The sequence below is a fragment of the Triticum aestivum genome, chromosome 2B, assembly GCF_018294505.1.
Source record: "Triticum aestivum cultivar Chinese Spring chromosome 2B, IWGSC CS RefSeq v2.1, whole genome shotgun sequence".
NCBI lineage: Eukaryota > Viridiplantae > Streptophyta > Magnoliopsida > Poales > Poaceae > Triticum > Triticum aestivum.
The window spans coordinates 175,891,790-175,963,878 of NC_057798.1; the positions used below are offsets into that span (position 1 = coordinate 175,891,790).

General features: G+C 44.4%; 2 protein-coding genes across 2 annotated transcripts; both read right to left on the reverse strand.

The window, feature by feature from the left end:
* Positions 1 to 28,061: 28,061 nt before the first annotated feature.
* Positions 28,062 to 28,688, reverse strand: LOC123044187 (calmodulin-1). The gene has a single exon (XM_044466847.1). The coding sequence runs from the start codon at positions 28,599 to 28,601 to the stop codon at positions 28,326 to 28,328; it is 276 nt and encodes a 91-aa protein (XP_044322782.1). The 5' UTR covers positions 28,602 to 28,688; the 3' UTR covers positions 28,062 to 28,325.
* Positions 28,689 to 29,809: 1,121 nt separating this feature from the next.
* On the reverse strand, positions 29,810 to 34,193 carry LOC123044188 (protein WEAK CHLOROPLAST MOVEMENT UNDER BLUE LIGHT 1). The gene is made up of 3 exons (XM_044466848.1): positions 33,967 to 34,193; positions 31,970 to 32,724; positions 29,810 to 31,859 (listed from the first exon to the last, which is right to left on the reverse strand). The coding sequence occupies exons 2-3, from the start codon at positions 32,696 to 32,698 to the stop codon at positions 30,063 to 30,065; spliced, it is 2,526 nt and encodes an 841-aa protein (XP_044322783.1). The 5' UTR covers positions 32,699 to 32,724; positions 33,967 to 34,193; the 3' UTR covers positions 29,810 to 30,062.
* Positions 34,194 to 72,089: the final 37,896 nt, after the last annotated feature.

Below are 72,089 nucleotides of genomic sequence, written 5' to 3' on the forward strand. Positions count from 1 at the left end.
GAATGCTGGAAATGAGCCCAAGAATAAATGGGCTCTAAGAAGGCCGAAAGATAACATGGGCTGGAAACGGCCCAACGGAATAATGGGTCATTAATGGGTATAAAGTGATACATTGTTCATTACGGGCCAGTTTCACCACGGGCCGTTAATGGGTGTAAAGTGATACACTATTCATTGCGGGCCAGTTTCACCATGGGCCGTTAATAGGCCAAGAGTTACAAAGGGCCTCATATGGGCTGAAAGACTTCATGGGCCATACATGGGCCAGAAGTGAAAACGGGCTGGAATCATATTGGATGGCCCAAATGATGCTACTAGGCCTAATTCGGATAGGGCGTAATGGGCCTTGGGTTAGCGGGCTGTAAATGGGCTATATGCGAACAGGTCGTTAACAGGCTTTCCATGGGCCGGCCCGCCACCTTTTGACGAAGTCAAACGGGCTGGCCTTTTCACAGGAATGGGCCTCTGTTGGGTCGTGCCACGTGTCGACGTATCATAGGCGCCTTCTGTCCAATGAGTGGATGATATCTGTCCCAACGATGAGACGACACGTGTTTCCTCCAGCCAATGATGATTTTACACGTGGAAAATCCCCATTAGTCGGGACTGTTAACGGGTTATCGGATCCAAAACCCGACCCGATAGCTTAACGGCATTCCGTTACGGTGGATGCCACGTGTCGGTCACCCTTGACGAAAGCACTTCTGTGACGCGCGATTTATCATCATGGAAGTGGACACTTCCGTGATGATAATTTTGGTAATGTCATGGAACACTTCTACGACAGCACAGGTATGACTATCTTGATTTTGTCATAAAATCGTCATGGGTGTACATGCATGACAAAAAACGCGACCTACTGTGACAAACACGTATCATCACGGAAGTGTATTTTTTTGTAGTGAACACACCCAATACAATGGTAAATTGTATAGGTGCACTAGTTCAGCAAAGAGATGGTGATACTAGTGCAATATGGATGGTAGGTATGAGTATTTGTAATCTGAAAATAAAAACAGCAAGGTAACAAGTGGTAAAAATGAGCGTAAACAGTATTGCAATGCTTCGAAACAAGGCCTAGGGTTCATACTTTCACTAGTGCAAGTTCTCTCAACAATAATAAAATAACTGGATCATATAACTATCCCTCAACATGCAACAAAGAGTCACTCCAAAGTCACTAGTAGCAGAGAACAAACGAAGAGATTATTGTAGGGTATGAAACCACCTCAAAGGTATCCTTTCTGATCGATCTATTCAAGAGTCTGTAGTAAAATAACATGAAGCTACTCTTTCTGTTTGATCTATCATAGAGTTCGTACTAGAATAACACCTTAAGACACAAATCAACCAAAACCCTAATGTCACCTAGATACTCCAATGTCACCTCAACTATCTGTGGGTATGATTATACGATATGCATCACACAATCTCAGATTCATCTATTCAAACCAACACAAAGTACTTCAAAGAGTGCCCCAAAGTTTCTACCGAGAGTCAAGACGAAAACATGTGCCAGCCCCTATGCATAAGTTCACAAGGTCACTGAACCCGCAAGTTGATCACCAAAACATACATCAAGTAGATCATGTGAATATCCCATTGTCACCACAGATAAGCACATGCAAGACATACATCAAGTGTTCTCAAATCCTTAATGACTCAATCCGATAAGATAACTTGAAAGGGAAAACTCAATCCATTACAAGAGAATAGAGGGGGAGAAACATCATAAGATCCAACTATAATAGCAAAGCTCGCGATACATCAAGATCATATCACCTCAAGAACACGAGAGAGAGAGAGAGAGAGAGAGAGGGAGAGAGAGAGAGAGAGAGAGAGATCAAACACATAGCTACGGGTACATACCCTCAGCCCTGAGGGTGAACTACTCCCTCCTCGTCATGGATAGCGCCGGGGTGATGAAGATGGCCACCGGTGATGGATTCACCCTCCGGCAGGGTGCCGGAACGGGCTCCCGAGTGGTTTTTGGTGGCTACAGAGGCTTGCGGTGGCAGAACTCCCGATCTATGGTGCTCCTGGATGTTTTCGGGGTATATGAATATGTATAGGCGAAAGAAGTCGGTTAGGGGAGCCACAAGGAGTCCATGAGGGTGGGGGCGCGCCCAGGGGGGTAGGGCGCGCCTCCCTGCCTTGTGGCTTCCTCGAAGCTTCCGTGACGTCTACTCCAAGTCTCCTGGATTGCTTTCGTTCCAAAAATAACTCTCCCGAAGGTTTCATTCCGTTTGGACTCCGTTTGATATTCCTTTTCTGCGAAACACTGAAATGGGCAAAAAAACAGCAATATGGGCTGGGCCTCCGGTTAATAGGTTAGTCCCAGAAATAATATATAAGTGTATAACAAATCCCATAAACATTCAAAATAGATAATATAATAGCAAGGAACAATCAAAAATTATAGATACGTTGGAAGCGTATCAAGCATAATTTTGTAAAAACAGAATTTTTGATGTGGAATGCAATGTAGCATATTTCTCAACGTAATTTTCTTTATTGCGGCATGAATGTTGAGATCCAAATGATTCAAGATAAAAGTTCATATTGACATGAAAACAATAATACTTTAAGCATACTAACAAAGCAATCATGTCTTCTCAAAATAACATGGCTAAAAAAGCTATCCCTACAAAATCATATAGTCTGGCTATGCTCTATCTTCATCACACAAAATATTTAAATCATGCACAACCCCGATGACAAGCCAAGCAATTGTTTCATATTTTGATGTTCTCAAACTTTTTCAACTTTCACGCAATACATGAGCTTGAGCCATGGACATAGCACTATATGTGGAATAGAATGGTGGTTATGGAGAAGACAAAAAAGGAGAAGATAGTCTCACATCAACCAGGCGTATCAACGGGCTATGGAGATGCCCATTAATAGATATCAATGTGAGTGAGTAGGGATTGCCATGCAACGGATGCACTAGAGCTATAAGTGAATGAAAGCTCAACAAAAGAAACTAAGTGGGTGTGCATCCGACTTGCTTGCTCAGACCTAGGGTATTTTGACGAAGCCCATCATTGGAATACACAAGCCAAGTTCTATAATGTAAAATTCCCACTAATATATGAAAGTGACAACATAGGAGACTCTCTATCATGAAGATCATGGTGCTACTTTGAAGCGCAATTGTGGAAAAAGGATAGTAACATTGTCCCTTCTCTCGTTTTCTCTCATTTTTTATTTTGGTGGGCTTCTTTGGCCTCTTTTTTTATTTGGGCTTCTTTGGCCTCTTTTATTTTTCATAAAGTCCTAAGTCTCATCTCGACTTGTGGGGGAATCATAGTCTCCATCATCCTTTCCTCACTTGGGACAATGCTCTAATAATGAAGATCATCACACTTTTATTGACTTACAACTCAAGAATACAACTCAATACTTAGAACAAAATACAACTCTATGTGAATGCCTCCGGTGGTGTACCGGGATATGTGATGAATCAAGAGTGACATGTGTGAAAGAATTATCAAGGTGGCTTTGCCACAAATACGATGTCAACTACATGATCATGCAAAAGCAATATGATAATGATGGAGCGTGTCATAATGAACGGAATGGTGGAAAGTTGCATGGCAATATATCTTGGAATGGCTATGGAAATGTCATAATAGGTAGGTATGGTGGCTGTTTTGAGGAAGGTATATGGTGGGTGTATGGTACCAGCGAAAGTTGCGCGGCACAAGAGAGGCTAGCAATGGTGGAAGGGTGAGAGTGCGTATAATCCATGGACTCAACATTAGTCATAAAGAACTCATATACTTATTGTAAAAATCTATTAGTCATTGAAATGACGTACTACGCGCACGTTCCTAGGGGGATATATTGGTAGTAAAAGACCATCGCTCGTCCCCGACCGCCACTCATAAGGAAGACAATCAATAAATAAATCATGCTCCAACTTCATCACATAACGGTTCACCATACGTGCATGCTACGGGAATCACAAACTTCAACACAAGTATTCCTCAAATTCAGAACTACTCCACTATCATGACTCTAATATCACCACCCTCATATCTCAAAATAATCATCAAGCATCAAACTTCTCATAGTATTCAATGCACTTTCTATGATAGTTTTTATTATACCCAACTTGGATGCCCACCATTCTAGGACCAATTTTATAACCAAAGCAAATACCATGTCATTCTAAAAGACTTTCAAAATAATATAAGTGAAGCATGAGACATCAATAATTTCAACAAAATAAAACCACTGCCGTGCTCTAAAAAGATATAAGTGAAGCACTAGAGCAAAATTGTCTAGCTCAAAAGGTGTAAGTGAAGCACATAGAGTATTCTAATAAATTCCAAATCATGTGTGTCTCTCCCAAAAGGTGTGTACAACAAGGATGATTTTGGTAAACTAAAAATAAAAGACTCATATTATACACGACGCTCCAAGCAAAACACATATCATGTGGTGAATAAAAATATAGCTCCAAGTAAAGTTACCGATAGACGAAGACGAAAGAGGGGATGCCTTCCGGGGCATCCCCAAGCTTAGGCTTTTGGTTGTCCTTGAATTATCTTGGGGTTCCATGGGTGTCCCCAAGCTTAGACTCTTGCCACTCCTTATTCCATAGTCCATCGAATCTTTACCCAAAACATGAAAACTTCACAACACAAAACTCAACAGAAAACTCGTAAGCTCCGTTAGTATAAGAAAATAAAACCACCACTTAGGTACTGTTGTGAACTCATTCTAAATTCATATTGGTGTAATATCTACTGTATTCCAACTTCTCTATGGTTCATACCCTCCGATACTACTCATAGATTCATCAAAATAAGCAAACAATGCATAGAAAACAGAATCTGTCAAAAACAGAACAGTCTGTAGTAATCTGTATCATTCGAATACTTATGTAACTCCAAACATTCTGAAATAAATTGGTGGACCTGGGTAATTTGTCTATTAATCATCTGCAAAAATAATCAACCTAAAATCACTCTCCAGTAAAAAATTGACAGCTAATCTCGTGAGCGCAAAAGTTTCTGTTTTTTTACAGCAAGATCGCAAAGACTTCACCCAAGTCTTCCCAAAGGTTCTACTTGGCACAAAAACTAATTAAAACATAAAACCACATCTAAACAGAGGATATATGAATTATTTATTACTAAACAGTAGCAAAAATCAAAGACAAAAATAAAATTGGGTTGCCTCCCAACAAGCGCTAACGTTTAACGCCCCTAGCTAGGCATGATGATTTCAATGATGCTCACATAAAAGATAAGAATTGAAACATAAAGAGAGCATCATGAAGAATATGGATAGCACATTTAAGTCTAACCCACTTCCTATGCATATGGATTTTTTGAGCAAACAACTTATGGGAACAATAATCAACTAGCATAGGAAGGCAAAACAAGCATAACTTTAAAACTTTAAGCACATAGAGAGGAAACCTGATATCATTGCAACTCCTACAAGCATATATTCCTCCCTCATAATAATTTTCAGTAGCATCATGAGTGAATTAAACAATATAACCAGCACATAAAGCATTCTTTTCATGATCTGCTTGCATAGAAATTTTACTACTCTCCACATAAGCAAAATTCTTCTTATTAGGAATAGTGGGAGTATCATAAGAGACTCAAATACTATAAATTGTTTCCATATTAAAAGAGTAATGTTCAGAAAAAGGGTAATCATAATCATGACAAGTTTTATAAATATAATCATCACTACTTTTTATAGCATAAGTTTCATCACAATAATCATCATAAGTAGCAACTTTGTTCTCATCATCAATTGAAACCTCTTCCAAAATAGTGGATTCATCACTAAATAATGTCATGACCTCTCCAAATCCACTTTCATAAATATTATAAAATTCAACACTCTCCAAAATAGTAGGATCATTACTTCCTAAAGTTGACACTCTTCCAAACCCACTTTCATCAATATAACCATCCTAAACAGGAGGCATGCTATCATCATCATAAATTTGCTCATCGAAACTTGGGAGGATAAACATATCATCTTCATTAAATGTAGCATCACCAAGCTTGGGACAAACATTAATTGCAGCAAATATATTCTCAAACATGTCATTCTCATCAAACATAGCATCCCCAAGCTTGGGCCTTTTCATATCATAAGCATAATCACTCTCATCATTAATAGTATGGATAGCACCAATAGTATAGCAATTATCATCATCACAATGAGTAATAGGGGCAACATCATTTGAGAGGGATACTTTTCTACCTTTGCTTCTTCGTCTTTTCTTTTTCTTCTTCACATCATGTGTGGGTTTAACCCTCTTTTTCGAGCTCCTTATTAATGAGATTGGTTGAATAGGAAGCTCCTCCTCGTTACCTGATTCATCATAAGGAACAATAGGAGGATATTGGGAAGTCTCTTCCCTTTCATTAGTATTCTCTTCATCTTCTACTTGTTTTCTTTTCTTTATGTAATTGGAAATATAAGGATTTTCAATGCAATTCACCACACAATACATAAAAATTTCTTCTAGATCAAAATCAAGAACTTTATCAAGGACAAATTCTCGAAGATCCTTAGTTATACGTTTCATTTCTTCATAGGGATAATTAGATTTATGCCCCTAGTTGTGTCCCACTCGTCTGTTTTACCCCTAATTCCCAAAAGTCACCGGTTCTGTCCAAATCACTTTGCTCCTCTTATGCTTTTGCCCTTTGACCGTTTGACCGTCAGTTCAAAAACTTCATAACTAATTCATACTAAATCAGAAAAATGCAAATAAGATACCAAAATGTTCAGAAAAACATCACCTATATGTCAGTGTCATTTGCATTCATGAAAAAAGTGTTGGAAAGTGCCCATACAAGTTTTAGCTCTTATGCTACCACCATGAATAGTAAAATCTAAAAAAGTTCAAAAAATTCAAAAATAATTTGGTGGCAAAGAATGACAAATGTTTTAAGTGTCTACCAAGTTTCATCAAGGAATAACATTCGTGGGTGTCGTGGCGAAAAAACAATCAGCACTCCAAAATAGATTATTTTTTTGCCACGACTACCACGAATGTCATTCCCTAATGAAACTTGGCAAGCACTTAGAACACTTGTCGTTCGTTGCCACCATATTTTTTTTTGAATTTGTTTGAATTTTTTTAGAGTTTACTATTCATGGTGGTATCAAAAGAGCTAAAACTCGGATGTGCACTTTCCAACACTTTTTTCATGAATGCAAATGACACTGACATATAGGTGATGTTTTTCTGAACATTTTAGTATCTTATTTGCATTTTTCTGATTTAGTATGAATTAGTTATGAAGTTTTCAAAGTAACGGTCAAAGGGCAAAAGCATAAGAGGATCAAAGTGACTTGGATAGAACCGGTGACTTTTGGGAATTAGGGGTAAAACAGACGAGTGGGACACAACTAGGGGCATAAATCTAATTATCCCTTCTTCATAACCCACAAGCAAACTAAGTTCATTATGATGTGCAAGGAAATCAAGTCATCACAATTTTTGTACACGATACGATCATGAAACAATTTGCATTGGGGATTTAAATGATCACGTTCATTGCAAAGTTCACAAGGATGGCAAATAAATTTTAAATTTTCAGCACAAACATCTAGCCTTTCTTGCAACCATTTGGTTTCTAAATACTTGTGCCTCTTGCAAAATCTATCTTCCCTATTTGGTGTGTACTTGCAAACTCTATGCACTCCACAAAAGTTGACATGCTTATAAGAGACATTTTCATCATGACTAGTGCAATCATCATTAGTACTATGGATATTCAAAGAGTTCATACTAAAAACATTGCAATCATGCTCATCATTCAAAGATTTAGAGCCAAACATTCTAATGCATTCTTCTTCTAATACTTTGGCACAATTATCGGAATCCTTATTCTCATGAAATATATTAAAAAGATGAAGCATATGAGGCACCCTCAATTCCATTTTTGTAGTTTTCTTTTATAAACTAAACTAGTGATAAAACAAGAAACTAAAAGATTTGGTTGCAAGATCTAAAGATATACCTTCAAGCACTCACCTCCCCGGCAACGGTGCCAGAAAAGAGCTTGATGTCTACTATGCAACCTTCTTCTTGTAGACGTTGTTGGACCTCCAAGTGCAGAGGTTTGTAGGGCAGTAGCAAATTTCCCTCAAGTGGATGACCTAAGGTTTATCAATCCGTGGGAGGCGTAGGATGAAGATGGTCTCTCTCAAGCAACCCTGCAACCAAATAACAAAGAGTCTCTTGTGTCCCCAACACACCCAATACAATGGTAAATTGTATAGGTGCACTAGTTCGGCGAAGAGATGGTGATACAAGTGCAATATGGATGGTAGGTATGAGTATTTGTAATCTGAAAATATAAAAACAGCAAGGTAACAAGTGGTAAAAGTGAGCGTAAACAGTATTGCAATGCTTCAAAGCAAGGCCTAGGGTTCATACTTTCACTAGTGCAAGTTCTCTCAACAATAATAACATAACTGGATCATATAACTATCCCTCAACATGCAACAAAGAGTCACTCCAAAGTCACTAATAGCAGAGAACAAACAAAGAGATTATTGTAAGGTATGAAACCACCTCAAAGTTATCCTTTCTGATCGATCTATTGAGTCTCTAGTAAAATAACATGAAGCTATTCTTTCTGTTCGATCTATCATAGAGTTCGTACTAGAATAACACCTTAAGACACAAATCAACCAAAACCCTAATGTCGCCTAGATACTCCAATGTCACCTCAAGTATCCGTGGGTATGATTATACGATATGCATCACACAGTCTCAGATTCATCTATTCAAACCAACACAAAGTACTTCAAAGAGTGCCCTAAAGTTTCTACCAAGAGTCAAGACGAAAATGTGTCCCAACCCCTATGCATAAGTTCACAAGGTCACTGAACCCGCAAGTTGATCACCAAGACATACATCAAGTAGATCACGTGAATATCCCATTGTCACCACAGATAAGCACATGCAAGACATACATCAAGTGTTCTCAAATCCTTAAAGACTCAATCCGATAAGATAACTTGAAAGGGAAAACTCAATCCATTACAAGAGAATAGAGGGGGAGAAACATCATAAGATCCAACTATAATAGCAAAGCTCGCGATACATCAAGATCGTATCACCTCAAGAACACAAGAGAGAGATATCAAACACATAGCTACTGGTACATACCCTCAGCCCCAAGGGTGAACTACTCCCTCCTCGTCAAGGAGAGCGTCGGGATGATGAAGATGGCCACCGGTGATGGATTCCCCCTCCGGCAGGGTGCCGGAACGGGCTCCCAAGAGGTTTTTGGTGGCTACAGAGGCTTGCGGCGGCAGAACTCCCGATCTATGGTGCTCCTGGATGTTTTCGGGGTATATGGATATATATATATATAGGCGAAAGAAGTCAGTCAGGGGAGCCACAGGGGTCCACGAGGGTGGGGGCGTGCCCAGGGGTAGGGCGCGCCTCCCTACCTCGTGGCTTCCTTGAAGCTTCCCTGACGTCTACTCCAAGTCTCCTGGATTGTTTTAGTTCCAAAAATAACTCTCCCGAAGGTTTCATTTCGTTTGGACTCCGTTTGATATTCCTTTTCTGCGAAACACTGAAATAGGCAAAAAAACAGCAATATGGGCTGGGCCTCCGGTTAATAGGTTAGTCCCAAAAATAATATAAAAGTGTATAACAAAGCCCATAAACATCCAAAACAGATAATATAATAGCATGGAATAATAAAAAAATTATAGATACGTTGGAGACGTATAAGTATGTAGACACACTCCCCTCTTGTTGTTATACATTTCCTAGATTGAATCTTGGGTGTTTTGTAGGATTTTTATTATTTTCATGCTTCATTCCCCATCAAGTGAGGGTGTGGAGGACCCAACCGTAGTAATGACAGGCGTAGATTGGGGCGGGCCTCACGATGACTGCCCGCCCCACCTTTTAGGCCACCTGCCTAGAAGGCACCATTGATGGGACGGGTCATGGCATTGTCGCCGACCGCCGAGTCCCACCACTAGGGCTATGCGACCCACACCTCCGCAACCATATGAGGTGTCAGTCACCACACCATCATGAGAAGAGACCTCTCCGCCATCATTGACTAAACGGGTTTCACCCAACGATGGTGAGGGGGAGGAAGGGGAGGAGGCGGTTGGTGGCACTTCGGGGGTTTGGTCACCGCTCTTGTCGACCACGTGGGAGCAACACAGGGCCCAAGCTGTTCCAGAGAGTCACATCGTTGAATATTTGGAAGACCTCCTTGAAATCGGCTTTCTACTGCTTTATAAATAACGCCATCCGACCAAACGGTAGAAGGTGGTGAGAAAACCCTCTAACACAATAGGTCAACAGATAAAAAAAGACAGTGAACAGAGAATGCAACACTAACATTACACAAGAGATGCAATACTAGATGCCATGACCTCGCTGAAGAGTATGGACGCAGGAGTGGCCGAACTCCAACGAGAAGCACCTACGTCCGCTGGTGAAGAGCGAACCCACGTGTCGAGAAGAAACCGCCAGACCTCGCCGCAAAGCCATCACCCATTTGTTGCCAAATAGGGCCCACTGCCCTTGCTCCGAATCAAGGAGCGTTGATCCTGCTTAGGCTAGTCATAGTGGGTAGTAATTTAGACTAGTAACATATGCATGTTATTAGTCTATGTTACTACCATCATATTGGGTAGTAACATAAGTGTAGTGTCATGCAAGCCTTCATTTATTATGTTGTAGACTCATTTTACATTGGGGTGCACTATGTTACGGTAACATATTATGTTACCACAAGCACCTCTCTCCTCATTAACTTCATGCCACATAAGCATATATGTCTTGAGGTGCGTTATGTTACTACCTAAGTTACTCCCACTATGGCTAGCCTTACGAGCAGCTTGGACCAAGGGTGTTGACGGCATAGTTATGTGTAAAATATATGAGACCAATTAGACCATCCCATGTTGAAGCCTAAGAAACTTCGTGCCAAAATTCAAGTCTGTCCCATGAAACTACCGCAACATGGCTAAAATGTACCAGAACCTTATAGTGGCACTCCAAATAAAAAAGGTAAGGGCGCAAAGCTTTGCCGCCATTAAGTCAAAAGAAAGAAAATAGGGTTTTCACCCGGAGCACCAGCACGAGAAGAAGAACCACAACGAGCCCAAGAAGGCCGCAACACCCACTAGCTTGGAGACCTAAGGCCATCTCTAGCGACTCCCTAAAAGTTAAGGGAGTAAAACCCTTAGTGGAGTATATACTCCACTAATTTTTGGCTGTTTCTAGCCGATCCTCTAAACTTAACGGAGTAAATATCAATTCGATCAAATTCAAAGCAATTTGAACAGAAAGTAGCATGCATTCAAACATAAACGTAGATAGTTTTGCACAACCGAGCATAAAACATAAATTCAAACTAAACTAAAGCACCTAAAGTACTTTCGGTCGAAGTGCAGGTCGAGCCAATCCTTCCTCGTCAGGTACGGTGTGCTGTGAGCCGGGTCCGGGTCGGTGCCGTCGTCGGGGAAGACACTCATCCACTCGCCGAATTCGATCTCCTCGCCGTCGCGCCCATCTCGCCGCCGTCCTCGCCACCTTGGACCTCGTCGGAGGAGGAAATAATGATGACCTCGCCGCCGGCATCGGCAAAGATCATCCACTCTGCCTCCATGAGCTCCGGGTGCTCTCGGCGGAGCTCTTCCATGTAGGCCTCGGCGGTGGCCTCGGCCTCGAGGAGCCCCCTCAACTTGTTGTCCTCCTACGCCATAGCCGAGATCACCACCCGCGGCTCCGATGAGACGAGGTGGACCGAACGCGTGTGCCGGGGGGAATTGAGCCGAACAGCCGCGCCGTGGAAGCGGACCTACTAGCGGTCGTACTACGTTGCTGCGAGCTTGGCCGTGTAGAAGGTCCTGAGCCACCGCTCGGTGTGTGTCTCCCTGTCCGTGATTTCAGTCACCCACATCCCCCAATGCCACTGCCGGACACCGAGGTAGGTCCTCGCCGGCGGTCAGGGCTGAGGGAGGACGGGAAAGTCCTCGAATTAGCATAGGGGCGCGATGGCGGGCGCATCGGGCGACCGACGACGACGGCTCGATGAAGAGCCCACGGAGGACGACCCACGCGCATAGAGACATGTATCTGCGCTACAAATTGGTGGCGGGTGATGAGGATACATACCTGGGGTAGGGTCATGGGCCTGACCCATACGTCCTACCCAAGGTCACTACCCTAGAAGATAAGAAGTCCAAAAGGCAACAAGGGACCCCCAGTCAAAGATGTCGAGTGCAATCCACTCGACCAGTCATATCACTCGGGTGTCCCCCTACCTATTGTCACTCGACCATTCAAGGAATCACTCGACCTACCGAAGATCAGGAGTCACTCAGCATTGCAACGGGCAGGCGTTCACTCTGTAGTCTTTAAGGTCATTAATAGCACTTAAGGCTGGCATTATCAATAACGCCCCTACTTTATGTACATTAAGCCCCTTGTAATGGAGGACGGTGAGGGTCCAGGCGTACTCTATATAAGACACCCCCTCCTCTGGAACAAGGGTTCGCACCCCCTGTAACATCACACGCATATAATCCAATCGACCGCCTCCGGGCACCGAGACGTAGGGCTATTACTTCCTCCGAGAAGGGCCTGAACTCGTAAATCCCATGTGTACACCTTCACCATAGCTGAGATCTTGCCTCTCCATACCTACCCCCCTTTCTACTGTCAGTCTTAGAACCACGACAGTTGGCGCCCACCGTGATTATCAAAAGACATGATTTTACAGTCTTCCGAATGATTGTTGTTCATTTTTTACATGTCCTAAAATCCCCAAGTGGGTGCCTTAGCTGCGAATCCGTTTCGCCTAAGTTGAAGAGAAAATCCTACTGAGTGGTGAGCCAGCCTCTCACTCGGAGGCTTAGCTGCGAATCCGTTTTGCCTAAGTGTTAAAAAAATCCTACCAAGTGGTGAGCCGGCCTCTCACTCGGAGGCTTAGCTGCAGTCCAGTACTCGCCTAAGTGTTAGAAAATCCTACCGAGTGGTGAGCCAGCCTCGCACTCGGGGGCTTAGTTGCTGTCCAGTACTCGCCTAAGTGTTAAAAATCCTACCGAGTGGTGAGCCAGCCTCTCACTCGGAGGCTTAGCTGCAGTCCAGTACTCGCCTAAGTTCAAAAGGTCCTACCAAATGGTACGGGTCGACCACGACCCCCCCCCCAGGGGCTGCACCGTCAAGAAGAAGGACGAGATTGTGAGAGCAATCCTCTCACTCGGATGCTTAGCTGTAGTTCAGTACTCGCCTAAGTATGAAAAATCCTACCGAGTGGCTAGCAATCCTCTCACTCGGGGGCTTAGCTGCAGTCCAGTACTCGCCTAAGTATAAAAAATCCTACCGAGTGGCGAGCAACCCTCCCACTCGGGGGCTTAGCTGCAGTCCAGTACTCGCCTAAGTATAAAAAATCCTACCGAGTGGCAAGCAACCCTCCCACTCAGGGGCTTAACTGCAGTTCAGTACTCGCCTAAGTATAAAAAATCCTACTGAGTGGTGAGCAACCCTCCCACTCGGGGGCTTAGCTGCAGTCCAGTACTCGCCTAAGTATAAAAAATCCTTCTGGGTGGCGAGCAACCCTCCCACTCGGGGGCTTAGCTGCAGTCCAGTACTCGCCTAAGTATGAAAAAACCTACCAAGTGGTGAGCAATCCTCTCACTCGGGGGCTTAGCTGTAGTCCAGTACTCGCCTGAGTTTGAGAAACCCAGCCGAATGGTGCAGGTCGACCACGACCCCTCCCCCCGGGGCTGCACCGTCAAGAAGAAGGACGAGATCGTGCGCACTGCCAAAGGCTCATCCAACAGCCGACGCTAAGGCGAGCTGCTTTCAGGAACGTCAAGACCATTGTTGAGTGCCTTGCTGAGGAGCTGATCAATGCTGCCAAAGGCTCATTCAACAGCTAATGCCAAGGCGAATTGCTTTCAGGAACATCAAGGCCATTGCTGAGTGCCTCGCTGATGAGCTGATCAATGCTGCCCAAGGCTCGTCCAACAAGTCGACTGCGGCCTCTTCCTCAGAAGCTGCATCGAGAGTACAAAAACCAAACCGAGAGAAGAAAAATTTTCATTCAAAGATAAACGCAACATATTCAAAGATAAGCCCAGGGAAGATAAACGCAACATATTCAAAGATAACCGCAGATTAAAGTACTCGGGCGTCAGGCCCAAAGGAGTTTCAACGGTTACAAAATCACTCGGCATTCTGAGGCAAAAGAGGGCGAAGCATTTTTTTCGGTCACTCGGCGGGAACAGGGCTGGCCGGATCGCAGAAGCTGTCGAGGTCGATGCTGTCAGCAATACAAGTGGCTTCTCAAGGAAGGTGTCCATGAAGGACTAGAAGGAGTGCTTCTTAGTATTCACAACCTTGAGGGCCGCCAACTTGTCTTCTCTGGCCTCCTTGCAGTGCACTCGAACCAATGACAGGGCCACAGCGAGCGAACGACTTCTTCCACTCTTGCACTCAACCAAGAATCTGGTTGAGTCGAGTCATCAATGACTCGAGGTCTTGAGAAAGTTCCGCCTGAGGCCAGAGTTCGGCGTCCACTCGAGTCATCGCAGCCATTAGTCGAGCCACATAGGCAACATCATCGTCCAAGCGTGATTCCAATCGCAGCAAGTTCATCGCAACGTCATCTTTCACAGGACAATTGATGGGGTCGAGACCTGTCTCGGCCCGCCCGGTTTCAGCTTCAAAGTCCTGACAAAGTTCTGTTCCATCGTGAAAATAGTGAGTCGACAATATTACAACATACTTCAATCGACGACAATTAACCAGTCGAGTGGCTATACCTTCAAGCTTCAGAACTAGTTTTGCGGCAAGTTGTTCCAGATAGGACTCTAGCTTGCCTGTCTTGGTTCTGAGGCCTCCAACTTCAGTGGTCAGGTTCTCCTTGTCCTTCTTCAGTTGCTCGACCTCTCGATTGGCTTCCGAGATGGCGGTCTTAAACTTCGCGTTCTCCTCTTCCAACTTGCCGACTGAAGCCAGCTTCTGGTCCGCAAGCATTGTCTTCTCACGTGCTTCCTTCTGAGCAACAGCAAGGTCCCGGTCCTTCTTCTCCAAAGCTTCCTTCATTCTCTCTAAAGAAACAACACTCTTCAGACAAGCCTGAAGTTGACGGTTTTCACTACGCACATCTGCTTGTGTGAAGTCACTCGGTTCAAAGAGACTGAAAGAAAAAGCAGTGAAAGACCCGAGCTACTAAGTAGGCAAGGGTCGAATAGTTACCTTGAAGGAAAAATGCCCTAGAGGCAATAATAAAGTTATTATTTATTTCCTCATATCATGATAAATGTTTATTATTCATGCTAGAATTGTATTAACCAGAAACATGATACATGTGTGAATACATAGACAAACATATAGTCACTAGTATGCCTCTACTTGACTAGCTCATTAATCAAAGATGGTTATGTTTCCTAACCATAGACATGTGTTGTCATTTGATTAATGGGATCACATCATTAGGAGAATGATGTGATTGACATGACCCATCCCGTTAGCTTAGCACATGATCGTTTAGTATTCTGCTATTGCTTTCTTCATGACTTATACATGTTCCTGTAACTATGAGAATTATGCAACTCCCGTTTACCGGAGGAACACTTTGGGTACTACCAAACGTCACAACGTAACTGGGTGATTATAAAGGAGTACTACAGGTGTCTCCGAAGGTACATGTTGAGTTGGCGTATTTCGAGATTAGGTTTTGTCACTCCGATTGTCGGAGAGGTATCTCTGGGCCCTCTCGGTAATACTCATCACTTAAGCCTTGCAAGCATTATAACTAATGAGTTAGTTATGAGATGACGTATTACAGAACGAGTAAAGAGACTTGCCGGTAACGAGATTGAACTAGGTATTGGATACCGACGATCAAATCTCGGGCAAGTAACATACCGATGACAAAGGGAACAACGTATGTTGTTATGCGGTTTGACCGATAAAGATCTTCGTAGAATATGTAGGAACCAATATGGGCATCCAGGTCCCGCTATTGGTTATTGACCGAGAATGGTTTTAGGTCATGTCTACATAGTTCTCGAACCCGTAGGGTCCGCACGCTTAACGTTTCGATGACGGTTTTATTATGAGTTTATAAGTTTTGATGTACCAAAGTTTTGTTCGGAGTCCCGGATGTGATCACGGACATGACGAGGAGTCTCGAAATGGTCGAGACATAAAGATTGATATATTGGAAGCCTATGTTTGGACATCGGAATAGTTCCGGGTGAAATCGGCATTTTACCGGAGTACCGGGAGGTTACCGGAACCCCCCGGGGGGTTAATGGGCCTACATGGGCCACGAGGGAGAAGAGGGAAGGAGCTAGGAGGGGGCCGCGCCCCCCTCCCCCTCCTAGTCCGAATAGGACAAGGGAAGGGGGGCGGCGCCCCCCCCCTTTCCTTCCCCTCTTCCTCCTCTTTCCCCCCTTCTCCTACTCCTACTTGGAAAGAGGGAGTCCTACTCCCGGTGGGAGTAGGACTCCCCCCCTTGGCGCGCCCTCTAGGCCAGCCGCCTCCTCCCCCCTGGCTCCTTTATATACGGGGGCGGGAGGGCACCCCAAAGACACACAAGTTGATCTACGGATCGTTCCTTAGCCGTGTGTGGTGCCCCCTTCCACCATATTCCACCTCGGTCATATCGTCGCGGAGTTTAGGCGAAGCCCTGTGCCTGTAGAACATCATCATCGTCACCACGCCGTCGTGCTGACAGAACTCATCTCCGGAGCCTTTGCTGGATCGGAGGGCCGGAGATCGTCATCGAGCTGAACGTGTGCTGAACTCGGAGGCCCCGTACGTTCGGTGCTTGGATCGGTCGGATCGTGAAGACGTACGACTACATCAACCGCGTTGTGCTAACGCTTCCGCTTACAGTCTACGAGGGTACGTTGACGAACACTCTCCCCTCTCGTTGCTATATCATCACCATGATCTTGCGTGTGCGTAGGAAATTTTTTGAAATTACTACGTTCCCCAACAGTGGCATCCGAGCCTAGGTTTTATGCATTGATGTTATATGCACGAGTAGAACACAAGTGAGTTGTGGGCGATACAAGTCATACTGCTTACCAGCATGTCATACTTTGGTTCGGCGGTATTGTGAGATGAAGCGGCCCGGACCGACATTATGCGTACGCTTACGCGAGATTGGTTTCACCGTTACGAGCACTCGTGCTTAAAGGTGACTGGTGGGTGTCTCTCTCTCTCACTTTAGCTGAATCGAGTGTGGCTACGCCCGGTCCTTGCGAAGGTTAAAACAGCACCAACTTGACGAACTATCGTTGTGGTTTTTTTGATGTGTAGGTACGAACTGTTCTTGCTAAGCCCATAGCAGCCACGTAAAATTTGCAACAACAAAGTAGAGGACGTCTAACTTGTTTTTGCAGGGCATGTTGTGATGTGATATGGTCAAGACGTGATGCTATATTTTATTGTATGAGATGATCATGTTTTGTAACCGAAGTTATCGGCAACTGGCAGGAGCCATATGGTTGTCGCTCTATTGTATGAAATGCAAACGCCCTGTAATTGCTTTACTTTATCACTAAGCGGTAGCGATAGTCGTAGAAGCAATAGATGGCATAACGACAACGATGCTACGATGGAGATCAAGGTGTCGCGCCGGTGACGATGGTGATCATGACGGTGCTTCGAAGATGGAGATCACAAGCACAAGATGATGATGGCCATATCATATCACTTATATTGATTGCATGTGATGTTTATCCTTTATGCATCTTATCTTGCTTTGATTGACGGTAGCATTTTAAGATGATCTCTCACTAATTATCAAGAAGTGTTCTCCCTGAGTATGCACCGTTGCGAAAGTTCTTCGTGCTGAGACACCACGTGATGATCGGGTGTGATAGGCTCTACGTTCAAATACAACGGGTGCAAAACAGTTGCACACGCGGAATACTCAGGTTATACTTGACGAGCCTAGCATATACAGATATGGCCTCGGAACACGGAGACCGAAAGGTCGAGCGTGAATCATATAGTAGATATGATCAACATAGCGATGTTCACCATTGAAACTACTCCATCTCACGTGATGATCGGACATGGTTTGGTTGATTTGGATCACGTGATCACTTAGATGACTAGAGAGATGTCTGTCTAAGTGGGAGTTCTTAAGTAATATGATTAATTGAACTTAAATTTATCATGAACTTAGTACCTGATAGTATCTTGCTTGTCTATGTTTGTTTGTAGATAGATGGCTCGTGTTGTTGTTCCGTTGAATTTTAATGCGTTCCTTGAGAAAGCAAAGTTGAAAGATGATGGTAGCAATTACACGGACTGGGTCCGTAACCTGAGGATTATCCTCATTGCTGCACAGAAAAGTTACGTCCTGGAAGCACCGCTGGGTGCCAGGCCTGCTGCTGATGCAACTGACGACGTTAAGAACGTCTGGCAGAGCAAAGCTGATGACTACTCTATAGTTCAGTGTGCCATGCTTTACGGCTTAGAACCGGGCCTTCAACGACGTTTTGAACGTCATGGAGCATATGAGATGTTCCAGGAGTTGAAGTTAATATTTCAAGCAAATGCCCGGATTGAGAGATATGAAGTCTCCAATAAGTTCTATAGCTGCAAGATGGAGGAGAATAGTTCTGTCAGTGAACACATACTCAAAATGTCTGGGTATAATAATCACTTGATTCAACTGGGAGTTAATCTTCCTGATGATAGTGTCATTGACAGAATTCTCCAATCACTGCCACCAAGCTACAAGAGCTTCGTGATGAACTATAATATGCAAGGGATGAACAAGACTATTCCCGAGCTCTTCGCGATGCTGAAAGCCGCGGAGGTAGAAATCAAGAAGGAGCATCAAGTGTTGATGGTTAACAAGACCACTAGTTTCAAGAAGAAGGGCAAAGGGAAGAAGAAGGGGAACTTCAAAAAGAACGGCAAGCAAGTTGCTGCTCAAGAGAAGAAACCCAAGTCTGGACCTAAGCCTGAAACTGAGTGCTTCTACTGCAAGCAGACTGGACACTGGAAGCGGAACTGCCCCAAGTATTTGGCGGATAAGAAGGATGGCAAAGTGAACAAAGGTATATGTGATATACATGTTATTGATGTGTACCTTACTAATGCTCGCAGTAGCACCTGGGTATTTGATACTGGTTCTGTTGCTAATATTTGCAACTCGAAACAGGGACTACGGATTAAGCGAAGATTAGCTAAGGACGAGGTGACGATGCGCGTGGGAAATGGTTCCAAAGTCGATGTGATCGCGGTCGGCACGCTACCTCTACATCTACCATCGGGATTAGTATTAGACCTAAATAATTGTTATTTGGTGCCAGCGTTGAGCATGAACATTATATCTGGATCTTGTTTGATGCGAGACGGTTATTCATTTAAATCAGAGAATAATGGTTGTTCTATTTATATGAGTAATATCTTTTATGGTCATGCACCCTTGAAGAGTGGTCTATTTTTATTGAATCTCGATAGTAGTGATACACATATTCATAGTGTTGAAACCAAAAGATGCAGAGTTGATAATGATAGTGCAACTTATTTGTGGCACTGCCGTTTAGGTCATATCGGTGTAAAGCGCATGAAGAAACTCCATACTGATGGGCTTTTGGAATCACTTGATTATGAATCACTTGGTACTTGCGAACCGTGCCTTATGGGCAAGATGACTAAAACGCCGTTCTCCGGTACTATGGAGAGAGCAACAGATTTGTTGGAAATCATACATACAGATGTATGTGGTCCAATGAATGTCGAGGCTCGTGGCGGATATCGTTATTTTCTCACCTTCACAGATGATCTAAGAAGATATGGGTATATCTACTTAATGAAACACAAGTCTGAAACATTTGAAAAGTTCAAAGAATTTCAGAGTGAAGTGGAAAATCATCGTAACAAGAAAATAAAGTTTCTACGATCTGATCGTGGAGGAGAATATTTGAGTTACGAGTTTGGTCTACACTTGAAACAATGCAGGATAGTCTCGCAACTCACGCCACCTGGAACACCACAACGAAATGGTGTGTCCGAACATCGTAATAGTACTTTACTTGATATGGTACGATCTATGATGTCTCTTACTGATTTACCGCTATCGTTTTGGGGTTATGCTTTAGATACGGCCGCATTCACGTTAAATAGGGCACCATCAAAATCCATTGAGACGACGCCTTATGAACTGTGGTTTGGCAAGAAACCAAAGTTGTCATTTCTTAAAGTTTGGGGCTGCGATGCTTATGTGAAGAAACTTCAACCAGATAAGCTCGAACCCAAATCGGAGAAATGTGTCTTCATAGGATACCCAAAGGAGACTATTGGGTACACCTTCTATCACAGATCTGAGGGCAAGATTTTCGTTGCTAAATTCGGATCCTTTCTAGAGAAGGAGTTTCTCTCGAAAGAAGTGAGTGGGAGGAAAGTAGAACTTGATGAGATAACTGTATCTACTCCCTTATTGGAAAGTAGTTCATCACAAGAACCGGTTCCTTTGACAACTACACCAAGGAAGCTAATGATATTGATCATGAAACTTCAGATCAAGTTTCTACAGAACCTCGTAGGTCTACCAGAGTAAGATCCGCACTAGAGTGGTACGGTAATCCTATTCTGGAAGTCATGTTACTTGACCATGATGAACCTACGAACTATGAGGAAGCGATGATGAGCCCAGATTCCGCAAAATGGCTAGAGGCCATGAAATCTGAGATGGGATCCATGTATGAAAACAAAGTATGGACTTTGGTTGACTTGCCCGATGATCGGCAAGCTATTGAGAATAAATGGATTTTTAAGAAGAAGACTGATGCTGATGGTAATGTAACTGTCTATAAAGCTCGACTTGTTGCGAAAGGTTTTCGACAAGTTCAAGGGGTTGACTACGATGAGACTTTCTCACCCGTAGCGATGCTTAAGTCTGTCCGAATCATGTTAGCCATTGCTGCATTTCATGATTATGAAATTTGGCAAATGGATGTCAAGACTGCATTCTTGAATGGATTTCTAGAAGAAGAGTTGTATATGATGCAGCCGGAAGGTTTTGTTGATCCAAAAGGTGCTAACAAAGTGTGCAAGCTCCAGCGTTCCATTTATGGACTGGTGCAAGCATCTCGGAGTTGGAATAAACGCTTTGATAGTGTGATCAAAGCATATGGTTTTATACAGACTTTTGGAGAAGCCTGTATTTACAAGAAAGTGAGTGGGAGCTCTGTAGCATTTCTAGTTTTATATGTAGATGACATATTGTTAATTGGAAATGATATAGAATTTCTGGATAGCATAAAGGGATACTTGAATAAAAGTTTTTCAATGAAAGACCTCGGTGAAGCTGCTTATATATTGGGCATCAAGATCTATAGAGATAGATCAAGACGCTTAATAGGACTTTCACAAAGCACTTACCTTGACAAAATTTTGAAAAAGTTCAAAATGGATCAGGCAAAGAAAGGATTCTTGCCTGTGCTACAAGGTGTGAAGTTGAGTCAAACTCAATGCCCGACCACAGCAGAAGATAGAGAGAAAATGAAAGATGTTCCCTATGCTTCAGCCATAGGCTCTATCATGTATGCAATGCTGTGTACCAGACCTGACGTATGCTTAGCAATAAGCTTGGCAGGAAGGTACCAAAGTAATCCAGGAGTGGATCACTGGACAGCGGTCAAGAACATCCTGAAATACCTGAAAAGGACTAAGGATATGTTTCTCGTATATGGAGGTGACAAAGAGCTAGTCGTAAAAGGTTACGTCGATGCAAGCTTTGACACTGATCCGGACGATTCTAAATCGCAAACCGGATACGTGTTTATATTAAACGGTGGAGCTGTAAGTTGGTGCAGTTCTAAACAAAGCGTCGTGGCGGGATCTACATGTGAAGCGGAGTACATAGCTGCTTCTGAAGCAGCGAATGAAGGAGTCTGGATGAAGGAGTTCATTTCCGATCTAGGTGTCATACCTAGTGCATCGGGACCAATGAAGATCTTCTGTGACAATACTGGTGCAATTGCCTTGGCAAAGGAATCCAGATTTCACAAGAGGACCAAGCACATCAAGAGACGCTTCAATTCCATTCGGGACCAAGTCCAAGTGGGAGACATAGAGATTTGCAAGATACATACGGATCTGAATGTTGCAGACCCGTTGACTAAGCCTCTCTCACGAGCAAAACATGATCAGCACCAAGACTCCATGGGTGTTAGAATCATTACTATGTAATCTAGATTATTGACTCTAGTGCAAGTGGGAGACTGAAGGAAATATGCCCTAGAGGCAATAATAAAGTTATTATTTATTTCCTCATATCATGATAAATGTTTATTATTCATGCTAGAATTGTATTAACCGGAAACATGATACATGTGTGAATACATAGACAAACATATAGTCACTAGTATGCCTCTACTTGACTAGCTCATTAATCAAAGATGGTTATGTTTCCTAACCATAGACATGTGTTGTCATTTGATTAATGGGATCACATCATTAGGAGAATGATGTGATTGACATGACCCATCCCGTTAGCTTAGCACATGATCGTTTAGTATTCTGCTATTGCTTTCTTCATGACTTATACATGTTCCTGTAACTATGAGAATTATGCAACTCCCGTTTACCGGAGGAACACTTTGGGTACTACCAAACGTCACAACGTAACTGGGTGATTATAAAGGAGTACTACAGGTGTCTCCGAAGGTACATGTTGAGTTGGCGTATTTCGAGATTAGGTTTTGTCACTCCGATTGTCGGAGAGGTATCTCTGGGCCCTCTCGGTAATACTCATCACTTAAGCCTTGCAAGCATTATAACTAATGAGTTAGTTATGAGATGACGTATTACAGAACGAGTAAAGAGACTTGCCGGTAACGAGATTGAACTAGGTATTGGATACCGACGATCAAATCTCGGGCAAGTAACATACCGATGACAAAGGGAACAACGTATGTTGTTATGCGGTTTGACCGATAAAGATCTTCGTAGAATATGTAGGAACCAATATGGGCATCCAGGTCCCGCTATTGGTTATTGACCGAGAATGGTTTTAGGTCATGTCTACATAGTTCTCGAACCCGTAGGGTCCGCACGCTTAACGTTTCGATGACAGTTTTATTATGAGTTTATAAGTTTTGATGTACCGAAGTTTGTTCGGAGTCCCGGATGTGATCACGGACATGACGAGGAGTCTCGGAATGGTCGAGACATAAAGATTGATATATTGGAAGCCTATGTTTGGACATCGGAATGGTTCCGGGTGAAATCGGCATTTTACCGGAGTACCGGGAGGTTACCGGAACCCCCCGGGGGGTTAATGGGCCTACATGGGCCAAGAGGGAGAAGAGGGAAGGAGCCAGGAGGGGGCCGCGCGCCCCTCCCCCTCCTAGTCCGAATAGGACAAGGGAAGGGGGGCGGCGCCCCCCCTTTCCTTCCCCTCTTCCTCCTCTTTCCCCCCTTCTCCTACTCCTACTTGGAAAGAGGGAGTCCTACTCCCGGTGGGAGTAGGACTCCCCCCCTTGGCGCGCCCTCTAGGCCGGCCGCCTCCTCCCCCCTGGCTCCTTTATATACGGGGGCGGGGGGCACCCCAAAGACACACAAGTTGATCTACGGATCGTTCCTTAGCCGTGTGCGGTGCCCCCTTCCACCATATTCCACCTCGGTCATATCGTCGCGGAGTTTAGGCGAAGCCCTGCGCCGGTAGAACATCATCATCGTCACCACGCCGTCGTGCTGACGGAACTCATCTCCGGAGCCTTTGCTGGATCGGAGGGCCGGAGATCGTCATCGAGCTGAACGTGTGCTGAACTCGGAGGCCCCGTACGATCGGTGCTTGGATCGGTCGGATCGTGAAGACGTACGACTACATCAACCACGTTGTGCTAACGCTTCCGCTTACGGTCTATGAGGGTACGTGGACGAACACTCTCCCCTCTCGTTGCTATATCATCACCATGATCTTGCGTGTGCATAGGAAATTTTTTGAAATTACTACGTTCCCCAACATACCTCCCATGATGGACGTCTCTTGTTGAGCAGTCTTGAGGTTCTTCTTTGCGAGTTCAAGGTCAAGTTCAACGCTGATATACTTCTTCTTTAATTCGGAAAGTCGAGCTCCAAGATCACAAGACCTCTGCAGTCAGCGAGAGAGATATGTCAGTCGACAGAAATAAGAGACAATGACAGTGAAAAGTTATTCTAAGACCTCAGCCGACTACCAGCAGTCGACCGTGGTCTCGGGGACTACACCCAGTGGGTGCACTTAGCGTGCCCCCACCGATTCAGATCAACACTCAGCAGGGTCTGCCTAGCGTGAGTCAAAAAAAGAGTAGATTCTAAGACCTCAGTCGACTGCCAGCAGTCGACCGTGGTCTCGGCGACTACACCCAGTGGGTGCACTCGGCGTGCCCCCACTGGTCCAGACAGACTACTACGACTCAGCACGAGTCAAGTGAAGTGGAAGATTTCCTAAATCCTAAACAAAGGCACACCCCAGTGGGTGATCGAATATAAAACAGCATTCAAAAGCTCAGTCGGAGTTCGCTGACCTGAAAATTGGTCTGCAGGGCAGTGCTAGCATTATAAGCCACCTGACTAGCCTCGTGCATCACCTTCACCTGCTCCATGACAAGGTTCACCTAGCGAAGAGCCTCCCTGGCAGCACTCGGCAAGTCGTCTAGGGTCTGATATGCAGCGAAGAGTGATGGCTCCAAGGCGGTTGAAGCAGTTGTTGGGTCAGACGCGTGGAGTTGCACTGGAGCGGCAGGAGTCGAAGCAGTCGACCCCGATGGACGATCAGTCATCGGCGGGTTGGCAAATGTGACGTTTGTCCGAATCGGGTCTCCCGAACGTTCGACCACCGCCTCAAGCGCCAGCGTTGACTGAGGGACTTGAACTTCAAGCCTCCTCCTGCTTGAGTCCCCACTCCTCCTCCTCCTCTCCTGTAGAGGCGCTTCTTCTTCTTCATCATCGGGGAGCATGACGACCTCTTGTGGAACTACAGGAAGAGAGAAATATCGGAAATTCAGCCGACTGACGATCCACTTGACTAAATGAAACCTGGTCGAACAGACTTACCAGCTCGAGAAGTGGCTGCATCGTAGGTCTCCTTGTCTCCTGGTGCCTTGTCGATGTCCATGTCAGTGGCATCAGAGGTGGGGCTAGAAGGATACATGATCCAGTTGGTCAGAACAAAAACTTCAGTCGGCCTATATAAACACAAGCAAGATACTCACCCCGAAGCAACAGGAACGTCCATCTTGATCCGCGGCAAAGTCTTCCGAGCCTTTGGAGGAGCAACCTTGGGCTGCTTGGCAACCTTCTCTGTCGGCTCCGGAGTCGACGTCCGAGTGCACTTCTGAGTGTCGGTACTCAGAGCCACGTTCTTCCCACGCCCGCCCGCCGGGTCATGGTGCTGCTTGGATCGGTGTTTGGAGCGCGGCGGTGAGTCGACTTCTTCCTCGTCGTCCGACTCCTCGCTCTCCTCCTCCTCCTCTTCATCCGAAGACTCCCATTCACCACTCTCCTCTGTGCTGGCCTCTCCCTCCTGGTCCAGCTCCAGAGCTTGTTCGCCGTTGGGCATCGAATACATCTCAGTGAAAACCTACAAGACAAAAAGTCGAGTAAAAGTCAATCGAGATCAAGTACAGTCGGAACATATATGCAAGACAGTCGGAATAAAGAGCATACCTTGTTGGGTTGATTGTTTTCGCTGAAGGGGATGACTCGCCTGGCTCCTCTGGGGTTGTCCTGGTTACCTGTGATGCTCCTCAACCACATGGCCACGGTCTTGGGTGGCACTTCTTCTGGATGGACCCGAGCGGTGTCGTCAGATCTGTAGTACAGCCACATAGGATGGTCACGAGCCTGAAGAGGCTGGATGCGTAGACTGAGGAACACTTCCAGCAGGTCCAGGCCAGTGACACCCTCATTGATTAGTTGGACCACTATCTCCACCAACATCTTTGTCTCCACGTTCTCATCAGTAGTCACTTTCAGTGGAGAAGGATTCTGGACACGGTCGAATGTGAAGTGGGGAAGGCCAGTCGACTGACCTGGAGTTGCGACGTCCCGGCAATAGAACCAGTTCGACTGCCAGCCTCTAACCGATTCAGGAAGAGTCATAGCAGGGAAAGCACTCCTATGCCTCTTCTGAATACCCAAACCCCCACACATCTGGATGACATGGGTCTTCGAGTCATTCGTTTTTGCTTTCTTCACCGATTGGGATCGGATGGTGAAGATATGTTTAAAAAGACCCCAGTGCGGTCGACACCCCAAAAAGTTTTCACACATCGACACGAACGCAGCCAGGTACGTGATGGTATTGGGAGAAAAATGGTGGAGTTGAGCATCGAAGAAGTTCAGGAAGCCCCGGAAGAAGGGGTGCGGAGGGAGCGAAAATGCCCGGTCGACGTGGGTGGCGAGCAATACACACTCACCCGGTCGAGGTTGTGGCTCCATCTCCCCCTCAGGCAGCCTTGCCGCACCCTTGGCGATCAGTCCGGACTCCGCCATCTCGTCCAGATCTTCTTGCCGGAGCAAAGACCGTATCCAATCGCCCTGGATCCAAACTGGCGGCAGCCCCGCGTGCGATGACGACCCACGGTTCTGCTTCTTGCCTTTCACCGCCCCGGTCGCCTTCTTCGCACGCTCCAGCGTCGTCGTCTTGTCCTTCACCATGGCGGCAGAGCGGCATCGTCGGGAGCAGAAGAGCTGGATGCGGTGGAGAAGCAGGGGAAGAAGAAAGAGAAACAGGCGTGCACAGTGCAGACGCCTCGGCCCCGTCGCCTTATAAAGGGCTGCTTCCGAGTGGCTGACGCGTGGGACCAGGCGATCCTGTTAGATCCCGCAACAGTCGCGCACAACATATGTGGCGAAAAAGGCGGCACGGAAATCAAGGCACCACTGTTTATCCGCTCCGCCTACTTCGGCGCTCCCCGTCTCGCGCGCTTCTCCGAGATTTCGTATCCCGTGAAATCCGGGATACACTGCAGGCAATCACGCCAAGGATTCTACACTCCAAGACAGCACTCGGCAGATGGTGCTATAAGTTCAATCGACAACTTTCTAAATGGATCAAGGCGACTGAATCGACGCTGAAGTACCAACGTGAGTTTTTCATCTTGCGGAAAACGCTCGCGAGGTGCAAAGCTTGGAACAAGTTCAACTTCAACCTACTTTCTACTCGAATCTTAATCCATTCGAGGGCTACTGATGAGGATACAGACCTGGGGTAGGGTCATGGGCCTGACCCATACATCCTACCCAAGGTCACTACCCTAGAAGATAAGAAGTCCAAGAGGCAACAAGGGACCCCCAGTCAAAGATGTCGAGTGCAATCCACTCGACCAGTCATATCACTCGGGTGTCCCCCTACCTATTGTCACTCGACCATTCAAGGAATCACTCGACCTACCGAAGATCAGGAGTCACTCAGCATTGCAACGGGCAGGCGTTCACTCCGTAGTCTTTAAGGTCATTAATAGCACTTAAGGCTGGCGTTATCAGTAATGCCCCTACTTTATGTACATTAAGCCCCTTGTAATGGAGGACGGTGAGGGTCTAGGCGTACTCTATATAAGCCACCCCCTCCTCTGGCACAAGGGTTCGCACCCCCTGTAACATCACACGCATATGTCCAATCGACCACCTCCGGGCACCGAGATGTAGGGTTATTACTTCCTACGAGAAGGGCCTGAACTCGTAAATCTCGTGTGTACACCTTCACCATAGCTGAGATCTTGCCTCTCCATACCTACCCCCCTTTCTACTGTCAGTCTTACAACCACGACAACGGGGACTAGCGGCCACCACGTCCGGCCATCGAAGGGGCGGGGGAGGGTAGGGGTGCGCCGGCGGCGGTGGGGGGAGGGGGGAGAGGAGGCAGGGAGAAGAGGCTGCGATTTTACTCGACCGAGCAACGATGGAGTAAATATACTGAGATTTTTAGGGAATGAGTAAAAATTTTACTCCACTAAGCCATTTAGGGGATCGGCTAGGTCAAACTTAGTGGAGTAAAAATCAAATTTACTCCACTAAGGAGATATAGGGGGTCAGTCAGAAATGTTCTAAGGGGCGCAGCGTCAAATTCCAGCGTAATAGTACTCGTACACAAACACTCCATAATGAAGTAACTGCATAGTGGCGAACCTCAACTAAATCTCCTGATTTTACACATATTATTCAGGAGAAGTTTGCATGTCAAGTTCAACCTATTTCACACGACGCTAGCTAGGCAGGGAGTACGGAGTGCTTAGTTTGTTTTCGTTCAGTAGGCCGAGCATAGCATAGCAGATAAAAACCCCATGGAGCCAGCCTAGGCAGGCGGCTACCAGGCAGAGATCCTCATGCCGAGATCCTTCTGCGCGAAGGCGACGAGGTTCTCCACCTCGGCGTCGTCGACGAAGCCGCTCTTGTCCCTGTCGGCGCGGCGGACGGCGCGGCCGGCCCTGAGGGTGGTGAACCAGCCGCCGCGGCTGCGGATGGCCTCGCGGAGCTCGGCCCTGCTGATCCGGCCGTCGCCGTCCGCGTCGAACTGCTTCAGCCACTCCTTGAACTGCTCCACCGTCATCTCCCGCTGCGAAGGTATCCCCCTGATCGCCATGTCCGGCCGCGTTAGCAAGCTCAGAACTCTTACAGTTGCAGAGACGAGATGCTATGGTAGCTAAGGCGATGGATGGTTTGAGGCCTCCCGCAGCTGCGCCTCCTTTTATAGTCGGTCCGATCCGCGCAGCATCCCGTGGCTTTATTCGTCTTCATCTGCAGGCTGCGAGGGGGCGCTGATCTGAATCTTATCTCGTGCTTGGTGGAGGGCGAGCTGAATTTTCAGGCATCGCATCTCTCTTTACACGCAGGGCTGGTCAGCAAGTGCGTGTCACATTCTCTGACGAATAAGTTTGTGTGTATCACGTTGTGTTTGCTTTTTCGAGAGACGTATCACATTGTTCGATTCTTAGTTTTTGTCTGAAATTTCCAAATAAATCATGCATTGCCTGCATTTTTTCTGATGTTCGGCGTAGCCGCGTAGGTCTGTGGTTATTTCATACTACTACTACCAGATTATATTCCTATGCTTGAAGCAACGAGGCGTGGGAATACATTCCTAGTGGGGGAAGTGGTAGGGCCTGGATGAAGGAGATTCTCCGTTGAAAGACCAACCCAAAAGAGGAACAAAAAGGGAGGAGATTCTACAGAAAATACGCTTTGGCTCCCGCATGTATATACACCCTAAATGGGGTATTTTCAAAAAATAATTAAACAAAATGTCAAAATAGTTCAAAAGTATTTTTAGATTAAACATGACTTACTTGCGCGCTAGTATATAAATTTTCACCAAAAAAAACCAACGAGTTCACAGCGAAAAAGATACAAATTATTTGCTATTATAGCTTACTATTCACGCTACTTTGACCGAAAATTTGTCTTTTTTTAAAACATGTCAAAGAGGAATTTTCTTCTTGTGGAACTTTTCTTACTATTAAAATGAAGGGTCAAGTTTATTTCAAAAATATTGTCAGAAATTTTTGACTTTTTGTTGAATTGCTAAAAAAATTCCATATAGGGTACATATGTACCCAGGAACCAAATGTTCCCCTCCGAGACTCTACCAGAATTGCTCAAGAATGTTGAAAGTTCTTCCCTAAGTGACAGTATTTCCATGCCAACCTGCCAAACCTGCTTCTTTCATTTGGTTCTGCCATTCTTTTGTTACCAACTTCAGGTCTCAGAGAAAACATGCTAGGATTAACCATGCCTGACTGGCCTCCCATTTATTCAGAGCTCAACAGTTGGCCTACGCCAAAAAAAGAAGAATTGTAACTCAACAAAAAGAGGCACTTTCCTCGCAAGTGGAGAAAGATAACAGAACATCACAGTGCTACATTTTGAGCATTTTCCTCACAAAAACTATCCTGAGTTGCCCAAAGAATGATTTTTGTGAAAAAATACCCCCTGGGTTTATACCAACAAATTACAGCTTAGAACCAGAAACAACTTACAAGACAAATTGAATAACTTATTACAGCAATGTACAGCTCGTCGATCCGCGCTTTTATGACCTGTTTCCTTATGTTTGTGCCGGGGTATTTCTCGACAAAAATGATCCCATTCGAGGGAGAAACGACTTTTTCTTTCGCAACTTTCGGTTCGGAACATGGTCCTCGTAGCTACTGCCTGACATGTGCAGCCGTGAATCCTGCTCTTTCAGGTAAGGATCGACAAATGGGCTACTCACAGGGTTAACCGCACGCTTCGCGGCCTCCTGAATTTTCCGGCGCTGCTCATGGTCAGACCTCCATTTCCTCAGTTGCTGCTCAGCGGCGAGTTTCCCCTCGTTTGCCCTCTCTGCTCTCTCCAATGCAAGTTCAAGAGTTCTCTTCTTTTCATCCATCTCCTTTGCTGCTTCAGTTAGCCTGTCTAGGCTCTCTAATTCAGAGCCTTTCGCGGACTCTACCTGTGTCAGCGCTTCTGCCACCTTCTCATTTGCCAGCTCTTCAGCTTCTTGTGCTTTCTTGCTAAGGGCGTAATACTCGCTTAGAGGAAGCGTCACTCCTCTGGGAGAATCCTCGACGTCGCTGGCCTCTTTGCTTTCTTTCAATGCTCGAACTGCCGCGAGTGCTAGCCTCTCAGACGCTTTGGATGCTTCTATTTCTTTGAGAACAGCACATAACCTGCTACTTGTTGTAGTTGCAGCTGCTTTGGTTTGCTCAGTATCTTCCTTGGCTTTTCTCAGCTCCTCTTCTGCTGCTTGAGCTGCGTCCTTGGCATCCTCGGCCTCCTGAGCTGCTTGCTGCAACATCTTAGGGAGCTCCACCATTTTCTCTTGGGCATCTTCTTCCTTGGACCTCACAGATTCTATCTCTTTTTGAGTCCTGTTGAGCTCAGCTTCTAGTGAAGAAACTGCAATTGATGCCATCACTTCCCTCTGCTGCAATGAGTCAAGTGAAGCTTTCTCCCTGTCCAGCTCTGATCTGAGAGTTGTCGCCGCAACTCTTAACAATTTGGCCTCAGTTTTTGTATTTTCTATGTTTGCTTTAACCTCCTCGAGCTCTTTCTGTGCTGAAGCTAGAGTTTCCTTAATTGAGCTGCTAATTTGTCTAGCATCTTCAGACTCATGCTCCTTGGCAACTCCTAAAGCTTCTTTGCACAGTATACTCTCCATATAGTCTGCAAGCTCAGATTTGAGGCCATGCAACTTGCGCAAATTTGCTTCAAGATTCTTCTTCAAATCATTTTGCGACAGAAGCTTATTGTTCAGTTGTTGCAGCTCCTCTTGTGCCTGGACCAACTCTCTATCCCAAGCAAGGCAATCTTGCTCTTTCGCCAGTACTGCGCCGATTCTACGTTCTTCAGCATCATGATGTGCAGCATGGGCCAACTCAAGAGATCCTTTAGCTGCAATCAGTTCTACAGTCAGCCCCTCCACTCGCTTCTCGATATCTTTGCCGGCGGCTAACACTTCTTCAGCCCTTTTGATTGCTCTGTCTCTTTCATTGACTAAGGTAGTGTACTCTTCGTGTAATGTTCTCAGCTCCTCCTTTACTGATTTAAGTTCGGCAACAGATTTTTCGTGTCTTTCTTTCGCGACTTCCATTTGAGTCTTGGCTATTACACTAGAATCATCAGCTACTCCCCGCTCAATTTCTTGCACCCTGAGTTGTGCAAGCTCAGAGTCCTGTTTTGCTTGAACTTCTTCCATCTGTGCTTTCTCCAGTTCATGCTTCAGCTCTTCTATAATTCTCTTAGTAGTCTCTAGTTCATCAAGTACCCGTGATTTAGCCATCTCTGCGGCTTCTAGTTCTTTTTTGCATTGTGGAATTTCTTTCTGAGCATTTTCAAGTTCAAGCTGTATGAACTTGCGTCTCTGCATAAAAAGAAAATTCCTTTAGATTCTACATGATGAAAATTCAGTTATGTATCAGACAATGTAATGTCGACTATGAGCATGTATGGTTAAGACTTGACAAGAATTACCTCCATCATCTGAACTTTGTGAGCTTTCCAATCAACAATTCCTCCAAACTTGGTGACAGCTTCTCTCACAGACTCAAAAGGCGCAGCAGTGTCAATAAGGCCTTTATATGGACTTTCGGGTTTTGCTTCTGACTCATCTATCACTTTTGGTTTTACAGCAATTTTTCTCTGAAAACGTGTCTTGTCTTCAACATGGTTCACTTCGACGGGATATACTGAAGAGGAATGATCTGCCTGACCCTTCCCGGAGTGTTTGGATGTCTCTGTTGGTCCTGAATTTGATAGGATTTCAGGACCTGTGCCCGTAGGCGAATTTGATTCCACGTCGTGCTCTGCTACCTCAGGATGAGACTTTACCAGTACCTGTGAATGTGAAGATAACTCCGAATCATCGGCAGCAACTGACAGGCCATTAGAGATACCCAATGTGGCTGCTTGGGCTAACTTCTCCTTGTGTGCATCTATATTTTTGTGATTACCGTTACTGACTTCCAGAGTTGGTGAGTCCACAAAAATATCTGGATTTTCTGAACCTTCGGCAGCAACTGGCAGGCCATTAGAGATATCCGATGTGTCTGCTTGAGCTGAGTTTTCCATGTTTGCATTTATATTTTCATGACCACCGTTGCTACTGACTTCCAGAGTTGGTGAATCCACATAAGTTTCTGGGATTTCTACCGGAGACGGCTCTTTCGAGTTATTTTCTTCAGATGCATGAGTCGACTCCATTCCTCAGGCCTCCGCTATGTTCGCTCCTAAAGATTGTTTAATGGAAGTGAGTATCATGCATTCATGCTCCAAGAGACGAATTATAGCACAAATTCAAGCAAGTAAGAAGAGTACACTGCACTACATGTGGGAAGTAGCATTATCAGCATATTTTTCGAGTAGTATGGAATAAAACAATTGTGAAGTTGTCAAACATTAGTCCAAACTTATTTTGCAATGCCAAGTCTCTATCCATGTTCCAAGGGGAGCAGAGATAACAAAACTGCAATAACAAGAGATGACTATGTGCAGCAACTGGCCAAAAGAACTTTACTGATCCTGACCTACATGCACTAATCATTGCCACCGACTGACACCGAACCTGCTTTCTGTCTGCAATAATTCAGCTACTTTTTGCACCCAACCTTATGTATGCATGACCTAAAACCATCTTTTCTAAATAGAAAGCCAAAGTAAGCAACCAAATAAAGCATGCCATTTTTATATAGCTCCTAAAAATATGTCATAGTGGACCAGGTATGGCAGAAATCCTTGTCCCAACACCATTATTATTTGCAACAATTATGAGCCGAATCATTCCAATCATGTTCAGTTATAATTCCTTCAAATCATGGTCAGTCCTATAGAACTATGTGCGTCAATCAAACTTGAATGTTTGCTCATCTCCGTACAGGTGTACATATTTTGGCATGACCTCATATTAGTACTAATCTAATCCTAACTAGTACTATAATAGTACTGTATTAAATAAGATTGAACACGCTTGAGATTTCATGACTAACTGTACCTAGCACGGTGAAATATTCAAGTTCTACTACTGAACTGGCTTTAAATAAAACAGAGGTTTCTTTTTATGGCAGTGGGGTTCTAGCGTTCTTCCACGCAGTGACGCAAACAACCAAAAATATATGAAAAATTCTTTCCGGACCGCCCATGATTTCATCGCACAACAAGATGGAGTTGTCCTACTAATCCATGGAACGAACTGCAAGGGAAATTTCCATCTTTGGTTGGTTACTACCTCAGTTTCAGACCAAAATTAGATTCTTCCTGCAACTGACTGTACCCAAGAGAACGAAACCGGCATGAAAACCCTCGAAAATCAAACGGAAAAAGCACCGCAAAATCGTCCAAGCCAGGAGCATAATCTCGCATCGGACGAAGAATCAAGAACTCGCACGCCGCCGCAGCCGTGCTCAAACAGGAAAGAAAGCACGGAGCCGCGGCGAGATTAATGGCGGATTGAGGTTGGAGGGGAGGAAGCTTACTCGATCGCGCGGGCGGGGCTCTTGCGGACGAAGCGATCGGGGCCTCCTTTCGCGGCGATTCGGATCTCCGCTCTTCGTGCTCGCGATTTTTGGCTTCCTTCTTTTCTTCTCCTCTGAGGGGAGGGGAGAAGGAGAGGTGTGGTGTACGTGTGCTTGGGTTTTGTCCGGGCCCGTGAGTCTACTGGTCGGTCGGACACTTCACACCTGGGATTGATTACTGCGAGGAGCGGAACGGATGGACGGGACTCCCGTTTTTGCAGGGAGCCCCTCTGGTTTTGTTGAAACTGAGGACAGTGCCTGACCTGGGCCTTACTGCAAAAGAGTGGATGAGATTTCCGTTGCAGAAATCACCTCTCGTATGTCGAAACTACGGTGTCCATTTGTTAAACTAGAGGACTTTTTGAAAACTGGTTCTTCGATCTACGGATTTTGGGGGCGGCCAATTGGTGGGTAACCGTGGACTTGTTGTCTGCGGAGCAACTTCGAAAGATGTTCTACAACTTGTCTTATCAAACTTAATGTTTATGAATTAGCAGCAGGAGTTGGATGAATGGGCACATTGACGCGTGTAGTATAAAATTTGACACACATGTGAATACAGATCGTATGATGTTGACGGCACTTAACTGGTATGGATCTAGAATTTTCAAGAAATACAAGGTGTCAAATGGAAAGGGTGATGGAGATTGTTATTGGTATTCCACGTGGTATGTTAATTAAGTGCTTAGGTAGTTAGTTTAGTTACCATCGATAGAACTGGTGGCTTTGAATGAAATTTAAAACATTTCTAAATAGCACAACTCACAGGTACAGTACTACTACTGCTACTAGTTTTACTACTTTGCAATAATTATAGGAGTAATTTATATCCTAAACTGGGGGTATTTGGCGTGGAAGGGGGAAAGGGAAGAGATTCCAGCAGCGAGGCTTTCGGTGAGCGACAACGGCGACCTGACGCGATGCATCCTCCGCCCGTTCCCGCTAAGATTGAGACGTAGCCGGACGAGCGTGACGTGGTAGAGGCTGGGCGTGGAGCCGTTGGACTTCGGAGGTGACACCTGCAAGCTTTAAAGCAGCGCAGGCACACAATCGCTGAATTATTAAACGGAGACGTCCCGCATTTTCGCCTCCGCTGCGAAAGGCTCCAACGCCAGTTATGTGCATACCTGTCTGGATGGTTGGATAGAGGGAGCCGTCTCCGTCGCGGAGTACCAAACAAGCCGTAACAATCCGGTGGCAAGTGGCGACGGCGAGCCGGCGACACGCATGTGGACGTGGAGCTGACACGGCCGGAGGAGGGAGGCGGCGACGGCGCGGATTGGATGGATGGATGGCTCCGGCGCGGTCCGCGTGCTCCAGCCTCCGGCTTGAAGCGAGAGGCGGGGGGACACGAGGGGGACGTGCCCGTGCGGTGCCCCAGCTACACCACCGCACCGCACACGGCCGCCTGCTGGTCCCCGTGCCGTGGCCCCGGCCCGGTGCTGCCCCTCTCTCTCCCGTACCAGTGTGTGGAAAGCTTTGCGGGGTAGGGCCTTTTTCAGAGTCTGGAAGCGGGTTCGAAAAAAGGGCCGACGCTGCTGTAGCTGACAGTCGGAAAGAGGCAGCAGGAGAATGGGGACTGTGCACTGCAGCAACCTTTGTTCGTTTGCTGACGGTGTACCATGTAGGTCGGCACGTACCGTGGGGTATTCTTCTCCAGATTCTGGTTAAATGCTCCTAAATGCTGGTGGTCCATCCAGTCGGCCCATTACACACGACATTTGCTAGTAGTTGGTTTTGGTGACCAGACCAGAGCTACCGTCATACTAAGGGTGTGTTTGGTATTATTTGTGCCTACCTAGCATAGTTGTTTCTCTTTGAGACAATGATTAGTACATGCAACTGTAGTTTTTTGATAGCAACGTATTGATACATGCTAACTTGAGACTGTGTTTGGTAGTCTGCATCAGCCGAGACATGTTGTCCTGAAACTTTGATAGTCTGTACCTGAGGTAGGCTGCATGAACGAAGTTTTTGGCGTCAAGAAAATATTAAAGCAACATTTCGACAATGCACTAAACAATTCGAGCAATAAAACAGTACCATGCAAACATAAACTGAACAATGATAATATGAAGAAAGAAATCAACAATTAACACATAATTGAACTATTGGAGCAATAAAACATCTTTGTAAGGCATCATAAATGAACCAGTGCATCACTAGATTCATAATACATAAGACAATAAATATCATAATTTGTAGCAGTCCACCGATTCCTAGGTAAAAAGGTTAGTGGCAACACCACCATTCGAAAGAATGAGCACCTGTCATGCACGTGCATCACTAGATCCGTATTACATAAGAGCCCCTTTACATCCGGGTGAACGGTCCGATCATGAAAAGGCGACCTAATCGCACCCCTCAACCCGAGCCTACACGTTTGGGCTGCCCAACACTCCTCAAACCCAGCCCATATCTCGGGTGGATATGAGGAGGCTTGGGCGCGCCCGGACGTGTCCGCCACATCAGATCTGACCAAAGATGGCTCACCGCTATCCCACAAATATTCTCTCCCTATCCGCATCAGGATGAAACCATAGCCACTTTTAGTCCACTCCACTTCAGCCAAACCGTGGCCCATCTCCAACATGGCAGGCAGCAGATCCGTGTCCGGCAACTCCGCGTCTGTCAACTGGGACCTCGTCCTGTGCAGGGATGATGAGGAGTTTGTTGTCCGCCTAGCTCTTTGTCCGTCCCAGGAGGAATCCGCCCCGAGCTCCGCCGTACGAGTTGTTTCGGCGAGAATTCATTGTGTCCACACAAGTGACCGCTGGCGGCTTGAAGCTCCCGACCTTTACGAATTTGGAGCCGACGAGCGGAAATTAGAGGTACAGTCGTTCCACCCTGACCATTTTCGGGTTGGGCGCGGAACTCCTGCGGTGGCTCAACATTCGGCTACGAGTCTGAGGTCAACGACGATACCATGCACCGCGACCGAGGAACCAGTGTGCCATTATGCGAGGGTCAAGGCGTGGAATGCCAATGAGACATCGTCACATCGGACAAGGCCTCTAAGGCCAATGCCGCCGAAGATGCATGTGCCCGTGTTTGGGAAAAGCGACAAGCCTGGGTCACGCGTGCCCTTGTGCAGGAGCAAGGACGGGTTATTTGTGCCCTCTCTGGGCTACCCTCTCCAGTCGAGGAGGAGGATGATGGTGCCGCATTCGATGCCTACAACACTGGCAGCGAGCAAATCCTCCTTAACCCGTACTATGTCTTCGGCCGATACAACGACAAAGAGGACAAGGGAAAGGGCAGTTGTGGTTGAACTTTCTCCATAGCTCTAGTTATTAGAACATGCCAATTTTTGGTAGTCTGATGACATGTATGATGACCTAGCCCTATGTCATGTGTGTGATCTAAATAAACTTAATGTGTTTATTTTATGTTGCATGAGAAGGTATGGCTTTTAGGATTTGGTAATGAGGGACACAGCCGTGGACGCGAAGATTTGAGGGGTGACCGGGCGCTCTCCACGGGCATTTGGGGGGCCAGAGTTACCCGGCTGTGATGCTCTAAAGCTACCGTAGATATTGTCGACCCCCTTGCCGCTGATCGCCTTTCGGCTTGTAGAGGTGGGTGAACTAGGGTTCAACATTTGGAGATTGGTTTATTTCCATTTATGCCTGATTTTTGTATCATTGGCAGTGAAGTCTCAGAGGAGAAGTCAACATTGTATGAAATAAAAGTCCCACAGTTCTATCTCCAATCTAGTGTACCAGGGAGCATGTCGTCTTTGGGTCATGTAGATCTTCCATTCTCATGAATTGTCGTCTTGCACTTCGGCCTATCCCGACGGTGGTGAAAAATATAGTATTGTCAAGAATGTTTTTTGTCACTCGGTATGTAGTTTCATTCTTTTTGTGCTTCCAGTCTTCTTCCCTGATGGTATGACAGTGAAGCAATTGGACTACTTCTCTTCCAAGGGGTGTGTCCTCGGCCATAGTGCGTTCAATAATCTTAAGTTATCCCATGTTGGGTTGGGTGGCTAATATGGCTCTTTGAAACCTTCAAGATTAGTCAAGCTTCTGCGTGTTTGATCTTTCATAGTTTGTTCATTAGATGTATGAAAAAATTGAGATGCAAGAGATAAGTTTAGAGTGAACAACTATTGGGTACTTTGATGTAACTTGATGCTTAGTCCTTTGTTGTTTCCTTTTTGTACTTTGTTTAATTTACTTATCAATAAAGTTAGATAGTTTACTTATAAAACTACCTGAAATACTTATCTTGAAAAAAAAGCTAACCTGAAGAAATTAAGAGGAGAGAAGTTAAAGGAGAAGGAAGAAGAAACCAGTGTAACATCCGACAAACCAACCGAGAACGTGGGGTTGTCGAGACAACCCTACGAGGCCAAATGAGGATTTTATGTTGAATTGCCAGTGACTTGGCAACTGCCGAATAGTCAGGGGTCGTCTGAACCTCCAGAAGTCAGAGGACCCAGATATTTTGTTTTTGGTGGAGATGAAGATGTGTACGCAGAGGCTGTAGAATTTCAAGTAGAAGTTAAGTTTAACAAATCTTTGGGCACGTAGTAGTCATGCCAAGGGAAAAGGAGGATTAGCAATCTTCTAGAGGACCGGTATCAACGCAAGACAGATCAACTAACTATTCAAGATACCATATATATTTGGAAGTTAAAGATGGGAAGGGTTCAAGTGGGGATTTTACTAGAATTTATGGCGAGAAAATACCTGACATGGAAGCTGCTAAAAATTCTTAACAGCCAGAGAGATCTTCCATGGCTGGTAGCAGGGGACTTCAATGAAATTTTATTTGCATTTGAAAAGGATGGAGGTAGGAGAAGTGAGAGCAAGCTTATATGGATAATTTCAATCAAGCTCTAGCATAGTGTGTTCTCTCATACTTGGGTTATGAAGGCGACATATTCATCTGGAGGAACAATGTCCATATGTGCAATAGATATATACGGGAAAGGCTTGACAAAGCGGTTGCAAATCTAGGTTGGTGGGAAAAGTTTATGGAATATAGGGTAGTCAATGGTGACCCCTATCATTCTGACCATAGACCTATAATAATCACCACTGAGAAAGCACCACAAAAGCGAAGAAGGTGGCCCGCGTGTGAAAATTTTAAGTTTGAAGCTAAATGGTTGTTAGAACCGGATTGTGAAAAGGTGGTGTTTGAAGGTTGGGAAGAGGTTTCTGGAGGTGATGGAAATATCCTAACATGTTTTAGAAATATGGCGAGGAAGCTAAATGCTTGGGGAAAAATGTTTTTAAGGGATTCAGAGAGGGGAATTAGCTAGATCAAGGAAGAACTTGAAATACGCAGAAGGGACCAGATAACAAGGAGAGAGAACTTGGAGAGATTAGAAGACCAACGAGAGATGTATTGGAAGCAGAGAGAGCACTCAAATTGGCTCCACTATGGCGACAGAAATACATCACATTTCCATGCATCACTGAATGAGAGGAGGAGAAGGAACTATATTAGAAAACTGGGAAGGAAGATGGGAGTTGGGAAGTTACAGAAGAGGAGAAGCAGAAAGTTGTGGTGGACTACTTTGATGATCTATTCAAGACTAGTAAGCCTGTTATCCCCTCAGATTTTATGGAGGATTTTCAAGAAAGGTTTACTCCTGAAATGAATGAACGACCAATGGAACCCTTCCTAGAATCAGAAGTATTGGAAGCCATAAAGTCTGTTGGAGACCTAAAATGGCCTGGCTTTGATGGCTGATACGTCTCTGACATATCTATAATTTTTTATTGTTCTATTCTATTATATTATCAATGTTGAATGTTTTATATGCTATTTTATATCATTTTTGGAACTAACCTATTAACTCAGTGCCCAGTGTCAGATCATGTTTTTTGCTTGTTTCTGGCTTTTCAAAAGAATCAATATCAAATGAAGTCCAAACAAAAAAAAACCTTTGGATTCATTTTTTCTAGACCGGAAGGAACCCTAGAAGGTTCGAGAGAAGACCAGAAGAGCCACGGGTGAGAGACAAGCTCACATGGCACTCCCTCGAGCTTGTGGGTCCCCCAGTAGCACCTCTTGACCTAATTCCACCTCTATAAATTCAGAAATATTCTCAAACCAACAGAGAGACACCTGAAACACTTTTTTCGCCACCGCAAGCTTATGTTCTTCTGCGATCCCATCTGGAGGCCTTTTCCGGTACTCTGTCAGAGGGGGAATCAATCACAGAGGGCTTCTACATCAACCTTGTTGCCTTAACGATGATGCGTGAGTAGTTTACCATAGACTTACGGTCCATAGCTAGTAGCTAGATGGCTTCTTCTTCTCTCTTTGATCTTCAATACCATGTTCTCCTCGATGTTCTTGGAGTTATATCCGATGTAATCTTCTTTTGCAGTGTGGTTGTTGGGATCCGATGAATTGCTGGTTTATGGTCTGAATATCATGAGAAGTAATTGATTCTTTTCTGAACTTCATTATGCATGATTGTTATAGCTTTCTATTTCTCTCTGATTTATCTATTTGGTTTGGCCAACTAGATTGGTTTTCTTCAGTGGGAAGGTGCTTTGTGATGGGTTCAATCTTGTCATGCTCTATCCCAGTGACAGAAAGGGACAAGACATGTATTTGTATTGTTGTCATTAAGGGTAAAACGATGGGGTTTATTCATATTAGTTTAGTTTACTTTGTCTACATCATGTCATCTTGCTTAAGGCGTTACTCCGTTTTTATTAACTGCATACCCTAGATGCATGCTGGATAGCGGTCGATGGGTGGAGTAATGGTAGTAGATGTAGGCAGGAGTCGGTCTACTTGTCTCGAACATGATGCCTATGTTGGGGAACGTAGCATACTATTTCAAAAAAAAATCCTACACTCACGCAAGATCTATCTAGGAGATGCATAACAACAAGATGGGGAGAGTGTGTCTACGTACCCTCCTAGACCAAAAGCGAAAGCGTTTGCTTAACGCGGTTGATGTAGTCGAACGTCTTCTCCTTCCGACCAATGAAGTACCGAACGTACGGCACCTCCGAGTTCTGCACACGTTCAGCGTGATGACGTCCCTCGAGCACTTGATCCAGCAGAGGGTCGAGGAAGTAGATGAGTGATACGTCTCCAACGTATCTATATTTTTGATTGTTCCATGCTATTATATTACCTATTTTGGATGTTTATGGGCTTTACTTTACACTTTTATATCATTTTTGGGACTAACCTACTAACCGGAGGCCCAGCCCGTATTGCAGTTTTTTTTCCTATTTCGGTATTTTGAAGAAAAGGAATATCAAATGGAGTCCAAACGAGATGAAACCTTCGGGAGCGTGATTTTTGGAAAGAACGCGACCCAGAGGACTTGGAGTGCAAGTCAAGAAGCAGCCGAGGCGGCCACGAGGGTGGAGGGCGCACCCCTCCCTACTGAGCACGCCCCCTATCTCGTGGGCCCCTCAGGCGTCCACCGACCTACTTCTTCCACCTATATATACCCACGTACCCCGAGAACATCAGAACAAGCCACGAAAACCTAATTCCACCGCAGCAACCTTCTGTATCCATGAGATCCCATCTTGGAGCCTTCGCCGGCGCTCCGTCGGAGGGGGAATCAACCACGGAGGGCTTATACATCAACACCATAGCCCCTCCGATGAGTTGTGAGTAGTTTACCACAGACCTTTGGGTCCATAGTTATTAGCTAGATGACTTCTTCTCTCTTTTTTGATCTCAATACCATGTTCTCCTTGGTCTTCTTGGAGATCTATTCGATGTAACTCTTTTTGCGGTGTGTTTGTCGAGATCCGATGAATTGTGGGTTTATGATCAAGTTTATCTATGAGAAATATTTGAAATCTCCTCTGAATTGTTTTATGTTTTTGATTAAGTTATCTTTGCAAGTCTCTTCGAATTATCAGTTTGGTTTGGCCTACTAGATTGATCTTTCTTGCAATGGAGAAGTGCTTAGCTTTGGGTTCAATCTTGCGGTGTCCTTTCCCAGTGACAGCAGGGGCAGCAAGGCACGTATTGTATTGTTGCCATTGAGGATAAAAATATGGGGTTTATACCATATTGCATGAGTTTATCCCTCTACATCATGTCATCTTTCTTAATGTGTTACTCTGTACTTTATGAACTTAATACTCTAGATGCATGCTTGATAGCGGTCGATGTGTGGAGTAATAGTAGTAGATGCAGGTAGGAGTCGGTCTACTTGTCACGGACGTGATGCCTATATACATGATCATGCCTAGATAATCTCATAATTATTCGCTTTTCTATCAGTTGCTCGACAGTAATTTGTTCGCCCACCGTAATACTTATGCTATATTGAGAGAAGCCACTAGTTAAACCTATGGCCCCCGGGTCTATCTTTTATCATATAAGCTTTCAAACTACTTTTATTTGCATCTTTACTTTTCCAACCTATATTATAAAATACCAAAAATATATTTATCTTATCATACTATCTCTATCAGATCTCACTTTCGCAAGTGGCCGTGAAGGGATTGACAACCCCTTTATTGCGTTGGTTGCGAGTTCTTTGTTTGTTTGGGTAGGTGCGTGGGACTTCTGAGGAGCCTCCTACTGGATTGGTACCTTGGTTCTCAAAAACTGAGGGAAATACTTACACTACTATTGATGCATCACCCTTTCCTCTTCAAGGAAAACCAACGCAAGCTCGAGACGTAGCAAGAAGGATTTCTGGCGCCGTTGCCGGGGAGGTCTTCGCTCAAGTCAAGACATACCAAGTACCCATCACAAACTCATCTCCCTCGCATTTACATTATTTGTCATTTGCCTCTCGTTTTCCTCTCCCCCACTTCACCCTTGTCGTTTCATTCGCCCTCTCTTTCCCAATCTCCTCTCTTTTCTGCTTGCCCTCTTTTTCCTCCTCGCTTTTGGTTGCCTCTATGTCTGAAACTGGGGAGATTATCATCGATATGGACAATAATGATAACATGGAAAATTCAGATTCTCCTGTTGAAGAACCCCTTATCTTGCATACTAAAAAGTTTCGAATCGGTAGTGTTAATATTATTGGGAAAGGGGTTATTCGGGATTTCTTTACTTGTGCTGGTGCTTTACCCTCTATGGGCGGTTCTATTCTTCACAGAACTAGTAGTCTTGCGGATGCTATCGCTATGCTTGTAGTTGAGCTTGAAAGACAATTTATGCATATGCATCCTTGCATACAAAGAATTTTCCTAGAATTTTCTAACATTGAGAATTCTTCTGTTAAGTGCGCCGCTACTATATTTTTGGCTCATGAGTTTAGATTTATAATAAGAGAGGCCAAAGAAATCTTTGCACACTATAGGGTGGACGCCGGCCGTCCTCCCATAGAAGCGGTCCTCTTTGATCAAGAGGAAATTAGGCGTTTTCAATCTTTGGACTATGTTGCTTTTAATGAAAACCTTAGAAAAAAGGTTCCTACCAATGTCCTAGTTGATAGAATTTCTGAACTTAATAATGATTTTTCTCTTTGAAACAATGAGCTAGGATACTCTCTTGAGTATAGGCTCACGAAGTTTTGTCAAAAGAATGCTTATAATGATGAATTAGTTGTGCAATATGAAGGGCCAAAGGAGGAACCCATTCCTCCTGTGATTGATCTTGGGGACTTTTGTCCCATTAAATTTAGCCCTTTTGATTACTTTTGCTTGCCTCAAAGAAAACTTGCTACTAAACGTAGAGAATATGAGATGAGTTTTCAAGATCTATCATATTATTATGGCACTACTTAGATCTATCCTCGCTTTTATGCCTAGCTAGGGGCGTTAAACGATAGCGCTAGTTGGGAGGCAACCCAATTTTATTTGTGTCTTCTGTTTTTGTTTCTGTTTAGTAATAAATTTTGCATCTACCTCTGTTTAGATGTATTTTTGTGTTTTAATTAGTGTTTGTGCCAAGTAGAACCTATAGGATAACTTATGGTGATAGTTAATTTGATTCTGCTGAAAAACAGAAACTTTGCACGCACGAAAATAATTTTTTTTAATTTACAGAAATGTGCTTTTGCATTGATTATTTTTTCTGTAGATCAATAGAAAAATTTCCCAGGACTTCCTATTTTGGTAGGAGTTTTAAAGTTCCAGAAGTATTCGAGAGTTACAGATTGCTACAGACTGTTTTGTTTTTGACAGATTCTGTTTTTCGTGTGTTGTTTGCTTATTTTGATGCATCTATGGCTAGTATTAAGTGGTATGAAACATACAGAACTTGGAATACAGTAGGTTTAACACAAATATAAATAAAGAATGAGTTCATTATAGTACCTTATGTGGTGGTTTTTCTTTCTTTCTCTAATGGAGCTTATGAGATTTCCTGTTGAGTTTTGTGTTGTGAAGTTTTCAAGTTTTGGGTAAAGATTTGATGGACTATGGAATAAGGAGTGGTAAGAGACTAAGCTTGGGGATGCCCATGGCACCCCAGGATATTCAATAATAGCCAAAAGCCTAAGCTTGGGGATGCCCCCGGAAGGCATCCCCTCTTTCGTCTTCGTTTATCGGTAACTTTACTTGGAGCTATATTTTTATTCGCCACATGATATGTGTTTTTCTTGGAGCGTCTTGTATGATATTAGTCTTTTGTTTTTAGTTTTCCACAATCATCCTTGTTGTATACACATTTTGGGGAGAAGCCCACTTGATTAGAATTTATTAGAATACGCTATGTGCTTCACTTATATCTTTTGAGCTAGATAGTTTTTGCTCTAGTGTTTCACTTATATCTTTTAGAGCACGGAGGTGGTTTAATTTTGAAGAAATTATTAGTCTCTCATGCTTCACTTATATTATTTTGAGAGTCTCTTAGAACAGAATGGTATTTGCTATGGTTATAAAATTGGTCCTAGAATGATGAGCATCCAAGTTGGGTATAATAAAAACTATCATAGAAAGTGAATTGGATGCTATGATCAATTTGATACTTGATAATTGTTTTGAGATATGAGGATGGTAATATTAGAGTCATGCTAGTTGGGTGATTATGAATTTAAAGAATACTTGTGTTGAAGTTCGTGATTCCCATAGCATGCACGTATGGTGATCCGCTTTGTGATGAAGTTGGAGCACAATTTTATTTATTGATTGTCTTCCTTATGAGTGGTGGTCGGGGACAAGCGATGGCCTTTTCCTACCAATCTATCCCCCTAGGAGCATGCGCGTAGTACTTTGTTCTTGATGACTTGTAGATTTTTGCAATAAGTACATGAGTTCTTTATGACTAATGTTGAGTCCATGGATTATACGCACTCTCACACATCCACCATTGCTAGCCTCTCTTGTGCCGCACAACTTTCACCGGTACCATACACCCACCATATACCTTCCTCAAAACAGCCACCATACCTACCTATTATGGCATTTCCGTAGCCATTTCGAGATATATTGCCATGCAACTTTCCACCGTTCCGTTTATATGACACGCATCATTATTGTCATATTGCTCTTTGCATGATCATGTAGTTGACATTGTATTTGTGGCTAGGCCACCTTCATAATTTTCATACATGTCACTCTTGATTCATTGCATATCCCGGTACACCACCAGAGGCATTCATATAGAGTCATATCTTGTTCTAAGTATTGAGTTGTAACATTGAGTTGTAAGTAAATAAAAGTGTGATGATCTTCATTATTAGAGCATTGTCCCAGTGAGGAAAGGATGATGGAGACTATGATTCCCCACAAGTCGGGATGAGACTTCAGACTAAAAAAAGAGAAAGGCCAAAAAAAGAGAAAGCCCAAATAAAAGAATGAGAGAAAAAGAGAGAAGGGACAATGCTACTATCCTTTTACCACACTTGTGCTTAAAAGTAGCACCATGATCTTTATGATAGAGAGTCTCCTATGTTGTCACTTTCATATACTAGTGGGAATTTTCATTATAGAACTTGGCTTGTATATTCCAATGATGGGCTTCCTCAAAATGCCCTAGGTCTTCGTGAGCAAGTGAGTTGGATGCACACCCACTTAGTTTCTTTTGTTGAGCTTTCATACATTTATAGCTCTAGTGCATCTGTTGCATGGCAATCCCTACTCACTCACATTGATACCTATTAATGGGCATCTCCATAGCCCGTTGATACGCCTAGTTGATGTGAGACTATCTTCCTCCTTTTTTGTATTCTCCACAACCACCATTCTATTCCACATATAGTGCTATGTCCATGGCTCACGCCCATGTATTGCGTGAAAGTTGAAAATTTTTGAGATTACTAAAGTATGAAACAATTGATTGGCTTGTCATCAGGGTTGTGCATGATTAAATACTTTGTGTGATGAAGATAGAGCAACAGCCAGACTATATGATTTTGTAGGGATAACTTTCTTTGGCCATGTTATTTTGAGAAGACATGATTGCTTGATTAAGTATGCTTGAAGTATTATTATTTCTTATGTCAATATGAACTTTTATTTTGAATCATTTGGATCTGAACATTCATGCCACAATAAATAAATTACATTGAGAATTATGCTAGGTAGCATTCCACATCAAAAATTCTGTTTTTATCATTTACCTACTCGAGGACGAGCAGGAATTAAGCTTGGGGATGCTTGATACGTCTCCAACATATCTATAATTTTTTATTGTTCCATGCTATTATATTACCTATTTTGGATGTTTATGGGCTTTACTTTACACTTTTATATCATTTTTGGGACTAACCTACTAACCGGAGGCCCAGCCTGTATTGCTTTTTTTTGCCTATTTCAGTATTTCGAAGAAAAGGAATATCAAACGGAGTCCAAACGAGATGAAACCTTCGGGAGCGTAATTTTTGGAACGAATGTGACCCAGAGGACTTGGAGTGCAAGTCAAGAAGCAGCCGAGGCGGCCACGAGGGTGGAGGGCGCGCCCCTCCCTACTGGGTGTGCCCCCAATCTCGTGGGCCCTTCGGGCGTCCACCGACCTACTTATTCCTCCTATATATACCCACGTACCCCGAGAACATCAGAACAAGCCACGAAAACCTAATTCCACCGCCGCAACCTTCTCTATCCGTGAGATCCCATCTTGGAGCCTTCGCCGGTGCTCCGTCGGAGGGGGAATCAACCATGGAGGGCTTCTACATCAACACCATAGCCCCTACGATGAGTTGTGAGTAGTTTACCACAGACCTTCGGGTCCATAGTTATTAGCTAGATGGCTTCTTCTCTCTTTTGGATCTCAAATACCATGTTCTCCTTGATCTTCTTGGAGATCTATTCGATGTAACTCTTTTTGCAGTGTGTTTGTCGAGATCCGATGAATTGTGGGTTTATGATCAAGTTTATCTATGAGAAATATTTGAATCTCCTTTGAAGTGTTTTATGTGTGATTAAGTTATCTTTGCAAGTCTCTTCGAATTATCAGTTTGGTTTGGCCTACTAGATTGATCTTTCTTGCAATGGGAGAAGTGCTTAGCTTTGGGTTCAATCTTGCGGTGTCCTTTCCCAGTGATAGCAAGGGCAGCAAGGCACGTATTGTATTGTTGCCATCGAGGATAAAAAGATGGGGTTTATATCATATTGCATGAGTTTATCCCTCTACATCATGTCATCTTTCTTAATGCGTTACTCTGTTCTTTATGAACTTAATACTCTAGATGCATGCTGGATAGCGGTCGATGTGTGGAGTAATAGTAGTAGATGCAGGAAAGAGTTGGTCTACTTGTCACGAACGTGATGCCTATATACATGATCATGCCTAGATAATCTCATAATTATTCACTTTTCTATCAATTGCTCGATAGTAAGTTGTTCACCCACCGTAATACTTATGCTATCTTGAGAGAATCCACTAGTGAAACATATGGCCCCCGGGTCTATCTTTTATCATATAAGCTTTCAATCTACTTTTATTTGCATCTTTACTTTTCCAATCTATATTATAAAATACCAAAAATATATTTATCTTCTCATACTATCTCTATCAGATCTCAATTTCGCAAGTGGCCATGAAGGGATTGACAGCCCCTTTATTGCATTGGTTGTGAGTTCTTTGTTTGTTTGTGTAGGTGCGTGGGACTTCTGAGGAGCCTCCTACTGGATTGATACCTTGGTTCTCAAAAACTGAGGGAAATACTTACGCTACTATTGCTGCATCACCCTTTCCTCTTCAAGGAAAACCAACGCAAGCTCAAGACGTAGCAATGAGCTCCATCAGCATGACGGCGTGGTGACGGTGATGGTGATGTGATCCGCGCACGGCTTCGCCTAAGCACCGTGACAATACGATTGGAGGCATAAACCATGGAGGGGGGCGCCGCACGGCTTGGAACAATTGATGTGTAATCTAGCCCCCCCCCCCCCAGTATATAAAGGAGGGAGGGAGAGGAGGCCGGCCCTAGGAGCACCCCCCAAGTAGGGGGAGTCCTACTTGGGGTCCTAGTAGGTTTCGCCCCCCCCCCCTTCCTTTTACCACAGGGGGGGGAAGGGGGAATGAGAGAGGGGGAGAAGGAAAGGGGGGCGCCGCCCCCTCCCCTGGTCCAATTCGGACTCCTCCCTGGTGGGGGGCGTGCCACCCCTTTGTGGGCTGGTGTGCCTCCCTCCTATGGCCCATATGGCCCATATCTTCCCCCTGGGGGTTCCAGTAACCCCCCCCCCCGGTACTCCGATATGTACCCGATACATTCCGAAACAATTCCGGTGTCCGAATACTACCTTCCAATATATCAATCTTTACCTCTCGACCATTTTGAGACTCCTCGTCATGTCCTCGATCTCATCCGGGACTCTGAACAACCTTCGGTCACAAAACACATAACTCGTATAATATATATCATCATCGAACGTTAAGCGTGCAGACCCTACGGGTTCGAGAACTATGTAGACATGACCGAGACACCTCTCCGGTCAATAACCAATAGCGGAACCTGGATGCTCATATTGGTTCCCACATATTCTACGAAGATCTTTATCGGTCAAACCGCTATGACAACATACGTTATTCCCTTTGTCATCGGTATGTTACTTGCCCAAGATTCGATCGTCTGTATATTCATACCTAGTTCAATCTCGTTACTGGCAAGTCTCTTTACTCGTTCCGTAATGCGTCATCCCGCAACTAACTCATTAGTCCCATTGCTTGCAAGGCTTAATATGATGTGCATTACCGAGAAGGCCCAGAGATACCTCTCTGATACTCGGGCCGACAAATCCTAATATCAATCTATGCCAACCCAACAAGCACCTTCGGAGATACCTGTAGAGCATCTTTATAATCACCCAGTTATGTTGTGACATTTGATAGAACACAAGGCATTCCTCCGGTGTCCAGGAGTTGCATAATATCATAGTCGGAGGAATATGAATTTGACATGAAGAAAGCAGTAGCAATAAAACTGAACGGTCATTATGCTAAGCTAACGGATGGGTCTTGTCCATCACATCACTCTCCTAATGATGTGATCCTGTTCATCAAATGACAACACATGTCCATGGCTAGGAAACTTAACCATCTTTGATCAACGAGCTAGTCTAATAGAGGCATACTAGGGACACGGTGTTTTGTCTATGTATTCACACATGTATCAAGTTTCCGGTTAATACAATTCTAGCATGAATAACAAACATTTATCATAAATAAGGAAATATAAAACAACAACTTTATTATTGCCTCTAGGGAATATTTCCTTCAGTCGCCCACTTGCACTAGAGTCAATAATCTAGATTACGTTGTAATGAATTTAACACCCATGTAGTCTTGGTGGTGATCATGTTTTGCTCGTGGAAGAGGCCTAGTCCACGGGTCTGCCACATTCAGATTCGTATGTATTTTGCAAATCTCTATGTCTCCCTCCTTGACCAAATCTCGGATGGAATTGAAGCGTCTATTGATGTGTTTGGTCTTTTGTGAAATCTGGATCCTTCGCCAAGGCAATTGCTCCAGTATTGTCACAAAAGATTTTCATTGGACCCGATGCACTAGGTATTACACCTAGATCGGATATGAACTCCTTCATCCAGACTCCTTCATTTGCTGCTTCCGAAGCAGCTATTTACTCCGCTTCACACGTAGATCCCGCCACGACGCTCTGCTTAGAACCGCACCAACTGACAGCTCCACCATTCAATAAAAATACATATCCGGTTTGTGACTTAGAGTCATCCCAATCAGTGTCAAAGCTAGTGTCGATGTAACCACTTACGACAAGATCTTTGTCACCTCCATAAACGAGAAACATATCCCTAGTCCTTTTCAGGTACTTCAGGATATTCTTGACCGCTGCCCAGTGATCCACTCCTGGATTACTTTGGCACCTCCCTGCTAAACTTATAGCAAGGCACACATCAGGTCTGGTACACAGCATAGCATATATGATAGAACCTATGGTTGAGGCATAGGGAATGACTTTCAGTTTCTCTCTATCTTCTGCAGTGGTCGGGCATGGAGTCTGACTCAACTTCACACCTTGTAACACATGCAAGAACCCTTTCTTTGCTTGATCCATTTTGAACTTCTTCAAAACTTTATCAAGGTATGTGCTTTGTGAAAGTCCTATCAAGTGTCTTGATCTATCTCTATAGATCTTGATGCCCAATATATAAGCAGCTTCACCGAGGTCTTTCATTGAAAAACTTTTATTCAAGTATCCTTTTAGGCTATTCGGTAATTCTACATCATTTCCAATCAACAATATGTCATTCACATATAATATCAGAAATGCTATAGAGCTCCCACTCACTTTCTTGTAAATACAGGCTTCTCCAAAAGTCTGTATAAAACCATATGCTTTGATCACCTCATCAAAGCGTATATTCCAACTCTGAGATGCTTGCACCAGTCCATAAATGGATCGCTTGAGCTTGCACACTTTGTTAGCACCTTTAGGATCGACAAAACCTTATGGTTGCATCATATACAACTCTTATTTAAGAAATCCATTAAGGAATGTAGTTTTGACATCCATTTGCTAAATTTCATAATCATAAAATGCGGCAATTGCTAACATGATTCGGACAGACTTAAGCATCCCTACTGGTGAGAAAGTCTCATTGTAGTCAACTCCTTGAACTTGTCAAAAACCTTTTGCGGCAAGTCGATCTTTATAGACATTAACATTACCATCAACGCCAGTCTTCTTCTTGAAGATCCATTTATTCTCTAAGGGTCGTTGTTCATCGGGCAAATCCACCAAAGTCAACACTTTGTTCTCATACATGGATCCTATCTCAGATTTCATGGCCTCTAGCCATTTATCGGAATCTGGGCTCATCATAGCTTCTTCATAGTTTGTAGGTTCATCATGGTCAAGTAACATGACTTCCAGAACAGGATTACCGTACCACTCTGGTGCGGATTGTGTTCTGGTTGACCTACGAGGTTCTGTAGTAACTTGATCTGAAGTTTCATGATCATTATCATTATCTTCCTCTCCAGTTGGTGTACGCATCACGGGAACGGATTTCTTGGATGAGCTACTTTCCAAATTGAGAGAAGGTACAATTACCTCACCAAGTTCTACTTTCCTCCCACTCACTTCTTTTGAGAGAATCTCCCTCTCTTGAAAGGTTCCATTCTTCGCAACAAAGATATTGCCTCCAGATCTGTGGTAGAAGGTGTACCCAATTGTTTCCTTAGGGTATCCTATGAAGACGCACTTCTCTGATTTGCGTACGAGCTTATCAGGTTGAAGCCTTTTGACATAAGCATCGCATCCCCAAACTTTAAGAAATGACAACTTAGGTTTATTGCCAAACCACTGTTCATAAGGTGTCGTCTCAACGAATTTTGATGGTGCCCTGTTTAACGTGAATGCAGTTGTCTCTAATGCATAACCCCAAAACAATAGTGGTAAACTGGTAAGATACATCATAGATTGCACCATATCTAATAAAGTGCGGTTACAATGTTCGAACACACCATTACTATGTGGTGTTCTAGGTGGCGTGAGTTGTGAAACTATTCCACATTGTTTTAAATGAAGGCCAAACTCGTAACTCAAATATTCACCTACACGATTAGGTTGTAGAAACTTTATTTTCTTTTTACGATGATTCTCCACTTTACTCTGAAATTCTTTAAACTTTTCAAATGTTTTCAGACTTGTGTTTCATTAAGTAGATATACCCATATCTGCTCAAATCATCTGTGAAGGTCAGAAAATAACGATACTCGCCACGAGCATCAACACTCAGCGGACCGCATACATAGGTATGTATTATTTCCAATAAGTCATTAGCTCGTTCCATTGTTCCAGAGAACGGAGTTTTAGTCATCTTGCCCATAAGGCACGGTTCACAAGTATCAAATGATTCATAATCAAGTGATTCCAAAAGTCCATCTGCATGGAGTTTCTTCATGCGGTTTACACCGATATGACTTAAACGGCATTGCCACAAATAAGTTGCACTATCATTATCAACTTTGCATCTTTTGGCATCAATATTATGAATATGTGTATCACCGCGATCGAGATTCAACAGAAATAGACCACTCTTCAAGGCTGCATGACCATAAAAGATATTACTCATATAAATAGAACAACCATTATTCTCTGATTTAAATGAATAACCGTCTCACACTAAACAAGATCCAGATATAATGTTCATGCTCAACGTTGGCACCAAATAACAATTATTCAGGTCTAAAAACTAATCCCGAAGGTAGATGCAGAGGTAGCATGCCGACGGCGATCACATCGACCGTGGAACCATTCCTGACGCGCATCGTCACCTCGTCCTTAGCCAATCTTCGTTTAATTCGTAGTCCCTGTTTCGAGTTACAAATATGAGCAACCGAACCGGTATCAAATACACAGGCACTACTACGAGAATTAGTAAGGTACACATCAATAACATGGATATCAAATATACCTTTGTTCACTTTGCCATCCTTCTTATCCGCCAAATACTTGGGGCAGTTCCGCTTCCAGTGACCAGTCCCTTTGTAGTAGAAGCACTCAGTTTCCAGCTTGGGTCCAGCTTTGGGTTTCTTCCCGGGAGTTACAACTTGCTTTCCATTCTTCTTGAAGTTCCCCTTCTCTCCCTTGCCCTTCTTCTTGAAAGTAGTGGTTTTGTTAACCATCAACACTTGATGCTCCTTCTTGATTTCTACCACCACAGCCTTGAGCATTGCGAAGAGCTTGGGAATAGTCTTTTCCATCCCTTGCATATTGTAGTTCATCACGAAGCCTTTGTAGCTTGGTGGCAATGATTGAAGAACTCTGTCAATGACGCAATCATCTGGAAGATTAACTCCCAGCTGAGTCAAGTGATTATGGTACCCAAACATTTTGAGTATGTGCTCACTAATATAACTGTCCTCCTCCATCTTGCAGCTATAGAACTTGTTGGAGACTTCACATCTCTGTCAACTCGGGCGTTAGCTTGAAATATTAACTTCAACTCCTGGAACATCTCATATGGTCCATGTCGTTCAAAACGTCTTTGAAGTCCCGATTCTAAGCTGTAAAGCATGGCACAATGAACTAGAGAGTAGTCGTCAGATCGAGCTTGCCAGACATTCATAACGTCAGCTTCTACTTCTGCAGCAGGCCTTTCACCTAGCGGTGCATCAAGGACATAATTCTTCTGTGCAACAATGAGGATAATCCTCAAGTTACGGACCCAGTCCATGTAGTTGCTACCATCATATTTCAACTTGGCTTTCTCTAGGAACACATTAAAATTCATGGGAACGGTAGCACAGGCCATTGATCTACAACATAGGTATGCAAAAACTATCAGGACTAAGTTCATGATAAATTAAGTTCAATTAATCATATTACTTAAGAAATCCCACTTATATAGACATCCCTCAAGTCATCTAAATGATATGTATCCAAATCAACTAAACCATGTCCGATCACCACGTGAGATGGAGTAGTCATCAATGGTGAACATCTTTATGTTGATCATATCCACTATATGATTCACGTTCGGCCTTTCGGTCTCCAGTGTTCCGAGGCCATGTATGTACATGCTAGGCTCGTCAAGTTTAACCCGAGTATTCCACATGTGCAAAACTGGCTTGCACCCGTTGTATTTGAACGTAGAGCTTATCACACCCGATCATCACGTGGTGTCTCAGCACAAAGAACTTTCACAACGGTGCATACTCAGAGAGAACACTTATACTTGAAATTTAGTGAAGGGGTCATCTTATAATGCTACCACCGTACTAAGCAAAATAAGATGCATAAAGATAAACATCACATGCAATCAAAATATGTGACATGATATGGCATCAGCATCTTGTGCTTTTGATCTCCATCACCAAAGCAATGCCATGATCTCCATCATCACCGGCTTGACACCTTGATCTCCATCATAGCGTCATGGTCGTCTCGCCAACTATTGCTACTACGACTATCGCTACCGCTTAGTGATAAAGTAAATCAATTACATGGTGTTTGTATTTCATACAATAAAGCGACAACCATAAGGTTCCTGCCAGTTGCCGGTAACTTTTACAAAACATTATCATCTCATACAACAACGTCTATCACATCATGTCTTGACCATATCACATCACAACATGCCCTGCAAAAACAAGTTAGATGTCCTCTAATTTGTTGTTGCAAGTTTTACGTGGCTTCTACGGGCTTCTAGCAAGAACCGTTCTTACCTACGGCACAAAACCACAATGGTGATTTATCAAGTTTGCTGTTTTAACCTTCAACAAGGACTGGCCGCAGTCAAATTCGATTCAACTAAAGTTGGAGAAACAGACACCCGCCAGCCACCTTTATGCAAAACTTGTTGCATGTATGTTGGTGAAACCGTTCTCATGAACGTGGTCATGTAAGGTTGGTCCGGGCCACTTCATCAAACAATAACGCTGAATCAAAATAAGACATTGGTAGTAAGCAGTATGACGATCACCGCCCACAACTCTTTGTGTTCTACTCATGCATATCATCTATGCATAGACCTGGCTCGGATGCCATTGTTGGGGAACGTAGCATACAATTTCATAAAAGTTCCTACACTCACGCAAAGATCTATCTAGGAGATGCATAGCAACGAGAGGGGGAGAGTGTGTCTACGTACCCTCGTAGACCGAAAGCATAAGTATTTGCTTAACATGATTAATGTAGTCGAACGTCTTCTCATTCCGACCGATCGAGTACCGAACGTATGGCACCTCTGAGTTCTGCACACGTTTAGCGCGATGACGTCCCTCGAGCTCTTGATCTAGCAGAGGGTCGAGGAAGTAGATGAGTTCCGTCAGCACGAGCGCGTGGTGATGGTGATGGTGATGTGATCCGCGAAGGGCTTCACCTAAGCACCGCGAGAAAATGACCGGAGGCGTAAACTCTGGAGGGGGCGCCGCACACGGCTTGGAACAATTGATGTGTGTTCTAGCCCCCCCCCCCCGTATATAAAGGAGGGAGGGAGAGAAGGCCGGCCCTAGGCGCGCCCCCAAGTAGGAGGACTCCTACTTGGGGTCCTAGTAGGACTCGGCCCCCCTTCCTTTCATTGGAAGGGGAAAGGGGGATCGAGAGAGAGGGGGAGAAGGAAAGGGGGGTGCTGCCCCCTCCCCTTGTCCAATTCAGACTCCTCTCTGGTGGAGGGTGCGCCACCCATTTGTGGGCTGGTGTGCCTCCCTCCTATGGCCCATATGGCCCATATCTTCCCCGGGTGGTTCCTCTAACCCCCCCCCCCGATACTTCGATATGTACCCGATACATTCCGGAATGCTTCTGGTGTCTGAATACTACCTTCCAATATATCAATCTTCACCTATCGACCATTTCGAGCCTCCTCGTCATGTCCGTGATCTCATCTGGGACTCCAAACAACCTTTGGTCACCAAAACACATAACTCATATAATATATATCATCCTCGAACGTTAAGTGCGCGGACCCTACGGGTTCGAGAACTATGTAGACATGACCGAGACACCTCTCCGGTCAATAACCAATAGCGGAACCTGGATGCTCATATTTTTCCCACATATTCTACGAAGATCTTTATTGGTCGAACCACTTTGGCAACATACGTTATTCCCTTTGTCATCGGTATGTTACTTGCCCGAGATTCGATCGTGGTATCTTCTTACCTAGTTCAATCTCGTTACTGGCAAGTCTCTTTACTCGTTCCATAATGCATCACCCCGCAACTAACTCATTAGTCACATTGCTTGCAAGGCTTCATATGATGTGCATTACCGAGAGGGCCCAGATATACCTCTCCGATACTCGGAGTGACAAATTCTAATCTTGATCTATGCCAACCCAACAAGCACCTTCGGAGATACCTATAGAGCATCTTTATAATCACCCAGTTACGTTGTGACGTTTGATAGCACACAAGGCATTCCTCTGGTGTCAGGGAGTTGGATAATCTCATAGTTGGAGGAATTTGTATTTGGCATGAAGAAAGTAGTAGCCACAAAACTGAACTATCATTATGTTAAGCTAACGGATGGTTCTTGTCCATCATAGCATTCTCCTAATGATGTGATCCCGTTCATCAAATGACAACACATGTCCATGGCTAGGAAACTTAACCATCTTTGATCAACGAGCTAGTCTAGTAGAATACTAGGGACACAATGCTTTGTCTATATATTCACAAATGTATCAAGTTTCCGGTTAATACAATTCTAGCATGAATAATAAACATTTATCATGAATAAGGAAATATAAAATAACAACTTTATTATTTCCTCTAGGGCATATTTCCTTTAGCCTATATACATGATCATTGCCTTAAATATCATCATAACTGTGTGATTTTCTATCAATTGTCCAACAGTAATTTGTTTAACCACCGCGTGCTATGTGTTCGAGAGAGAAGCCTCTAGTGAAAACTGAAGGAAATATGACTTAGAGGCAATGATAAAGTTATTATTTTATATTTCCTTATTCATGATAAATGTTTATTATTCATGCTAGAATTGTATTGATCGGAAACCTTAATACATGTGTGAATACATAAACAAACATAGTGTCCCTAGTAAGCCTCTACTAGACTAGCTCTTTGATCAAAGATGGTTATGGTTTCCTAACCATGGACATGAGAAGTCATTTGATAACGGGTTCACATCATTAGGTGAATGATGTGATGGACAAGACCCATCCGTTAGCTTAGCATAATAATCGTTCAGTTTTATTGTTATTGCTTTCTTCATGTCAAATACATATTCCTTCGACTATGGGATTATGCAACTCCAGGATACCGGAGGAATGCCTTGTGTGCTATCAAATGTCATGTAACTGGGTGATTATAAAGATGCTCTACAGGTATCTCTGAAGGTGTCTATTGAGTTGGCAAAGATCAAGATTAGGATTTGTCACTTCGAGTATCGGAGAGGTATCTCTCGGCCCTCTCGGTAATACACATCATAAGTTTGCAAGCAAACGACTAAGGAGTTGGTCATGATATGATGTATTACGGAACGAGTAAAGATACTTGCAAGTAACGAGATTGAACTAGGTATGAAGATACCAACGACTGAATCTTGGGCAAGTAACATATCGATGGACAAAGGGAATTATGTATGTTGTCATAATGGTTTGACCGATAAAGATCTTCATAGAATATGTAGGAGCCAATATGAGCATCAAGGTTCTGTTATTGGTTATTGACCAGAGAGGTGTCTTGGTCATGTCTACATAGTTCTCGTACCCGTAGGGTCCGCACGCTTAACATTCGATGACGATATAGTATTATATGAGTTATGTGATTTGGTGACCAAATGTTCTTTGGAGTCCCGGATGAGATCACGTACATGACGAGGAGTCTCGAAATGGTCGAGAGGTAAAGATTTATATATAGTAAGATGGTATTCGGACACCGGAAGTGTTCTGGAGGGTACCGGGTACATATCGGGTCACCTGAAGGGGTTCCGAGCACCCCCGGCAAAAGATATGGGCCTTATGGGCCAAGAGGAAGGCACCAGCCACAAGGGGCTGGTACGCCCCCCATATGGGCCGGCCAAGGTGGAGAAGGAAAGGAGAATGAAGAAAGGAAAGAAAGGGAATAGGATTCCCCCTTCCTTCCCCCTCCCCCCTCTTTCCTTCCCCCTCTGATATATATGTGTCGCGACCGGTTTTCCAATAAAACATTTATTGAGAAACCGACCCTTATATAGACCAGTATAGGAAAAATCTTCCTTACTAGTAGACAAATCCTTGATACAAAAATCCAGAAGTACTAAATATCATACAGGGTTGAGCTGAGGTTGCTCAACAATTTATTACAAGCACGCCGATATTATACATAAAGGCAGATATGACACAAGGGTATGGTGGCATAACTACTGACTTGTAATAAAAGTGGTGGTGGATATGTCACAGTGAAGTGGGTGACAAGACTCCTAATCTTACAGCTCATCGGGCGTCGGAGTGAGGCTCTATGATTTTATTCGGGTAGCGGAAGCGTATATGATACAAGTGAAAAAATCCAGGATTGCACGGGACTGACTGGGACTCCTCTAGGCGTCGGACTCGCTATCGAACTCTTCATCCATAAGATCGCCTTCGTCAATATCTGGCCAAATCAACAAGCCAGGTGAGTACTTTTAATGTACTCGCAAGACAGTTTGGACATAAGATATAACAAATGCAAACATGATGCACATGAGTAGTTTAGTAATGCACACTCAGGTAATAAATTTGCACGGCATGTTAAATAAAAAGGAAGTCAGGCCTCCCGAAATCCTAATAAGATAACGGAAGACCGATCGGGTGTCTAAAGTGACGCCTCGAAAGGTAAAAATAAATTAACATGCCACAGTCGGGCGTCAGGGCGACACCGCATAAAGGGCTTATATTGAAAAGTAAATGACAATGAGTGCCACAGTCGGACGTCTTAAGCGACATCTCGAAAAGGGCTTATAATGAAAGTAAATAACAAGAATGCCACAGTCGGACGTCTGAGCGACATCACATAAAGGGCCTATGTCGAAAGTAAATCACAAGGATGCCACAGTCGGACGTCTGGGCGACATCACATAAAGGGCTTATATTGAAAGTAAATAACAACAGTGCCACAGTCGGACGTCTGAGTGACATCACATAAGGGCTTATATCGAAAGTAAATAACAATAGTGCCACAGTCGGACGTCTGAGCGACATCACATAAAGGGCTTATATCGAAAGTGAATAACAACAATGCCACAGTCGGACGTATGAGCGACATCACATAAAGAGCTTATATTTCATTATTCGAATTCAAGCAGTTCACGAATTCAAATCATTCTAAGGAAATACTCAGTACATAATAATAAACGGGTTAGTCCATCCACAGGAATAACACTCAGCCGGGTTTAACACTCATGTTAATTTACCGGAGATTGTCACTGAGACTAACACTGAGACGGACGTTGGGACTGACACTGACACTGACATAGATAAGTTGATCACAGTCCTTGACCATAGATATGGTTACTCGAATGGTTTTGACTCTATAGAGTTTGTACTCTTTAACCACAGCCAACGGATTTCAGTAGTCACGAAGGACTAGTTCCGTTTACGGTATTTTAGAAGTAAACACATCTAACCAGTACACACCCATTCCACATCCCGTTGCCAGGGATCACCCTAGGCAACGTTCAAGAAAAACTTTAAGACGGGGAGGCCACAACCTCGAATAGCATGGGATCAAATTTATATCGCGCGCTCTGAGGGGTGCCCCCCTCTCGGTCCCAACCGGAAACACCCATGCCCCCTGACCGGATGACAGGCTTTAATCCAGGGCCATGAAACCCTCATCACGGCCCCTCTATTTGGTGTGTACGTGGAAAGAGGTTTGCAACTTACTAAACCGTATTCTTTGCAGAAAACATGTGGCAGCACAAAACGGGACGGACGGTAACGTGACTTGATCCACGTTAACACTGGAGTTAAACGGTTGACATAAGACTGGCATGCTTCAACAATACCATCTTACCACCTTTCATGTCACCACATGATCATGTTATCTCTCATCAAATGACACATCAAGTTTCGAAGCTCACTTGTAGTTGCCTTGCATGCAATATAACACTTACTGATGCTTATATAAACATGCCATGAAATAACTACTCAAGCAAACATGCAAACACTCATCATATCAAAGGTTCAAACATGCTTGCCTGGTTCGGAGTAGTCGGAGTCTAGCTCGGTGAAGTTTGCGTCTCCGTCACCTCCGTCGGTATCTACGGTATAAAAGAAAGTCGGATACTACGTAAATACCGTGCGTGCACAAAAAGTGTTCCAAATATTTTACAAATAAATATGATAAAAAACTAGAAAGAAAAATAAAGATGACAGAAAAAGAATCAATACAAAACCATCTTTTGTTTAAAAGTTATTAAGGTTTTAGTCCAGGGACTCATCTGTAATGAAACAGAAAGTTTCCAGGGGGTAGTTTATAAAAAGACAGAAAAACGTTTCAGTTAGAAAGCGTATTTTGCCCGAAGGCGTTTTCAGAAAAGAGTTCAAAAAAAGAAAAAGCTGACGAGGGGGTCCCACCCATCAGGTTTGAACTTCAAAACAGAGTCACCGGCGCCCGAGGGCTGCGGTGGTCGCCGGCGTCGATCCACGGCGAGTTAGGAGGAGTGGATGGTACCTATGGACTCAGGGTGCTCTCCCGCGTCTGTGGGTGGTGGAGTTGGTCGTCGGCGAGCTCCACGTCGATGGTGGCCTTCACTCCGGTGGACGATGGTTCAGGCGAGGATGGATCTCTCCGAAGGGAGCTACAACCTTCAAATTGGGGCGCGGGTTAGGCTAGGTAGTGGATCATGAGGTTACTGACGCGGTTTGGGAGGCGGAAGTGCACTCACCAGAGAAGATCTTGCCGGACCCCGAAGCGGATCGGGGCGGCCGGAGTCGGAGAAGAAGACCTCCTCGAGGCCTTCCTAGTGGCTGGGCGTGGTTCTGGTGAGGTGGAGGTGTGATGCTTGGACTAGGGCAAGCTCGGGGCGCTATTTATAGCCGGCCCGAGGTGGTTGCCGAGAACGTGATATCTCCGGCGAGGCAGTGGTCGGGCAGGTGGTTTAGGGGTCGGGGCAGCTGTGGATTGGTCCACTGGTTCCATCCCGAGGCTAAGCTTGGCAAAACTTGGGTGATACTCCAAGTTTCCGACGGAACGGCACTGCGGGCACGTCGGCGGCAGGGAGCGCGCCCTGTGCTTCTCACGCCACGGCAACGGCTCTGTAGCATGCACAGGCAAGCGGACAGCCACGCGGAGGTTGCTGGTGGCTTGGGCGGTGCTGGATGGCGCCGAAAGGCAGGGCCGGCCCCTGCTGGCCGCCACGGGTGGCTCTGCCACCGCAGAAGACACCGGCGATGAGGTGCCACATCGCCACCGACACTTGTGCCCGTCCAAACGATCGTGCGACGCACTAGATAAGAAGAAGGAGCAGTGAGCAACGATCCAAGGTGGCTACTGGTGAGATTGTCGACGGTTTCTGATGGAAACGACACTGTCGACTGAAACTGAAACACTGAAACTCTGAACTTTTCTGAATATTGCCAGAAACAGTGCACGCCAGGTGTTTGATGAAATGTTTTTGGCATGTGGAAAAGCTTTCTGGAGTTGATCTTTGGTGAGGTGACCTCTCAATGCACCTGGGGGCTGCCTGATTTATCTCAGAATTTTTGGAGAAGAAAAATAATGTATTTCACCAAATATGGCAAATCTGGTCCAAACTTGCAGCAAGCAAAATTTGAAAATTTTGAATTGTGGACAAGTGGATCTTGATGGATCTAGGTTGAGGGTACTAAGGACTAGTCAGAGGAGTTTGTTTGGGACCAAAACTCAAAAGGGATCTGGTGGTTCCTTTGTAAAACACCTAGGTCCAAAATAAATGACAGAAATTGCTTTGAGGATAAAATAAATAGAATTAAAATAAAAAATGGGTTGAACCTGCTGGGATTGGATATTTGACTTGACCCAAAGTGGAGGAAAAGGTTTTGGAAGAAAATCTCAACATGTGACAAGGCAAAAGAGAAATCTTTAAAAAGTCAAAGAATAAAAACCCAAAATCCATAGGATTTCTTTTTAATAGAAATAGTTGCAAAACCCTCCAATATTATTTGTGTTGAGCCAACACAATTTTGAAAAACCTTTAAGACTAAAGATCAAGGTTGAGAAGGACCTTTCTTAGAAAAGAAAAATATTTGTCATAAAAAGAAAAGATTTGAGATGAAGAGTCCCTCTAAAAAAATTCAAATACCCTCCTTTAATTCAAATAAAGATTTTAATGAAAACCAAATCAAATTTTTTGGAGTGTTACAACACCTACCCCCTTAGGAAAAATCTCGTCCCCGAGATTTCAACTGATCCTCAAATAGGTGTGGGTGTTCTGTCCGAAGAAAATCCTCTCTTTCCCATGTTGCTTCATCCTAGGTGTGATTGCTCCACTGAACTTTGAAAAATTTAATTGTTTTCTGATGGGTTCTCCTCTCGGACTCCTCTAAGATTTTTATTGGACGTTCCCTGTAGGTGAGGTCTGGTTGCACGTCAATGTCCTCATGAGATACATGCTTCTCTGGGTTGCTTACACATTTCCTCAACTATGAGACGTGGAACACGTTGTGGACGTCTGACAGTTCTTCGGGTAGGTCTAGCTGGTAGGCTACTGTGCCTCTTCGCGCAACTACACAGAAGGGTCCGATGAATCTTGGCGCTAGCTTTCCTTTAACTTTGAACCATTACAGGCCCCTCATAGGAGATACTCGTAGGTACACATACTCACCGGGTTCAAAGCTGACTCCCCGATGTTTTCGATTGTATAATAACTCTTTTGTCGGCTTTGAGCTGTCTTGAGTCGGTCCCTGATTAGCCTGACTTTCTCCTCAGCTTCCTTGAGCATATATGGGCCGAAGATACGACTATCTCCTGTTTCTGCCAATTTAATGGAGTACAACATCTCCGCCCGTACAAGGCTTCAAAAGGTGCCATTTGTAAGCTGGCTTGGTAACTGTTGTTGTATGCAAACTCGGCATATGGCAAGCTTTCTTCCCAACTGGTTCCATAGGTGATAACACATGCTCTCAGCATGTCCTCTAGAATTTGGTTTATGCGTTCAGTTTGTCCATCAGTCTGGGGGTGGTATGCTGTACTGAATGCCAGTTGAGTTCCCAGAGCTTGTTGTAATTGATCCCAAAATCTAGACGAATTGAGTGCCTCTGTCAGATATTATAGTCTTTGGAATTCCATGCAGACAAACTATACGAGAGAGATAAAGTTTGGCAAGCTTCTGAGTGGTGTGGGTTGTCTTTACTGGGATGAAATGTGCCACCTTAGTCAATATATCTGTGATGACCCATATGGCATCATTTCCGTATCGTGACCGAGGTAGTCCGACAATAAAATCCATTCCAATTTCGTCCCATTTCCACTCAGGTATCTTGTTTGGCTGTAACAATCCTGCTGGTTTTTGGCGCTCGGCTTTAATGCGCTGACATGAATCACAACATGCAATGAATGTGGCTATATCCCTTTTCATACCGTGCCACCAAAAAATTTCCTGAATGTCCTTGTACATTTTGGTCCCTCCAGGATGGATTGAATATGGAGCGGTGTGGCCTTCGGCTAGAATTTGCTGTTTGAGGTCTTCTATATTTGGTACGCAAAGTCTGTCTCTGTACCATAATATTCCCTTATCGTCTATGACGAATTCTGCGGCCTTGCCCAAACTCACTTTTCTTTTTATGCCTTCGATGCTGGGGTGTCCATGTTGAGCCTTCTTAATCTGTTCCATTAGGGTAGGCTGTATTTCCAAATTTGACACATTGCCCTCCGTGACCATCACCAAGTTGAGTTTGGCGAACTCCTGCTGAAATTCAGGTCTCAAGTTTGGTAGACCGTCGTTGCCTGAACTGGGGTTTCGACTAAGAGCATCTGCCACTACATTTGCCTTTCCTGGATGGTAGTGAATGCCAACATCATAATCTTTCACTAATTCCAACCAGCGTCGTTGTCGTAAATTGAGTTCTAGTTGTGTGAAAATATATTTGAGGCTTTTATGGTCCGTATATATTTCACAACGATTCCGAAGCAAAAAGTGCCTCCACTCTTTGAGTGCATGAATGACTGCTGCCAACTCCAAGTCATGAGTAGGATAATTTTCTTCATGCTTTCGTAGTTTCTTGGAAGCGTATGCGACTACTTTGCCTTCTTGCATTAATACGCATCCGAGGCCCTTCCGGGATGCGTCACAATGCACCTCAAAACTTTTGTGTATGTCTGGTACAACCAATATTGGTGCTGTTGTTAATTTCCTTTTGAGTTCTTGGAAACTTTTCTCGCAAGCTTCAGTCCATACAAATTTCTTATCCTTCTTGAGTAACTGTGTCATTGGTTTTGCTATGGTGGAGAACCCTTCAATAAACCTTCAGTAATATCCTGCCATTCCCAAGAAACTTCGTACATCCGTTACGCTGGCTGGTGGTTTCCAGCCAAGTATGGCCTTGACTTTTTCTGGGTCTACGGCAACACCTTCTTGGGTTAATACATGGCCTAGGAAACCAACCTGTCTTAACCAAAATTCACATTTGCTGAACTTGGCGTATAATTGATGTTTCCTTAATTCTCCCAGTACAATCCTGAGATGTTCAGCATGCTCTTCTGGTGTCTTGGAGTATACCAGAATATCATCAATGAACACCACAACAAATTTGTCCATAAATTTCATAAACACTTTGTTCATGAGGTGGACAAAATATGCGGGGGCGTTGTCAGTCCAAACGGCATTATTGTAAATTCATATAATCCATATCTGGAAGTGAATGCTGTCTTGGGGATATCTTATGTCCGTACTTTTAATTGATGATATCCCGACCTTAAATCATTTTTTGAGAAAAATCTTGGCTTGAGCGAGCTGGTCAAATAAATCATTTATCCGTGGCATCGGATATTTGTTTTTGATGGTGACCATGTTGAGTGCTCGATAGTCTATACATAATCTCAGTGTCCCATCCTTTTTCTTGGCAAATAATACGGGTGAACCCCAAGGTGAGGAGCTGGCTCATATAAATCCTTTGTCCAGTAATTCTTTTATTTGCTTCTTTAATTCTACCAACTCGGAGGGTGCCATTCTATAGGGCTTCTTGTAAATGGGAGTGGTTCCGGGTGCTAGCTCAATGATGAATTCTATTTCCCTATCTAGTGGCATGCCTGGTAGTTCTTCGGGAAATACGTCAGGGAACTCACACACTACTGGAACTTTGCTTAACTCTGAAATGTCTACCTTGTTCAACCTTGGTCGCCGTGACATTTGTCTTTCTTGAGATGCAATTTTTATTGTCTTCCCGTGATGATGGGTAAGAATTACAGTCCGATTGAAGCAGTCGATAAATCCCTTGTTGGTGGTTAACCAGTCCATTCCTAGGATAACATCCAGTCCCTTATTTTCCAATACAATGAGGTTTGCATAAGACCTTAGTCCCTCAAACTCAATAACCACACCTTGGCAGTAACTCTGAGTAATTTGCTTAATCCCGGGGGACTTGATGATCATGGATTTTTCCAAGGGAAGCATCGAAAAATCATTTTGCAAAGCAAATTTCTTTGAAATGAACGAGTGAGAAGCTCCAGAATCAAAGAAAACCGTGGCAGGTGTTGTGTTGACAGGGAACGTACCGAGTACGATATCCGGGGCATTCTGTGCTTCCTCCTTGGTCACATTATTCAAGTGACCATTCTTGTGATTGTTATTGGGGTTGAAGTTGTTGCGCTTGGGTGTTGAATTATTTCCACCGTTGTTTGGCTTGGGAGCTGAGTTTCTTGGCTTTGGGCACTGTTTGGCATAGTGCCCTTCCTCTCTACAAGCGCAGCAAGTAACACCTGGGCGGTATGTAAAATCTTTGTCCCTTGCATGAAATTTTTTGTTTGGGCGTGGAACATTGGCTGTGGACTTGTTTGCTCCATTCTTCTGAAAATCCGTCTTGTTCCGGTTGTTGCGAGCATGAGTAGTCTAGTCCCTATTGCGGTGGCAAAAATCTTCCAAGCTGCGGCGCTCATTTTCCAATGTAATGACTTTGTCCACAAGTGTTTTGAAATCCGGAAAGGTGTGTACGACCAGCTGAAATTTAAGTGCTGGTGCAAGACCGTCCAGAAATTTTTCCATCTTTTTGTTTTCAGTCATGTGCTCTTCGTTGGCATAACGAGATAATTGAGTAAACTGACTATTGTACTCAGTCACTATCATGCTTCTCTGCTTGAGGTCATCAAATTCCCTTTTCTTGATTTTCATAATGCTTCGGGAATGTGCGCCCCACGAAAACCTTCTTTAAATTCTTCCCAGGTGATGTTATTTTCATCGGGGTGCATGTGTAGGAAATTCTCCCACCATGATGCAGCTGCTCCAGTGAGGTAGTGAGGTGCATAAAGTACCTTCTCACGGTCTAAACACTATGCAATAATTAATTTCCTTTCAATGTCTCGAAGCCAATCATCGGCCTCAAGCGGTCTATTAGTGTGAGAGAATGTTGGGGGACGTGTCTTTTGTAGTTCATACAACTTGGAATGCTGCTGATATGTTTCACGGTGATTTCCCATATTGATAATATGATTCATCATTTCTTGATGCTGCTGTTGGCTTGCTCATAAAGGCGGCACACATGAGAAAATGTTGCTTCACTGCCTTGCTGACTTGACTGCCCCTGTGTGAAATTGTTACTTGTCTGCGTACCATAATTTTCTTCCGGCGGACTTGGCATGTAACGAGTCCAAGGACGAGGCATTTTCCACTCTGTTGTATTTTGTAAAACTCATGAGAAAAACCGAGTGGCAAAAATAAATAATTTTGCAAAGGCGGAAATTTAAGAACTCCAACATTTTTCAAGAAAATACTTGATTGCGCATGCAGAAGGACCACTCAGTACATATCTTACACGCAAGCCGTAATTATACAATACATCACTCAGGATGTGCGTACACATTCCTGACATGTTATTTAGGCTAGTGCACTTCTCCCAGTTCCTACATGATGCGCATGCAAACTACTTCTCACAACCTATATACATATAAACATATCATACAACCTGGTACATCGCACGGCTGCTAGGCGCACTCAATCGGAGATGGTGAGGATTTCCCTCGACCTGCCGAGGGTAAGACCCAGTGATGCTGGAGACTCAACCTCCTCCTCACTAATAGGCTCCAGGCGCGAAGTGCTGAGTTGGAGAGCTGGTGCGGGTGCGGCAGGTGGTGCAGTACTGACTGGAGTAGGAGCAATGACCTGGTCAAACTCCTCAGTGGTAGGCAGGCGGCGAGCAGTGGCGAAGATGGCAGGTGCATAGGATGCTGCGGACGAGACGTAAGTCAGTGGTGGTGCTGTATGGAGGAGCTCCCTCTTGTTGGCCGAACAGTCCTGCACGAAGTCCATACGAGCAGCCACAAGGTCGTCCACGAGGTTATCAAAAGCTGCCTCGAGAGCCTTGAGATACTCAACCAACATCTCAATAGCCTCATCTCTCTCTCCCCTAGGGCAAGCGAATGCATAGTGACAAGTGTATGGCACGTGGCAGGGGAGGTAGCGGTAGCGACGAGCCTTCATCGAAGGAACAGGGCCGGTCTTGAGGTTTTGGGGGCCCGGGGCGAAACTAAAACTCGGGGCCCCTTATATATAGAAATTGTAACAATGATAATGGATATGAGATTTATAACAAGCTCACTTTCGCTCGTATAGTTATCCCTACAACTTGAAATATAACGTTAGACGAGGGCGATCCTCTTGTGAGATCCACAAGTGTTGGCCCATGACGAGCTGTCATAATTCCGGCACAGTGTGCTTGATATGGTATTTCCTTTGTCCGGATTTACTAGTCCTCCTCGGGTTTTAAGCCTATTTTTAACCTAACATTTGACTAATAAACTATGTGTTATATATCACAAATATAGATCAGTGGCAACATTCTTCAAATACTAACCCAATGATAAACTTTTGGCATATAAATCATATATTTCTGAGTAAAATTTCTAATCAACTTCAGGCTCAATTTTTTAGGAGACCTAATAAATTCAAACAGAGGAAGATTGCAGTGTCATGTAGAGCGGCCGGCGTGTTGTATTTGGATTCTAATTAATATACACAAATGTAGAATGGTACAAATAGATACTTAGATAAACCCAAGAAGAATATTTTATAGGTTCAATGACGCTAGATATGCATGTCCATGCCAAAGTAAATTAGTTAGTTAGCTATATAAGTGAGAAACGGTGATAAGATGTACCTAGAATGGGTTGGATCAGCACCGATGATTGGACGACGGGCGCTCGACGATGACGCAAAGAGACTGGTGCCTGGCCCTGGCGGGAGGCGGGAGGCGCTCGGCTATCTGCATTGGCTTCCAGCGATCATGGCCCAGAATATGCATCGCCTCGGCCTTGATCAACCCATCCATTCAACGATCGTTGCCGGCGAGAGAAAACAGGAAGAGCGAGATTGGATCGGGGCTTGGAAATATGGAATACGATCTCAATTTTGAATGGAGACAGGAGACGTGGAATACATCTGTACACGACGACGTACTGGTTGGGGAATAGCCACGATAGAATCAGGAAAGCTGCGCTTTTTTTTTCTTTGAGAATCAGGAAAGCTGCATCTGCTTACGTGATTAGCGTGCGAGATCGAAATTAAGTTAATTTTTTAGGAAACGAAGGAAATTAAGCGGAGTCTGCGGCTCTGCACGATCCCTGCGATAGTGGCCTGCCTCACTGGGCAAGGGCCCGTGGACTACGTGCGAGGGGCCCCATGACCATGGGGGGCCCGGGGCGGTCGCCCCCCCCCCCCCCCCCCCCCCTCAGGGCCGGCATTGCGAAGGAAGAGCATCCCGGAGACGAGCTATCACCTCACGGGCAGCCATTTGCATAGCATGCCTCTCCGTAGGCATGGCCCTTCCCACAAATCGGAAGCGGCGTGACTCAGAACATCCTCCCTTAAATTGCACCGCGGCCTGGTGTATAGACACGTTGTCGCTGATCTTGTGCTGGTAGAGTGTGAACTCCGGATGGGCCGATGGCCTGATCGCGACTTTGGTGATGGAGACGAGAAGCTTAATAAATCCCTCAGGTACATTGGCGAACACCTATGACTCACAGTCGCTGCCAGCCATCTACAAAAGTAGACAAAGATTCCGAATAGTCAAATCATAAATTTATGATGACTAACAGAAAATTGCTACATTTGCTAAATATTAAAATAGCACTCATTACGCTAATAACCGATTAGCGATCGCACCTAGTGGCTTCCTACAGTCAGCCTAGCTCTGGTACCAAGTTTGTCACGACCGGTTATCCAATAAAACATTTATTGAGAAACCGACCCTTATATAAACCAGTATAAGAAAAATCTTCCTTACTAGTAGACAAATCCTTGATACAGAAATCCAGAAGTATTAAATATCATACAGGGTTGAGCTGAGGCTGCTCAACAATTTATTACAAGCACGCCGATATTATACATAAAGGCGGATATGACACAAGGGTATGGTGGCATAACTACTGACTCGTAATAAAAGTGGTGGTGGATATGTCACAGTGAAGTAGGTCACAAGACTCCTAATCTTACAGCTCATCGAGCGTCGGAGTGAGGCTCGATGATTTTATTCGGGTAGCGGAGGCATATATGATACAAGTGACCAAATCCAGGATCACACGGGACTGACTGGGATTCCTCTAGGCATCGGACTCGCTATCGAACTCTTCATCCATAAGAACACCTTCGTCAATATCTGGCCAAATCAACAAGACAGGTGAGTACTTTGAATGTACTCGCAAGACAGTTCGGACATAAGATATAACAAATGCAAACATGATGCACATGAGCAGTTTAGTAATGCACACTCAGGTAATAAATTTGCACGACATGTTAAATAAAAAGGAAGTCAGGCGGTAGTCCTCCCAAAATCCTAATAAGATAGCGGAAGACCGATCGGGTGTCTGAAGCGACGCCTCGAAAGGTAAAAATAAATTAACATGCCGCAGTCGGGCGTCGGGGCGACACCGCATAAAGGGCTTATATTGAAAAGTAAATGACAATGAGTGCCACAGTCGGACGTCTTAAGCGACATCTCGAAAAGGGCTTATAATGAAAGTAAATAACAAGAATGCCACGGTCGGACGTCTGAGCGACATCACATAAAGGGCTTATGTCGAAAGTCAATCGCAAGGATGCCACAGTCGGACGTCTGGGCGACATCACATAAAGGGCTTATATTGAAAGCAAATAACAACAGTGCCACAGTCGGACGTCAGAGCGACATCACATAAAGGGCTTATATCAAAAGTAAATAACAATAGTGCCACAGTCGGACATCTGAGAGACATCACATAAAGGGCTTATATCGAAAGTAAATAACAACAATGCCACATTCGAACGTCTGAGCGACATCACATAAAGGGCTTTTATTTCATTATTCGAGTTCAAGCAGTTCACGAATTCAAATCATTCTAAGGAAATAGTCAGTACATAATAATAAATGGGTTAGTCCATCCACAGGAATAACACTCAGCCGGGTTTAACACTCATGTTAATTTACCGGAGATTGTCACTGAGACTAACACTGAGACGGACGTTGGGACTGACACTGACACTGACATAGATAAGTTGATCACAGTCCTTGACCATAGATATGGTTACTCGAATGGTTTTGACTCTATAGAGTTTGTACTCTTTAACCACAGCCAACGGATTTCAGTAGTCACGAAGGACTAGTTCCGTTTACGATATTTTAGAAGTAAACACATCTAACCAGTACACACCCATTCCACATCCCGTTGCCAGGGATCACCCTAGGCGACGTTCAAGAAAAACTTTAAGACGGGAAGGCCACAACCTCGAATAGCATGGGATCAAATTTATATCGCGCGCTCTAAGGGGTGCCCCCCTCTCGGTCCCAATCGGAAACACCCATGCCCCCTGACCGGATGACGGGCTTTAATCCAGGGCCATGGAACCCTCATCAGGGCCCCTCTATTTGGTGTGTACGTGGAAAGAGTTTTGCAACTTACTAAACCATATTCTTTGCAGAAAACATGTGGCAGCACAAAAGGGGACGGACGGTAACGTGACTTGATCCACGTTAACACTGGAGTTAAACGGTTGACATAAGACTGGCATGCTTCAACAATACCATCTTACCACCTTTCATGTCACCACATGATCATGTTATCTTTCATCAAATGACACATCAAGTTTCGAAGCTCACTTGTAGTTGCCTTGCATGCAATATAACACTTACTGATGCTTATATAAACATGCCATGAAATAACTACTCAAGCAAACATGCAAAACACTCATCATATCAAAGGTTCAAACATGCTTGCCTAGTTCGGAGTAGTCGGAGTCTAGCTCGGTGAAGTTTGCGTCTCCGTCACCTCCGTCGGTATCTACGGTATAAAAGAAAGTCGGATACTATGTAAATACCGTGCGTGCACAAAAAGTCTTCCAAATATTTTTCAAATAAATACGATAAAAAATTAGACAGAAAAATAAAGATGACAGAAAAAGAATCAATTCAAAACCATCTTTTGTTTAAAAGTTATTAAGGTTTTAGTCCAGGGACTCATCTGTAATGAAACAGAAAGTTTCCAGGGGGTAGTTTATAAGAAGACAGAAAAACGTTTCAGTTAGAAACCGTATTTTTCCCGACGGCGTTTTCAAAAAAGGTTCAAAAAAAGAAAAAGCTGACGAGGGGGTCCCACCCGTCAGGTTTGAACTTCAAAACAGAGTCACCGGCGCCCGAGGGCTGCGGTGGTCGCCGGCGTCGATCCACGGCGAGTTAGGAGGAGTGGGTGGTACCTACGGACTCAGGGTGCTCTCCCGCGTCTGTGGGTGGTGGAGTTGGTCGTCGGCGAGCACCACGTCGATGGCGGCCTTCACTCCGGCGGACGACGGTTCGGGCGAGGATGGATCTCTCCGAAGGGAGCTGCAACCTTCAAATTGGGGCGCGGGTTAGGCTAGGTAGTGGATCATGAGGTTACGGATGCGGTTTGGGGGTGGAGGTGCGCTCAACAGAGAAGATCTTGCTGGAGCCCGAAGCGGATCGGGGCGGCCGGAGTCGGAGAAGAAGTCCTCCTCGAGGCCCTCCTAGTGGCTGGGCGTGGTTCTGGTGAGGTGGAGGTGTGATGCCTGGACTAGGGCAAGCTTGGGGCGCTATTTATAGCCGGCCCGAGGCGGTGGCCGAGAACGTGACAACTCCGGCAAGTGATTACGACGAGGCAGTGGTCGGGCAGGTGGTTTAGGGGTCGGGGCAGCTGCGAATTGG

Coding starts and splice junctions, on each gene's coding strand:
- LOC123044187 (XM_044466847.1), bottom strand. CDS start 28,601: ATGGCGATCAGGGGGATACCTTCGCAGCGGGAGATGACGGTGGAGCAG.
- LOC123044188 (XM_044466848.1), bottom strand. CDS start 32,698: ATGGAGTCGACTCATGCATCTGAAGAAAATAACTCGAAAGAGCCGTCT. Junction 31,860..31,969: donor ACAAAGTTCAGATGATGGAG/GTAATTCTTGTC, acceptor CTTTTTATGCAG/AGACGCAAGTTCATACAGCT.